Genomic DNA, 67,345 nt, shown 5'->3' on the forward strand with positions numbered 1-67,345 from the left:
CCAGCTGGATGCCCTGGTCCCCAGAAGGGATGAGGTTGGAGCGACGGGGGACCCTCCTGTGCCGATATGCTGACAGCATGTCACCCTGAGCTGTGACACAGACCGAGAGTCAGTGGGTTCAAAGCCTGGCCCCACTGCTGATAAGCAGGTGGCCTGGGCAAGCCCCTCACTCCTTCAGAGCGCCCATCTCTCCTGGTGCTCCCTGGGACGTCCACTGAGGGGATGCAGCCCACCCCGAGATGCAGGTTGGGGACTCTGCCTGGGCTGCTGAACAGAGAGGCCGCTGTGACCTTGGGCCTGTCTCGGGCAGACCCACTCTGAGCAGCCCCGGGGACACGCTGCCCTAGCGCCTTGGACCCCTGTCTTTTCCCCAAGAGAGTAGACCTCTGTCTTCTCCAAGACGCTGTTATTTCGGTCTCGATCGAAGCGGCCAAACCAGTATTCTGAGTCAGTGCTTCTCCAGCCTGTGGTTGAGTCACCGAGGGCGGGTGAGGGGCCTGGAGGCCGGGTTCAGGGGAGTCGGACAGGCCGGGATCTGCGTCCAGCGCCGCCCGACAGAGGCCTGAGGCCAAGGCCCGCTGCCTGCAGCTGAGACCTCAGCCAGGGACAAGGGCTGGAGGGAGGGGGAACGTGCCGTGACCTGGGGCTTTGGGAGGTGTCCTGAGTCCCCCAGCCCCTCTGTCCCTCAGTGTCCCTGCCTGAGCCCCCACCGCATGCACGGGTCACCCTGAGGGCTTAGGCCAGGCCACTGCCACCGTCACCCGGGACCCCTCTGTGCGAGAAGGTCCCTACTCCCTGTACAGCCTCAGTGCCTAGGTGTGCCCCAACAAAGCAGATCTGCTCGGGGTGCCCCGGGGCCGGCTGCCTGGGTGTCCGCTGTGGCTCGAGAGCTTCAGGAGGGCATAATGGGGAGACACATCCCAGAAAGCTTTCCTCGAGCCTGCCCATTTGAGGACCACCCTGCCCTTTATCTTTTTCGGTTTGCAGAGGTGTAGGGGACACACAGTTAGGCGTGCACGTGCGAAGAGCGCACCGACGGAAGCGGGTGTATGCGCACAGCCACGAAGCCATTGTGCAGTCAAGAAGCCAGTAGGCTTCCCGCCGCTCCACAGCCCTGGTCCAGGGTTCCTCTGGCGCTGTGCTGCCCCTCCCTCCCTCCCCCAAGTCCCTGCCCCTGCCTCCGCCCCAGAGCTTTTGTTGGCCGGAGTCAACTGCAAATTCAGCATCTCCGAGGACGCCGGGTGGCCGGCTCAGTGGTCAGAGAGGCAGCAACCAGTGACATGTCTCTCTTTCTCCCCCCCCCTCTAAAAAATAAATAAATAAAGTCCTCAAAAAAGAAATTTGGCATCTTTTATACATGTGGGACTACTCAGGTTATTTATTTTCCTCAGGTGAGTTTTAGCAGTTCGTGTATTTCAAGAAATTTGTTTACTTAATCTAAGTTGTCAGATTTTTGGTATAAGGTTATGCATAATACTCCATTATGATTCTCTTAATACCTGTTGACTCTGTAGCAATGTTACATTTCTTACTCTTTTTAAAATCGTTTTATTGGTTTTAGAGAGAGAGAGAGAGAGAGCATTGATCTGTTCTTCCACTTATTTATGGACTCCTCGGTAGATTCCTGCACGCGCCCCGACAGGGGATTGAACTCGAAACCTTGGTGCGTCAGGATGGTGTCCCAACTGACTGAGCCACGGCAGCTGGGGCTTCCACCTCTTATTCTTAATGTTGATGGTTTGTGTTTTCTCAGCCTGACTAGAAGCTTATCATTTTCATTGATCATCTGAAGGGACCAGCTTTGGGCGGGTTGATTTTCTCTGTTATTTTTCTGTTTCCTGTTTAATCGATTTCCACTCTGGTCTCTGTCACTCCCCTTCTCCCCTCCTGGGGTTTCGTTCGCCCCACTTTCTCAGCGGCCGTGGGCAGCATGGATTGGGCCGCCGAGGCTGACCCCCAGCTGACCAAGTGCTGCTCTTGGTGCATGGTCTTCTGCTTCCTTTTGCGTGCTTTCTAAGAAGTCCATCCCCACAGTTTTTCTGCGGTGTCCAAGTTGCTGTTCGCCCTCTCAGCCTCATTGTCATCCTTGACGTGGCGTCCTCCGTCTGCGGGAGTTTGATGGGGTTCGTTTCACAGTTTCTCATCCCTACGACTTCTCGAACCTGCTGACACAGTCACAGAAGCGATGTCTGTGCCCTTATCCACCAGTTTCACCATCCTGGCTTGCTTCTGTTGGCTGGTCCTTCCCCCATCGAGTTGGTGTCTGCTTCAGCAAGTGTGTGGTAGTTGGGCACTGGCTGCCTGCCACCTGTTGTGACTTGAACGTCGGTAGGCAATTCTGCGTCCTGTAAACATACGTGAGCCTTGTCCTGGGACGCAGCGTGGCTTCTGGGGCAGAGACCGGGTTGCGTTCCGCTCCAACTTTGGCCCCGTGCCTTTCCGTCTTCCTTGCAAGGAGGTGACCCTGCCCTCCTCCACGCTGTGGCCTGTAAGGCGCGTCACTTCTGGTTGGTGGGGACACACCACTCCAGCACGTCGAGACTTCTTCAACGGTGGGAACACGCAGCACTTCAAACCTGCTGCTAATCGGGCATGAAGCGCGAGCTCATGGTTGTGCCCCCGTCACCGCCATCCGTTTCCAGAACCGTTTTCACCCGGCTGAGGCTCTGCCCCTTGTCACTCCGCCGCATGCATCTTGCCTCCCGGCCCCTGGTGCCCACCCTCTGTTCCCTGTCCGTGAGTTTGTCTCTGCAGAGGCTTCCGGTGCGTGGAATCGCACTGTCTGACCCTCAGTGTCCGGCTTGTTTCACCCCACCGGTGTCCGGAGGCTCATCCACATTGCGGCCGGCGTCCGAGTGTCCTTCCTTTTAAAGGCTGAATCACATTCCCTGGGGTGGAGGGTCCACGGTTTGCGTGCCCATCATCTGCTGTGGACACTTGGTCACTTCTGCCTCTGGCTGCTGTGGGTGACGTCACCATGGCCATGGGTGTGCTTGGCTGTGCTCATGCCCAGCACAGCCCAACGCGACCTGAGCCACTTCCCACCTCTGGGGCTCCATCTCCGGCCTCCGGAGCCTTCTCCTCCTGCATCTGCATCGGAGACCTGCACTCAGCTGTCGGCCAGAGGGCGCTCCTGTGGGGGGCCCCAGAGCCCTGCTCCACGGCTCTGCCCTGCAGCCCCAGCCAGCTTGGTGTCCTCAGGGTCCCAGCGTGTCCCCTCTGCCTAGCGACACCCGAGAGGGCCCCCGCATCCTCCCTGAGCCACACCGGGCCTCTCTCCTCCGGGCGGTGGGCTGGGGCTCGCTGGGAGACCCGTCCTGTCCTGCCCACACTTCAGTCTGTGAACCGCCGGCTCATGCGTCTTATCTGGTTTTCAAGTTTTTTTGGTGGGAGTTTGGATCTGGTCCCGGTCACTCTGTCAGCCCCACCGTCAACCTGAGAACACCCTCCATGGCCGACTGCTGAGACTCTTCTGCCACATTCCTTCCCACATTCCTTCCCCGGAGACATTTCTTTTTTTTTTTTAAGATTTTCTTTATTTATCTTTTAGAGGGGAAAGGAAAGGAGAGAGGGAGAGAAATATCAATGTATGGTTGCCTCTCATGCGTCCCCTGCTGGGAACTGGCCTGCAACCCAGGCATGGGCCCTGACTGGGAATCGAACCGCGATCGTCTGGTTTGCAGGCCCGCACTCAGTCCACTGAACTACATCAGCCAGGGCCCCGGAGACATTTCTCGATGTCCCCAAGGCACACCAGCGTCACCCCCAGTACTCTGGCGTGCCCGCACTTGGAGTGCGGCCTCTGTGGGACTCCTTCTGTGCGGCTGTGGCCCAGTCTCCTGGGCACTCCGAGGGACCACCTGGCTCAGGGGTGGGTGGGTGGGCTTCCCTCAAAGTCCACTCCGTCCAGGGGCGGACCTGAAGCACACACAGAGGCAGCCGCCTTCTGGAGTGGCTCCTTGGCGATGTCTAAGTGGCAGAGGCAGCTCTGTCCCTTCTGAGGGGGTTTTCCAGGCACAGCCCGCCTTTAGCTCCAGGCTGAGTCTGCCCCAAGCCCCTCGTGCCGGAGTGGTGACTTAGGAAGGCGCCTAACGCGCAGGCCAGGGCGGCACTTGGTCCTGCTTTCTGCAAAGTCTGGCTCATTCGGTCCTCACTCTTCCTTGTTTTCCAGTAAACGCACAGGAGGACATCACTTCCCTTCAGGGCCACCCTGGCTTCAGCCTGTGGGTGCAGACATGTGCACCACGGTGGCTCTTTCAGTTTCCGCCGGGTCCTTCTCTACGAGCGGGTCAGAGAAATATGTTCACTGTCATCTATAGAATGAAACAAATACTTTTTAAAAAGCGAAACTTAATCACGTGCATAATTTAAAATGTCAAATAATAATTGCAAAGCTTGCTAAGAAGTGCGGGAGCCTCCGGCCCTGAGCGTCCCCATCCCGAGTCAGCGCCCCTTTCAGGTTCGGCGTCTTAATAATAAATTGTTGCCATGTTTTACAATTTGCATAGTTTTCTAATACTTGAGAATAACTCCACACTCTTCTCAATGTGTCGAAATACATGAAGTAACCTAACTCCTCCCCTCCTCCCCAGAGGCCCCCACCCCCACCTGCACCCTTAGGACTTACCTGACACCCTCAAACCTCTGTCCAGCTCCCCCCTTGGAACTGCCCTCAGTATCCTTCCTGGGCTGGGTCCCCCTTTCTTGACCCCATGCCCTCTCTCCTTGGTTTATCTCCTTGTTTTGGGGAACCCGTCTGCCAGGCGCTTTGAGAAGGGGACAGGCCACACTGTTTGTCTGTGTCCCACTCGTACACTCAGGCGGCAGTGTGGCTGGGCGTGGGACCCTCTCCAGGGTGCCAGTGCTCTCGGTCCTGGGGACTTCACTCCACTGGCCGCTGTCACCCGTGGTTTCTGCTGGGAGTCGGCCGATATCTGTTCTTCGCTTGGCAAGTCGCCCCTGAGCTGCAGTGTCTTCTGTTTGCTCCTGGTCTCGGTTTAAATTTCCACAAAGACATCATTTAAAGAAATTCTGCCAGACACTGACTGGCTGGTGCGGGTCAGTGGTCTGAGCGCTGGCCTGGGAACTAAAGGGTTGCCAGTTCGATTCCCAGTCAGGGCACAGGCCTGGGTTTCAGGCCAGTTCCCAGTAAGGGGTGTGTGAGAGGCAACCACACAGTGATGTTTCTGTCTCCATCTCTCTTCCCCTCTCTACAAAAAAACAAACAAAATCTTTAAAAAACATTCTTCCAGGCACCGAAGACCCTGTCATTACTTCTGGTGGTTATTTTTTGCACGATTTTCTCACTCATGTTTTTTTTTCACTCTCTTTTCCCAGAAGTTCTATTATTCCAACATTAAACTTCCTACCTTAACCCTGTAATTCTCTTTTCTTTCCCCTCTACTTTCTGGGAGATTTCCTTGACTTTATCTTTCAACCCTTCTTTATAATTTTATTTCTATATTTTTATTTCCCACGTGTTTTTCTTATTCTCTGGATTGCATCAGTACCTAAGTTCACAGAGCTCATCGTCTTCTCTCCTTTTCCCGTGGAACCTCCATGGCCACGCGCAAGGGGAGCGTGGCGAGGCCAGTGCCTGCGGGGACTTGGGCTGGAGGTGAGCGGCCGCTCCTGACGCTGAGGGGGGCGCTACCTGCCCCTGCCCACAACCCCTCCTCATTCACGCGGGGGACAGGCCAACACTGGGACGCTTCTCTGTGTGCCACCGCAGCAATGCAGAGTGAGGGGTGCTCACACACAGGTGCACACGTGCTTATATCCACAATGCCACCTGCGTGCCCGGCTCTTATCTCCGCAGACCCCAAGCCGAGCCGGACCCCGCCGCTGCCCCGGAGGGCGGTGGGCGTGTTTTGCATGGAAAACCGGCCCAGAAGGCTCCTTGGGAGGCCGGGAGGCCATTTCAGGCGCAGTGATGCGGCTGCCCTGAAGGCTTTCCCAGAGCTTTCCAGATTACCCCCGCAGGCGCGGGGTCCGGGACTCCGGGGGAGCGGCCCGAGCGCCCCTCCGCCCGCGCCAGGCCCGTCCTCAGGGGACTGAGACGGGAGGATGCCGAGGGGGCGGCGAGAGGAAGGGGAAGGAAGTCAGGCCTGTGGGGTGGGGTGGGGAGGCCGCCAGGCCGGCAAGGCCTTTTGGCACTCCCCTCGCTCCCAGGAGTCTAAGACAAGCCCTGCCCCGCTCAGAGCCTCAGTTTCCCTATCTGCACCAGAGGGAGACTGAGCCAGGTGATCTCAAAAACTTTTCCTTTGATCGTGGCCAAGGCGCGCCACCTGCTGGCGGTAGTTGGAAGTGTCCCCATTCCAGATCGCTCCCCAGAGCCCTGGCTCATTGGTCTGACCTGGGGCCGCTGGGGAGGAGGGCTCTACTCCTGCTACCTGTCCAACCCCCTGCCCAGCTGCCTGGCCACCTGCCTTCCTTACACGTCACTCAGGGGTGCTTGGCCCGAGCAGGGCTCACAGGACTAGACCACGAGTGGCAGGAGTGCCAGGACCAGGCAGGAAGCCTTCCTGGAAGGGGTGGCGCTGACTCGGACCTGGACTTGGAGCTGGCCAGCTCTGAGGGAGAAGTCTGGGCAAAGAGGACACGCCGCCTGCAAGGGCTTGGGTGTTGGGGGCCTGGACAGGAGTTCAGGCAGCGGGACCCTTGCATGGGAGGGGGTGGGGGCCGAGTGCCCAGCGAGCAGGGGATCTGCACCCCAGGCCTCACAGGCTGGCCGAGGGGCTGTGGCTTTAGGCTCAGAAGTTCTCCTGGGGGCTGAGACCCCGGCAGGCTGGGACCAGTGCCAGGGTCTGCTCTGTCACAGTGAAGGGGTTTGGGGGGAAACCCAGCGCCATGCACTTCCCCTCTGAGCATCTGGGAAGACACAGAGAACACCCATAGGGGCCAGGATGTGTCCTCAGGTGGGCCAGCTGCCTGGCCTGACCTGGGCTGGGCCGGCTGGGCCCGGTCGAGTCACCCCAGGGTCAGGGCCTGGCACGGTGGCCCTGCTCTGGGGGGTGGGAGGGAGCAGCCAGCACAGAGACCTGAGCTGGGGGGATGCGCAGGAAGGGGACAGAGGGCAGGGGCCCCTGCAGTGGGAGGCCACACAGGAGCATCAGGGAGAGAATGCCTGGGCGCACTTTCCTTCTTCAACTAGTGCCCGTGGGTGTCTGCCCTGTGCCGCCGCCATCTGGGACACAGCCGATGCTCTGACGGGGGCAGCGGGTGGCGGAAAAGAGGGAGAGGGAATGTGAGGTGAGTCCCTAATAGGTCCCAGGGAGAAGGCCAAAAGCCTGAAGGAGGGGAGGGCTGGGGAACGCTGCAGGGGTGGGACGTGTAGGTAGGGTGGTGGGCGGGCTTCGCTGAGGGGCCTTCTGGAGAAAGAGGAAGGAGAAGACGTCGTGGATGTCTGGGGAGTGGCACCCCGCAGAGGGGCTGCTGGGCAGGTTTAGGGACACCAAGGAGGCCATGCAGCCAGAGCCCAGTGAGGCGGTCAGGTGGCCTTGCCCAGCCCTGGGCTCACCAGCTCCGGGCACCCGCCCCGGGCTGGGAAGCACAGGAGCCCAGCGGAACGGGGGACCGACCTCACTGCCTTCTCAGGTTTGGCCCTGGCTGCGGTGTAGCGACCAGAATGGGGGTGAGGTGAGGGGGTTGTCGGTGGAGGCCCAGCTCCCGGGTGGGGCAGTTGTTCCCAGGCAGGGTTGGTGGCTGAGAAACGTGTGAACCATGCAAGCTGTGCAAAGACCTCCGACTCTGGACACTCGAGAAGGGACTGGGCACGGGAGGTGCTGATGCGTGGAATCTGGGGGGTGGTGACAGCGAGCAGGAGCCAGTTGGCCTCCAGGGTGGTTGAGCCAGGCGAATGAAAGCCCCTTCCGGAACTGGTCCTACCGGCTGAGCAGGGAGGACGGAGGGCGCTGGCCAAGGTGCTGAAACCACCGTGCCAGCGGCGCTTGAGAGCTCTGGGCCTGGGGCTGCTGCAGGATTGCGGATGGGCAGAGGCCAGGAGGGCCGGCTTGGTGACCAGCCCACGGGGGGATGGCCGGCCCCTCCAGACTCCCTCGCCACTGGACAAGCCCTAACCCTGCTGCCGGCTGTGGGGCCGTTCTGCCCTCCACACGGTGGCCCCGGGCCGAGGGGATGGGGATGATGCGGAGCGGAGTGGTCACCGGCACAGACTGGACACAGACACCCGGGGTGAGTTCTGGCAAGTCACGGCACCCCTCTGTGCCTCAGTTTCCTCACCAGTAGAATGGGGATCATGCAATGCCCCTCCTGGTGTGGTTGTAGGGTTAAGTGAATTTTTTCAGGTGGGTGAAACGGAGCCCAGTCCATAGTAAATGTTCATGGGCGCTGCCCTGGCAGATGGGCCCCCACCCCCAGCAGCAGACACCCCTGAAGAAGGATGGGTGCGGGGACAGCAACCCCCTCCCCCTGAAGCCTGCCCTCAGAGCTGGGGCAAGGGCACAGCGGGAGTGGGAGGCGCTGGCCAGGATCAGGGTGGGCTTCCCTTCCAAACAGGCTGAGCTCCTAGGCGCCCTGCCCCACCCAGCCCCAGCCCACCTCTGGGAGTGGAGTGACCAGGCAGCCTGAGGAGCCGAACAGACCCGAGGGAGTGTGAGAACAGGAGCTAAGAGCAGGGTCTCGTCCCCTCCCACCCTTGGAGGGGACCGGAGGTCTGCCCCTGCCGACTGTGGTCATAGTGGGTGGGCTGCTTAGGCACCTGAGCCTTCCTTATGGCCCCACAACAGGCAGAGCCCCCCAGGAGGATGTGGCGTGGAAATGAATCCCCTCCTCGAGCTCACCCCTCCTCTCCCCAGAGGGGGAAACCCTCACTCGTCTCCCTGCAGGCCCCTGGAAAGTTCTGGGCCTTTTGGGAACGGCCGTCTGCTGTAAACACAAGCCCTGGGGCCCTGGGCCTGTCTGGGGAGAATTTCCAGGAGCCCCCCATTTTGGGCCTGCGTCCACCGTCACCAAGGACAGAGTGTGGAGATTGGTTGTCCATTTCCCTCATGGTCCAGTCTCTGTCCTCACAGCAATGACCGCTGCCCAGTGTTCACCTCTGCCTGCGCTGCGGCCCACGTGCAGGGTGCCTTCCTGGCTCCCCAGTTTGCTGGCTGCAAGGACTGGATGCTTCCTGGGAGTGCTGGCTGGGGCAGGCCCAGGAGGGACTGGACCGTATGTGGCTGTGTGCATGTGTGGGGTCCCCAGTGTCCCTAGCAGGTGGGGGTGACATGGTGGTATAAGGACTCAGGTATCCCCATGCCTGGTGCGGGAAAGCTGACCACTCCAGCCCAGTGTCCCCCTCCTCCCTGAAACACCGCCCCCCACTCTGGGTCTGACTGGAAGCGGAGTCCAGCAATTAATCCCGCGGGGCTCCCCTGGCCTAGATTTCCCCGGGGACAGCACTGACCACCGCCGTGGGCCTGGAAGATTAAATGTGAAAAAAATCTCCACCAGGACTTTAATCAACCCGCTGAGACCCGGAACGGCCTCCACCCAGGAGAGCCTGGTCAACCCGAGGAAGCCCCTCCCTGAGGCTCCGGGTTCTAGAGGAGAGGAGGGAGGGTCAGGACAGAGCTCCAGGGGTGCCTGTGGTGCAGGAGGGAGGGGGTGGGGGCCTCTGGGTGGGCCTCCTGGATCCCAGCTCCTCCCAATCTGGCCACAGGGGCCCGGAGGAGGGGGCTGAACAGGGACAGGGAAAGGGAGGGGCTGGGGGCACTCTGAGTTCCTCTTATGGCTTGACTGATCTTTGGCCCAGACCAGCAGCAGCCACGGTGCAGGGAGGGGCAGCTCCACTAGGGGTCTCTCCTGATCTGAGGTCTAGGTGGGGACCCTGTGGCCTGCAGATGTGTTTATGGTGGGGGTGGGGGTGGGGCAGGAGGCAGGTGGGGGAGACAGTTCTTCCGGCTGCCGCTTGGGGGAGTCAGAAGAGGAGCCCCGTGAGTTGGGGTGGGGTGGGGAGGTTCCCCGGTCCTTCCCAGGGGACAGAGAGAGTGCAGGGCTGGCCCCCACCCTGGCACCCCTCCCAAGCCGTCACTGTCCTGCCGTCTGTTCACAGCTCATGCAGCGCTGACCTCCAGGCCGCCCTTCTCCTGACTTCTCCTCGCCTTGACGTTAACCTTTAGGGCCCGTTCAAGGCCCCGTTTCCCTAGGCAGTGCTCCCTGACACCTCCTTAACTCCCAAAACCTTCCCCGCGGGCCTCATTTAGGGCGACCCTGACTCTCTGCTCCCGTCTCCCCAGGCAGGGGGCGCCCGCCAGCACAGGAGACCCGAGGCCGCGCACAGCAAGAGCGCGGGATCCGGGTCTGAGTTTGTATCCAGTAAGAGCGCCCCCGCCCCAGATTCCTACCAAGATTTGGCAGCGCCAGGAGACTAGCCCGAATCCTCCAGCCGCGGAGAATTACCGGAACGACTGGGAAGAGTCCCGGGCTGGGGCAGAGAAGGCTGCGAGTGGCGGTGGAATCCGGGTTTTGGAGTGGTGGCACGGAGAGGGGCAGAGGTCCTCGGCGAAGCTCTGGGGTCCTGGCGGGGTGGGCCTTGGGGGTCCATAGGCTGAGGCTGGGGCGTCGGATGGGGGCTAGCGAGGAGCGCCCTGGAGCATGGGCAGAATATGGAGCTCAAGGTCACTGTGCTCTGTACACGTGTTCAGGGACTGGGACCCCAAAGCGCAGAGTCCTTTGGACCGATTGCAGGGGAGGGGCTCGACATGGCCCCTGTCCGTACAGGTTTCTCGGTGTCCAGCTCAGCGGCTCAGCCCCTTCCCTGTGCCTCCGGGCCAGAGCACCAGGCAGAGCACGCGAGGCAGGGGAGTGCGGACCCGCAGCAAGTGCGGCCCTCATCCCCTTCCGCCGCACCTCCTCCCCGCCGCGTGTCGGGGTGTCTGGCTCGCCGCCGGAGCGGAGGGGGCGCTGTCGACCCAGACGGGCGGGGCCGGAGCGCGGGAGCGCGCGGAGCAAAGCGAGCGCAGGTGCCGCGGGCACGGGCCGCCGAGGATTGGGGGCCTGGCGGGCAGCCGTGAGGGTCGCGGCGGCGGCGGCGGGCACGCGTCCAGTGAGCGCGCTGGCCGTGAGGCGGCGGTGGCGGTGGAGGAGCTCGGAGCCGCTCCCCGCTCTTCCATGGCGCTGCCCGGGTCGCCGGAGCCGCCCCACGGCGCGCCCCGCAAGGCGCCCAGCCTGCTGGAGATGGGGGCGCTCTGCCTGGATTCGGAGATCATCCTGGGCTTCACCAGCCACCTCCTGCGGCGGCGAGCGAAGGTGAGGGCCGGGCGGCGGGACCAGGCTGGTGGCAGAGGCGCTGTCCCGCGACTTTGCGGTGCGTCTCCTGCAGCTCAGGGAAGGAAAGGCAGGTTCTGAGCAGAGTCCCACAGCCCAGGCCGTAGACTCGCTGGCTCAGTTTCCCCCACGCGTGCTACTCCATCTCCTTCTCCCCCAAAGGCTGCGTCCTGGGAGGAGAGCGCAGCGCCCGGACCCGGGTCCCACCGCGCCGTGCTGGGGCGGGTGAGGCAAGAAGTCGAGGTCTGGTGGCTGAGCCCGAGTCCCTGAGGTGACTCCAGTTCCCGTGCCTGCAGGGCTGTGTCCCGGCCCCCTTTGGGGACCCGGGTGTGTGTTGTGAGCGTGTGTTCTCCGAAGTGTCGCAGTGGTGCGGACTACCTAAGTTGCGGGTGTGGCTGGCCCTGGGCATAAGACCGTGGCTCCACGTCGGCGTTTCTGGGAGCGCATGTGGGTAGTGAGTGTGTGTGGCAGAGCGCCGCGATCCCGGGCCCAGTGTGTGCGTGTGTGTCTGTGTGTGGCCCAGAGCAGTTGAGGGGCTGGGGCAAGTGCCGTCTTGCAGGCAATGGGGGAGGCGGCGTCGGTGGTGGCCCGAGGTACCTAGACCCAGACTGGTCCTCCTGAGGCTGCGATGAGACAGGAGATGGGAAGTGCTTCCGGCCCTCGTGCGGGGCGGAAAAGGGCTGGAGGCTGGGGTACCGCAGAGTGAGACTGGGGAGCCCTTGCCCACTTTATACCCCTAACCCCGCCACACCGTCGGTCAGAAACGACTCGGAAAGCCAAGGGCAGATGATCCGCCCCTCTTTTGGGGGGAGTTCGAACATGGGTGGGGGGGACTTTCCAAGTAAAAGGGAGTTGAGCAACGAAGGTAGTTTTGAGGGGCTCGGGAGGTGCGGGGAGCGATTCGAATCTGTGTGAGGGCCTTGTGTGTGTGCGGGGAGCCGCAGGTCGCGCTCTCCGCCTGGACCACAGCCCGCCATCGGGCCCTGCTCTGGCTTGGCTCCTTCTGGTGCTCGCGGCGCGCCTACTCGCCTGGGACGCGTGGCGCCAGGTCTCTCTCCAGGCTTCTGGTGCGCGGTGGCCGGCAGGGGTCGCTCGCGTCACGGGAAGGTGGGCGGCCGCGCCCTCACAGCCTGACCCCGGTTTCGGGCTGACCCGGAATGGGGCTCCAGAATCACCTGCTGCCTTGGTTAGCTGCGACACTTAGGGCTGGGTTGGAGCGGGAGCAACTGGTCGCCGGAGAGGCGGGGGCGACCTCCCAGCCGGAGACAAACAGGCAATTAATTCCGGAGCTAAGTTCCCATCTGCCAGGCCGGCTGACAACAGGTCCCGCGCACACCCCCGGGGCGAGCCGCGCCGTTTTCTCCCGCTTCACGGGCCCAGAGCGTACACACCCACCTTCGCGCACACGCGCGGTTGCACAGACACGGGTGCCTCCCGCAGAAACGCCTAGACACAGATCCACGGCCAGGGGCACTGCACGGCCCGGGGCCAGACGGCGGAGTCACTCAACCACGCGCGACAGTTATACCCAAAGGGTGACCAGAGACACACGGAATGCACTGGATTTGTAGAGAAAAGCGACTGGAGTTCGGGGGCTGGGGTTCGGCCCCTTCCTCGTCCCCCCACGTTGTGGGGCTTTGGGCGAGACCTTCCCCGCCGGGGCCTCAGTTTCTCGCGTGTGAAGTGAAAAGTGGATTGGTAACCCCCAGGAGATGCGCAGACCCCCGTGTCCCGGCACAAGAGCAGGAAGGCGCATGCGCGAGCGCGTACCTTGTTTCAAAGCGGCCCCCTGCGCCCCTCCCGGGGGATGTGACTGGCTTAACGAGTTGGGGTCCTTGGAGTGGGAGGGGCCGCGCCGCTGGGCTGGATCCCTTCCCCCAAGCACTGCGGAGCGGAGGGCTGGGGCGGGACGGTCCCCGGGCGCCCCGCCCCCACCGGCCCGGGCCCCGCCCCCCCTCCCGAACGCGCTGGCCGCTGCCTGCGCGAGCTCTCTGTCACTCGCCCGCCCGCGTCGCCAACTTCGGAGCGGACGGCGGGGCCATGGGGGCGCGCCCGGGACGTATCACGTAGCCGCGGCGCCCTTGGACCGCCCGCGCGGCCCCAAGCTCCCGCCCAGCCCTTCCTGCGTCTGGGCCATGGGCAGCCACGGCGCCCTCATGTGCGCGGCGCACCCCGCGGTATGCACGGTCGCGCCGGGAGAGGGAGCCGGGCGGCGGGCGCCGCGGGACGGGGCCCTAAATGCCCAGACGAGCGAGGGGTGCGCGGCGCCCCCTAGGGGCCGGGCCTGGGTGGAGCGCGGGGGCAGCCGGGCTCCAGCACGGAGGGACTTGAGCCGAACCTCCCTGAATTGAAGCAGAGGGCGGGCGGCGGGTCCTCGCCCAGCGCTCCTAACTTTGTGGAGTGCGCCAACTCCAGGGCCTGTGGCCAGCTGAGGTCTGGAGCCCCCGGTGCTGGGCCTGGGGATGGTGCCGCAGAGGCTTAGGCTCACTGTCCTCTTCTGCACCCACTTCCCGCAGGTGGCCGAGGGTGGCCTGGCCCGGGAGCCGCTGCAGCTCCTGGAGGTACCGCCCCGCAAGAGGCTGCCCGTCGGGCCCGAGCAGGACCCTTGTGGCAGCCGTCCTACTCCCGAGGGCGCTGGGGCAGGCGCAGAGCAGGGTCACTCTGCCGGCGGAGGCAGCTGGTGCCGCCACTGCCACACGAAGCTCGCCGAGCTCAAGCGACAGGCGTGGAAGCTGGTCAGTGGGTCCGGGACACCGCTTCGGGTAAGTGACCTTTCCCTGAGCTGGCCCCTCTAGGCAGGGCCCATGTTGGGACTTGGCAGACCTTGGGTCCCTGAGGGAGGCGAGGTTTCACTGAGTGGCTTTGGCCAGTCCCTTCGCCTCTCCGGGCCTCAGTTTGCCCATCTGTAACTGTGTATGAGTTGGGGTGAGGTGGGGGCGCTGGAGAGGGGTTGGGTGTGCGTTTCTGCGAGAGTGCGGAAGTCCCGCAGCTGGACCCGCAGTCTGTGTTCGGGAGGGAAGGGAGAGAGGCAGGTCCCCGGTGGGGACCCCACCCAGGGCAGGACAGTGCCTGTCCTGCTGGAGGCAGGGGTTACTTGGTCTGTTGTTTCCCTTGGGCCACCTGGGCCTCCAGCCAGGTGTCTGGAAATTGTACAGCTGTGGCAGGAGGGCTTGGAGACCAGAGGGTGGGCCTGCTGCTGTGTGGGGAGGGCGTGGCCCTGCACCCCCTCCTAGCTTTGTGGAGAAGAGTGGGGCGGGGCCGGTCCAGATCTGCCACTGTGGACAGTGGCCACCCATCTGGGAGTTGTGCGGCCAGGCCCCCGTGTTCCTGGGCTTCCCTCCCAGCTGCCAAGGTGCTCGCCAGGGTGGGGGCACCCTGCAGCCCGCGGGCTGGCCTGGGCCTGGGAAGGAGCTGGGGCCATTGTTGAGGGAACAATGTGCCTGGAAGTCCGAGAGGCTGTGGAGGCGGGGTCTCCAGAGGAAGCCCTTGACCTGCAGCCTTTCTGAAAGCGTTCCTGGAAGTCCGAATAATCCCCACCAAATCTAAATATAGCTCTCCACGGAGGCCCTGTGGCCAGAGGGAGGGGAGACCCGGGGTTCCTGGGGTCCCACCGCTGTCTGCCTAGAGCAGGTGGGGTGGTGGGAGTCTGGTTTCTGCCCTGGGCACTCTAGGGGGCAAAGCGGGGGGACACGGGGCCTGTCCTGTCCTGTGGTGTGGCTGGACCCTCTGCCCTGCCCGCTGTCCGGCAGACACCTAGGCCCTGGGCCCTCAGGAAGGTGTGGCTGGGGACAGACTCTCAGGGGCCTCTCAGCTGCAGGGCCATCTTGCTGCCCCATCAGGTGAGATTGAGGTCAGACAGAGATCAGGGGGACTTTGTGACTGAGCTGGGCTGTGCCTAGTGGCACCAAGCATGTGGCCGGCTGGTTGCAGCTGGGCAGGGCATCCTGGTGGAGAGAGCTGCAGGCCACACCAGTCACTGGTGAATTCCAGGGTCCCTCTAGGGTCTGGTGGCTCTTCCTGTAGACAGCTCATCAGGGAAGCCCTGGACCACTCCCCTCCCACCTTCCCTGGCCTTCCCTGACTTTTCTGTTTGTGCATACCCCTGTGCCCGGTGGGGACTCACCCCCTTCCCCTACCTCTCCTGGCACCCAGTGGCCGAGCAGGCCAGGTGTCCCCAAGCGCTGTCCATGCTTTGCAGCCCCTCCCCCTCTGCTTCCACCTTCAGCGGGCGTGGCCGCTTCGGGGCTGGGCTGGGGCACTGCCCAGTGTGCAGGGCGCTGAGCCCAGGTAGGGGAGGCCCGCATCCACTGTTTGTCTGGAGGAGGTGGAAACAGAGCCGTGGGGACTTGGGGGTTGGACCTGCCACCCCAGGACCTTGGCAGGCGTCCCAGCCGACCTGCAGCCTGCCCCCGAACTTCCTGCAGGGAAGGCAGGGAGGTGGTGTCTGACCTCACGCAGCTGTTTCTGCTTTGGGTCTGGGAGGGAGGGAGGGAGGGCTTTGTGGGGCAGTGGGGGCGGGGGGCAGCGGGGGCAGGAGGCCGCTGGTCTGGGAGGGTCCCTGGGGGCCTTTACCTGTTCTTGTCACAAGATGAGTTTTGCGGGGGACGGCACCTCATGGCTTACAGAGAAGCGTGCCTGCGTTTTCTCCCTTAGACCTGGGGGCTTGCTGGGTGCTGAGGCTGGGGTGGGGGTGGACCTGGGGCCCTCCTACCAGCAGACAGGTCCCTGCAGTGGGGCCCTGGGCAGATCCGCTGAGCCGGGCCTCAGGGGTCACGGCTGTAACACTCCTTCGGTGGCTGGGGGTGGGGGAGGTGGTCATCCAGTGGCCTGGGTGCGAGGCCATGTCGCCCCGCGCCTGCTCCTCCCTGCCTCGGTCCCCCTCTGGGCAGTGTGGGCGGCTGCAGTCCCTGCCCAGGGCCCTGTTCACATGAGGGTCGTGCCTCACCCCCTTTCTGAGGCTTCCCACCCTGGCGTGGCGGGGAGGGGAATGTGCTCTGCCCCCCAGGTTGGGGTCTGGGACACTGTCCTTTGTGAGCTGAGCAGGACATGAGCGTGGGGTGGATGGATATCCAGGCTGAGTGCCCTCTCCGGACTCCCCACTGTGCCACCCTCTGCTCTTGCCAGGGTCCAGCGACCCCTTAAGAGCCCCCATAAGGCCTGGAGCCAGGCCCTGTGGACAAGCCTCTTGTGGCCTCCATGGGTCACTGTCCTGGGTACTGCAGCAGACGCCCTGCCTCTCTGGAGCCTGTGCAGCCGCGGGCGATGCAGCCTGTGCCCGCCCTCTGCTCTCCCTGCCTCTGGCAAGTCTCTGCTGGTCCGTGCCCGGCTTAGCCCCGCCCCTCCGCCCTCCCGTGGAGCCCACAGGCCCTCTCACTGTGCACTGACCTAGTCCCTGTCCCTGCCCAGCCGGCCAGTAAGGGCTCCGTTCTCTCACCTCTTCCTGCAGTGGTTCCTCACAAGTGCCCCTTTTGCAGACACCCAGGCCCCTGTCCCTCCCGTGTGCATCTGGCAGGACCTCTGCTGGTCCAGCTGATGCCCAGCACGCTGGCGCCTGAGCGGCTGACCGCGGCAGGGGACACAGGCCCCGATGACCTGCCGCACTGTGAGTTCTTGGCCCAGGGCTCTGGCGGCGCCCACCTGCATCCAGGTTCCCCACCCTCCCATCTCACCCCTGACCCCCTTTGGGCGGCCCTTCCTGGCCCTTTTCACTGGCCTTGGCCACTGTGTGGAGTCGGCGTCCAGTGTCCTGCCCGTAGCAGTGACGCAGTGACCAGGCTTTTCCTCCCTTGACCACTGTGTCCCCCAGGACTGCTGGGCTGATCCTGGCTCCTCGACCCTCTCCTTGGGTAGCCCCAAGGAGGATGACCGTCCCTTCCCCCTGGCAGCAGTGGCGTGGGGGATCCTGCTGGGGATCTGGTCCAGCTGCCACCGAGTGTGTCGACTTCTCCAGAGACCCATGACATTGTGACATTCGACTTTCTTTCGAGGTGTCAATACAGGTGCTGAATTGATTACCACCTCCCTCTACCCCAGGGGGAAGTGATCAATTCTCATTTGGCTCTTGCAGACCTCTGCCCCCACACAGGGGTCTTGTCCTCCCTGCCCCTTCGATGGCCCCTCCCACCGTGAGGCCCAAGCATTTGCTCCCAGTCCCCACCCTGTGGGACAAGGCTGCTGGAGGTGGGTCCTTGTCCCGTGCACCCGTGATGTGTCCCGGCCCTCGGGCTGGAGGCCTGTGGGCCCTCTGCCTGTCTCTGGGGCCTGGCTGGGGGGTGGCAGTCCCCCCAGGGAGCCTTCCCGGCCCTTAGCGTCCACGGCTCTGGTGTGTGATGGTCCTGGCTCTGTTCTGTGACCCAGGGTGGCAGGGCTCAGCCCAGCTGGTGGGGGCCGTGTGTGGCCTGGGGTCAGAGTCCTTGGGCCGGAGCACCACCAGCTGCGGGGACCACCCAGTAGCAGGGCCAGGGTGGCTGCCTTGGGGCTCCTCAGCCAATCCCCCAGCTGGGCCGGGTGCTGGCAGCTGCAATGGCAGCCAGGGAGGTGTGAAAGGGGCGGGCACGCCCTGGGGTTGGCTGCTGGGCAGGCTCCCAGCTGGCAGGGGACTCGATGACTCAGCTGGGAAGGGACCTGTCATCTGCTGGGCTTCGAGGCTCCCGGCCACTCTGGGCACTGAACCCAGCTGGAGAGAGAGGCAGCCGGTCAGGCCTGGCCTCCCACTCAGCCATGGGGACCTCAGCTGGCCCTTCCCCTGCCTCCTGAAGTGGACGGGAGATTAGTCAGTGCCCTTGGTCCCCTGCGTCTAGTGACGGAGTGAAGGCCTCTTGGGCTCACCTTGTGTCTGCATCGGTTTGGGTTCAGGTGTGGGAGCAGGCGGGGGGGATGGGGTAAGAAGTGGCTGTTCGGCCCCTCGTGTCTGGCCACGAGCTCCTCTCTGCTTGGTGGAAGGCAGTGGCCCTCGGGGCCTGGCTGCCCTTTGTCAGGTTCCTGGTGCAGCTGGGGGGGGGGGGTGGCTGGGCTCTTGTGGGACCCTGAGTGCCTCTCAAGGATCCTCCCTTCCCTGCAGGTGACCATGTGGCTGGTGAGTGGGCCTCCTGGGCTGGGGGGTGGTGCCCTGCCCCTCCTTCTCAGGGCCTTGGGCTCCTCATCTGTGAACAGGGACTTTGGGCAGAGTCGCTGTCCTTGCTCCACCGGGGCAGGGACACTCTCACTGTTGGCCTCACATGCTGTGACTTGGCCCCCCCGGGGCCAGGCGGCCTCAGGTCCACGGGCTCCTGGTGCACTGTGGGAGCTCCCCGGTAGCGTCCCAGGCTTCCGCTGTGGGGCAGGGTGGGTGGGCTCAGCCAACACCCATGCTGGTGGGTGTGGTGCATACCATGCTGGGCGTGCCTGCTCGCAGATGGCCGACCTTTCACTGCCACCCGAGTGCACCTCTGTCCCCCACCTCCAGGTGGGGCACGCCAGGAGCTGGCCCTGCCTCATGTCCTGGTGTGGGGGGGGGGCCCCAGGGTTGGCCCTTCCCTAAATGTCCTGCCCTGGGCCACCCTATCCCAGTCCTCCCCCTCCCCCTCTGCCTCCTGGATTCCCCACCAGCCCCCTAAACTCAGCCTGTTCCAAACCCAAGGGACTTCTGGGCAGCCATCTGGCTTGGCCGGCTCGATGGCTGCCTTTTGCTCCACCACGGGCCCCCCGGTCTGTCTCTGGAGCCCTCTCTGCTCAGCAACCCCACGCCTGTGCCCTCCCCGCTTGGAGCCCCGGCTCTGCTGCCCGTGTCGTGGGGTCTGCGCCCAGCGCCTCGGCCTCTCTGAGCCTCAGTCTATGAGGCGGCAGGCTCACGGCAGCCAGCACATAAGGTGGCCCCTGTGGGTTGGGTGTCTGGAGGCGGTGGCCTGGCACTTGAGGGGCTTGTCCAGCCAGCACAGGGGCCACGGGAGCCTGGGGGCACCTGGTGGTGGTGACTCTGGGTGTCGGGTCTTGGGGTGGTGCCAAGGGCCCATCCTGCCTGACGTCTGTCTGTCTTCTCTGCTGGGTGACGGGTGTCCTCCCACCCTGGTGGGGGTACCTGCTGTGGCCCACGGTCCTATGAGGAGCCCGAGGTGCCACAGCCGGCACCCACAGAGCTGGCCTAAAGTGTGTCTGGGGGAGTCCCAGCCCCCTGAAGTGTGCCCAGCCCCCCTCTGAGTGGCGGGTGCCCTGATGAAGCCGCCTCCCCGCCCCAGCCAGGGCCGTCCCGCCGGTCTGGCCTTCAGTGCCCCCAGGGGCCTCCAGTGGCACTGGGTCCAGGACAGGGAGGCCATTGAGGAGAGGCGGCCTCAGTGAGCTGCTGTCTGCCCGAAGCTTCCCAGCTGGCTGGCGCCTGGCACGGCGGGCCCTGGGCACCAGTGCTGTTTGGCACCGGGTGGCCTGTGCCCCCGCTCCCCACCCCCTCCACTGACAGAGAAAGGAGCCAGAGTCAGTGCCAGCCCTCAGACCCGAGGGGCTGGAACAGTGTCCAGAGTCCTGGCTGGTGGGGCCCTGACTGTGGGTTTCCAGGTTTTCCCCTGGGACCAGAGGACCCGGGTGGGGGTGGGGCCTTGGGCGGGGCATCGGGGTCCTGGGCGGCAGAGTGGCCCGCCACAGCCTGGTGGTTTCTAGGCTGGAAAACTGGGCCCTGACCCCTGGCCTCCTGACCCACCACCCCCGTCCCGCCAGGCTGCACGCGACATGGGAACGTCCTCAGTCCCGGATGGCAGAGCCTGAGAGGCGGTGCCTGGGGGCCCTTCCTGGACCTGTTGTCCACTCCGGAAACAGCGGCTGCTCAGGGTCACCGCCTGCACGCTCCGTGTGGCGGGGGAGGGGAGCCCTGGGCTCAGGCGTCGCCCCCCCGCCCCCGGCGGCACTGCCAGTGGGTGCGGGAGCCCCCTTTCTAAAGACAGGGTGATGGGGGCCAGGGAGGGTCCTCTCACAGCCCTGAGTCTTGGGGCTCCCCTAGTCGGGGAGCAGACTCCTCCCAACCCTCTTGTGGTGGCCTCACCTGGGGGGCTCTGGTCAGCTCCTGTCCGGGCAGCAGGGCTGGGCCCTGAGGCCTGGGCTGGGGGAGGGTCTCCTGGCGGAGCTGAGAGGGCCACTTGTCCCCGGCAAAGCCCTTCAGGGCCCTCAGTGCAGGGAAACTGGAAGGATTACTTAAGGCCGCTTAGAGGCCCCAGAAATGCCGCGAAGAACGGGGTGTCACTTTCAAGGTGGGGGCTCTCTGAACCCCATGGCGGCCCGCTGGGCAGGCCGTGAGCAGTACTGAGTTGAGTCAGATCCGGAAAAACGTTTTCCAAGCGCAGGTACAATATGTGTTCAGTTAGCTCGTACAGAAAAAAGCGATACTTTGTCATAATCACTATCTTTTGAAGGTGCTCGGTTCTGGGGGGGGGAGGTGGGCAGTGGGCCAGGTGGGGCTGAACTTTCAGGACCTAACGTAGCTGAGGCCAGGGCTGTGACTCCAGGGGGCTGGAATCTGTGGACCCCCCTCCCCCCACCATGGCTGGGAGAGACCAGGCCCCTGGGAACAGGTGGGGAAGGGCCGGAGATCTGGCGCCTCCCCCAGGGGCAGTGCTGAGGCCCAGAGAGCCTGTGGGGCCAGTGCCAGCCCCTGGGAGAAAGCCCCCACCCTGGGGCCCTGAGAGCTGGGCTGTGGTGCTGGGTGGAGAGCCCCACTCTCTGTCTGTTCAGCCCGCAGGTTGCTGGTCCCCCGGCTGGCAGCTCGGGAGACTCCCGTGGCCCCCGGGGACCTGCTCCAGCCTGTGCTGCCAGCCTGCGCCGGGCTCAGGGTCGGGGCTCTCAGCCTCACTGGGAGCTCAGGCAGGCCCCTCCTCTCCGGCCTCTGCCATGTCGGGGGTGTGTGTGTGTGGGTCTCACTGGTGTGAGGTGGGGGTCCTGGCGTATCTGGGTGGGGCTACCTGCGGCTCATGAAGCTGGACCCAGTACCCCCGGTGGCTGTCAGGGAGGAGGGCTGCCCCCCAGAGCAGGTGACCAGGCAGCCTTGGGCTCGTCTTTCTGTGACGGGGTGAGGGGATGGGGGGATGGGAGGATGGGGGGTTTTGACAATCAGTGCCCCAGGCCTGGGTGGCCAGGCCTTCCTGGCAGCTGCTGTCTCAGTTCCTGGGGACACAGCTGCGGGGGAGGGGGGCTGCACTGCTTCTCCTGCCCCTCCCCCAGCCTCTGTGCCTGCGGCTGTGCCCCGTGGGGGTCTGGGGGTTTCCCGGCCAGCTCCTCTTCCCGACCCCCCCCCCCGGTGCAGCCCGTGTAGTAGGGCTGGGGCACCCCAGAGCTCTGAGGTCCCCAGAGACGGGTGGACGCCCCAGAACAATGGCTGTGGGGGCTGGGGCCCGGCAGGGGCCAGGGTCCCCGCCCTCCAAGTCGGGCTAATGGCAGGCACTTCCTTCCCTAGCAGGCCACCGTGTGCGGCCTCCCGCTGAGTGGAAAGACCAGAGTAATCAGAGCCGGGGCCTGGAAATCGGGGAGGGGCGGGACGGACAGCGTCTGGATTCCATCTGTGGCCCGCCTGCCAACCCCATGGGGGTTCTGGAGCCCTTCCAGGGGCCTGTCCCAGCAGGGGCCGCCGAAGGAGGGGGTGTTCGCTGACTTGAACCAGGCGCTAGGCTTCAGAGGGGGGGCTCCAGCCCGGGCCGAGGAAACCAGGCCTCCCCACACAGCCCCCATCTGGTGACCTGGTCTGCTTGGCCTGGGGGGCGGGGGGTCGAACAGGCCTGTGGCTTATGCTGCCTGGAGTGTGGGGTGGTGCTGGGGATCTGGGCACAAGGGGGAGGGCCGTCTTGAGCTGGCCTGACGGTGTCCCTTCACATCAAGGCTGTCCTGCGCAGTGGTCACGCACGCCAGCCTTCCCAGGCACCTGTGGACTTGGGTCGGCTGCCACCGAGCAGGCTTGGGGCACCAGGGTGGGTACAGGAGATTTGCCCCCTCGTCTGAGAAGTGGTTGTGTTTGGGGTTTGGGGGCCCAAGGCCCTTGGTGGTCAGCAGGGCAGCTGGACCCCAGCAGGCTGACTCTTGGGTGGTGTGTCGGGTGGTGAGCAGGCAGCCAGGGAGGAAGGGTGGGCTCTGCTCTGCTGTAGCAGGTTCAGGCTCGGGGCGGGGGGCGGGGGTGGGGGCAGGGGCAGCCAGCCAGGCGGCCAGCTGGCCAACGTGGAATGCAGGCCTGCATGTGCGGTCTGCTCCGTTGGGGATCTCCCAGTGAGTCCTGGGTGGTCGCGGCGGTAGCTGGCTGCGCTGGTGCTCCACTGCAGTGACTCTGACCGCTGCAGGGCTGCCCTGGCGGGTGGTGCAGCAGAGTCGGCGGTGGGAGAGGAACAGGGCACGGGCCCTCCAGTGAGGCTCCTTCTGAGCCTTGGCCTCCCCTCCTCCAGAGCCATCCCTTCCTCCAGGAAGCCCTCTCTGCCCTCCCGGCCCTGCAGGGCCTCCTTGAGGCTCCCCTGGCTGCTGTTCTCGCCCTCTGTGGATACCAGACTCGGGTGGGGAGACCTGTGGTCCCCCAGGGCAGGCGCCGGGCTGCAGGGGTGGTCACCGGTCGGCGCAGCCCCTGTGCCCTGTCTGTGCCCACGTTGACGGAATAAGGTGGGTCCGAGCCGTGCCTCCTGCCTCCCTGCGGGCAGAACAGGGGCCCCAGGCCTTCGAGGTCACATGGCAGAGTCCCCGCACAGGGCCTCCTGCCACCCAGCCTGCCGTGGCCAGGCCACACAGGGTGGCTCGAGAGGCTCCCCCCTAGGCCCTGGGGTGCTGAACGAACCCCGCCCTGTGGGAGGCAGGTGTCTGGCCCCACTCAGCAGCCACTTGGCCCCACTCCTCCCACCCCTTTGAACCCCCTCTGCACCCTCGCTGCTTGTGGCCTGGCTGTCGGGCAGCCTGCAGGGGTCTCGTCAGCCGTGAGTGAGTGGCGACGGTGGTGGGGAGGCGGGCAGAGTGGAGGCTGCTGTGGGCCCCTCCATTCAGCTCCAATAATCGCTCTCCTGTCGGGCACGTGCGATGGAACCGCGGGGGCTTGTTAATCCGTTCTGGGTTGTGGGGTGGGGAGCGGGCGGCGGGTCTGAGTGGGTGGCGGGTCCAGGCATCCGGGCTCTGACGGCCTCTGTCCCTTGCTCCCCCAGGACCCCTGCTTCTCCTCGCTGCTGCTCGACCAGCTCCCGGCACCCGGGTCCCTGTCCTCGTGCCGCCCGGAGGGCGGGCATCGCTGCAGCGTCTGTGCCGCCCACCTGTACCAGCTCACGCGGGAGGCCCTGCGGCTGCTGCAGGTGCCTGCCGGCCGGGGGGACCCTGACGCCCACCCTGGAGGCCCTGGCCTGGCACCTTCCGGCCCCGGTGCCACGGACAGCCCGCAGGATGTGCCAGTGGTGTTGGGCCCGGCTGGCGGGCGGCCAGGCCGGGGGGCACCAGACAGGAGGAAGGTGCTGGCCTGGCCCTCCAGGCCCAGCGTCCAGGTGTCCGTGGCGCCGGCCGGCCTGGGCGGGGCGCTGAGCACAGTCACCATCCAGGCCCAGCAGTGCCTGGAGGGCATGTGGAGCGTCTCTGGGGTCGGCAGCCTTCTGCCCGCCTCGTGCCTGGTGAGTGTCTTGAGTGGCCTGGCAGCGGCCTCCTGGGCGCCTGGGTGGGGTGTGGGCAGCGTGTCTGAGGGGGGCCCCTCCTGGGGGTGTATGTCCACGTGTCACTGGCCATGTGGGGGCTGTGGGCATTGGAGTGAGCCCCCAGGTGGTTGTCAGGCCCACGTCCAGTTCTCTGCAAGGTCACTGGTGTCCTCTCGTGTCTCCCAGGGCACTGCACCCACCCCAGGCCCACCCAGCGCCCGCAGGTGAGGTCGGGTGGGTGGTTTCTCCCATTTCCTGGACCACTTGTGGCACTATGGTCCCGTGGGCTCCTGGGGCAAGGTCAGATCTTCATCTTCGGGAGCTGGGGGCTAGGGGGGCACTTCCCATTGAGGAAGATCCCAGTTGCCCCTCCCTCTCCGAGCTCTCCTGTCTGCGGTGCAAGGCTGCCCCCAGGGGGACCCAGGCCGCCCCACCAAGGCCCCCCCCAGCCCAAAAGGTGGTCACCACAGCATGGCCTCTGTGGGGCCAGCCCTGGGCACCAGTGGGTGCTGTGGGTGCTGTGGGCACCACGGGCCAGGGGCCTGAGCCGGCCTCAGCCCCACAGTCCAGGGTGAAGCCAGCTCTGGAGGGGGAGCTTTGCTTGTGGGGGCCTCTCCCAAGTGTCTGCTGTGTCCCCCAGTCTGCCGTCTAGGAGAAGGGGTGCCAGGATGGGTGTCAGGAGAGGGGGTTTCCTGGGGTGCTGGGGTGATAATGTGGGGAAACAGCTCCGGAGAGCCGAGCAGCTTCCTGAAGGAGGTGGCGTTGACCTGGGCCTGCAGGGAGGCACCGGGGATGGCGTGCCTGGTTCGAGACACGGTGGGGACAGTGGAGGCCACAGGAGAGAGGCAGAGGCTCCCAACCTGGGGTGGGGGCCAAGGGCACGTCTCACAGGGGCTCTGAATGCCAGGTGGTAAGGGACCAGCCTGGGGGCGCTGGGGTGCCGGAGGGAGGAGGGGGGGCGGGATGCATTCTGTTTGCCGGGAGCCCTGCAGGTGGCCCACACGCCATAACGCGTAAGGGATTAAGGCTCCCTCTCCGTGTTGTGGGCCGGCTGATAGAGTTTGGGTGGCTGGGGAGGGTTTGCAATTAGAGGCAGCCCTGGAGATCGACAGGGAGATTATTAGAGCCGTGAACAGAACCCCGGGACTCGGATGCGGTGACTTCCCCCGAACCTGCGCACTGGTCGTTAGCGGAGGCCGTGGAGGGTTTGAGCGCCCTCCGTGTCAGGTCGCGGAACTGAACACTTCAAGGGGGACCTCGAGTCTCTGACAGCCCATCAGCGGCCCTGGGCACGTGGTCTCTAGGCAAATGTGGGTGTGGGCCTCGGGGTGGGTGGCCCACCTGGGCCAGGTCAGGGAGAGGAGGGGCAGGATGGGAGGGCGCCGGCCCGGCCACAGGGGTGGCCCCTGGAGGTGGGACTGGGATCCTAGTGCCTGGAGCAGCCCGCCACTATGGCTGGGAGCCGGCGCTGTGGCCTGCCGGTGGCGTGCTAGGGGCTGGTCTCTGGGGGAGGCAGCCCTCAGCCAGCTGCAGCCCAATTCCCAAGACACAGCGGGCGGCCCTTTCCGGGGTGTTCCCCCTCCCCAGTGCCTGGTAAGCCCTCCCGGGGCTGTGGGGCCGCCCAGCGGGGCAGCCTGCTCTCGCCTTCCAGACTGGGTCAGGTGCCCGTGGGAGCCGGGCTCTGGCCTGTGGCCCACATGGCTGCCCTGAGGGCACTGGGCAGTGGCCGTGGGACTGCCCCCCAGGTCCCCTCTCTGGCCGGTTTCCCTGGGACCAGGGCCCTGGCCTCCTGGCCCCACAGTAGGCTGGAGTCCTGGAGGCAGCTCGGGCTGGGGCAGCTGGTGTGGGGCCTGCTGTATTGTGCTGCCGCCAAGGCCAGGCCGGTGGGGCCTGTGACAACCTTCCCGAGTCCTGTGGGCACAGGCTAGGCCCTGCTCGGGGCCTGGGGCTCATAGTCCTGGGAGGTCCTGGAGCAGAGGGTCTTGGCCAGCCCTGGGGGCTGGGCCCATGGAGGCCCAGCCTGGAAGGGAAGGGTGGAGGGCTTCCTGGAGGGGGTGCTGCTTGCCGCCTTGACATGCAGAGTGGGAGGTGAGGTCCTTTCGGTGGAGGCCCAAGGCTTCCTCTGTCCCCAGAAGTTGGTGGCACAGGCTTGGGGGTGTTGCTCCTGCTGCCCCCTCCCCATGCCGGCCCCACCTCCCTGCATGCGTGGGCTGTGTCCCTGGTGGGTGCCCGCCCGGCCTCAGGGGTGCGGCTGGGACGGTGGGGGTTGGGGGGCACAGTGCTTGGGTTCTGGCCGTGTCTCTAACGCGCCCCATGGCTGCTGCCCCCTCCGGGACTCAGTTTACCCACCGTGGAGTGGAGTTGGGACAGGATGGCCCCCTCCTGGGTGAGGCAGCAGCAAAGCTGCTTCTGTGACGGGGGTGGGACGAGGCACCTGCAGGGGCAGAACCTTCCTGGCCTCCAGGTAACCAGGTGGAGCTCAGAGGGGTGGCTGGCTCTGCCTCCCTGGGGCCCTGGGGCCTGACACATGCCTGCGAGCACTGCCACCTGGACCCCATGCGGGGCTGAGGCTGCATCTGCAAGATGCCACTGGGCCGCCCCCTTTTCCCTTCCCCTCCACTTCCCCCGCCCCCATCCTGGCACGAATTGCCCGCAGGGCGGGGTCTGTCCTGAGGCGCTGATTCGCCCTGCCCTTCCCACCCCAGAATCCAGCCCACGGGGACTTCAGGCCTGGAGGGTCCCTAGGAGATGGGCTAGTATGCTGCTGTCCCCTCCTCCCCTGCTGTGGGTGCCCGTGAGACCAGGGCATGGCCCAGCGGACGCCTCTGCCAGGCAGGCCCTCCGGAATGCGCCTCACGCTTTCCTCTCGCTTTTCTTTTGTTGCTGCCCTGGCACCTCCATCACATTTTCTGTTTGGCCACCTGCCCTCCACCCCCCCATCTCCTGTCCCCATGTCGTGGTCATCCCCCCCACGCCGCTCCCCCCGCCCTTCGGCTTCTTCTGGCGCGGGTCTGCTTCTGGCAGGAGTCCGCAGCGGCCGTCCTGGTGGCAGCAAGTGGGACGGTGGAGCCGAGGCGCGTGCTGGACGCCCAGCACAGGTCAGTGTGTGCGCTCAGCCGCCGGCTCGCCGGGCGGCTGGTGCTGTCCCGCCTACAGGCGGAGGTGCCTGAGCTGGTGGGCGGCTGGGCCTGGAGGGGCACGGCCCTTCTCGCCGGCAGCAGGCCTGGCTGGACACGGATCTGCAGGGCCTGCTGCAGGGCTGCCCCGGGGCTGGTCAGAGCTGGCGTGGGCCGCAGGGCCTCAGTCAGGCACCGGGCTGCACACGGCAGGTCTCAGCTATGCCCGGCGCTGCCCTGCAGTGCAGGCTCCGGTGGTGACATCACTGTGATGTCACTGTAAGGCCCCTCCTGCACCGCTCTGCCGGACACAGGAGAGGAGAGCGTTGCAGGGAGCAGGTGCTGGGTGGTGAAAAGGGAACTCACTTCTGGGTCTCGCTGCCCAGGTCTAGGCCGGGCTGACCCTCCTTCCAGAATGTTCCCCATGAGTTGCACCCCTCTCTGCTCCCTCAGCTCCGTGTCCCTTTGTGTGGGGTCCACCTCCCAGCCGTGGGCTGGCTCTGTCTCAGGCCTGTGTCCCCACCAGGCCCCGGCCCCCGGAGGGCATGTTTATAGGACACTGGTGTGGGCCAGGCAAGCTGCCAGGCATGGTGACCCTGCCCCGCCCCGCCCTAGGCGCCAGAGAAAGTGGGTGGAACGGGAGACTGGAGGCTGATGCGTCAAGCACGTTGCTCTGGGTGGAATGAGAGCTGAGAGGGGCCAGAGGGCCCGCAGGACACGGGGGGTGGGGGGGCGCCCAGACAGGGCTCCTGGGGCAAGTTTGGGGAAGGCCTGGAGGAGAGGGCAGGGCTCCGAGGGAGCCCCTGGGCGGGGGCCAGGCTGGCACAACTCCCAGTGAGGGCCTGGGCTGCTACCTGCCTTCTTGAAGCCTGGGGGGCTCAGCTGGTGCCTTGGGGGGTCCAGGGGGTGCTTGGCTTCCATCCAGCCTAAGGTTAGGGGGCGTCTGAAGATTCCTTGGCAGACATATTGTTTTCTGTGTCTTGAGAGGAGTTTGGAAGCGGATGCTGACCTCAGGCTGGGGGGCCCCTGCACTGTGGTGAGGAGTGGTGCCACCCTGAGGTGCAGGGCCTGCTTCCGGGACATTCCTCCTGGGGTCTGTGGGTCTTGTTCTGCTGACATGCCCCAGGAACCTGTCACTAGGCCAGCCCGGAGAAGGCTGACCCACCCCCAGGGCGGGGCTGCCCCCTGGGCTCCTCACCGCAGGCTCCTTGCCAGGTCCTCCTGAGGGTGTCCTGGGCGGTAGTTGTGGCCAGCATTTGGGGCTGGCCCGTGGTGCCCGGGGAGCTGGGGAGGCTGGGCACAGGGCCCTCGGGGCAGGCGCGGGGCTGGGGGTGGCCCGGCTGAGGCCTGGGGTCCAGGGCCCAGGTGCGAGGCCTATGGCGGCCAGTCTGCCGCTGGCTGGCGCCGTCCAGAGCGTGTAATCACATTTGAGCCCCGTTAGGAGGCCGCCCTCCTCTCTGGGATTTACTTCAGCTAATTAGTGGGAAATGCCAGGATAGCATTTCAGACGCGGGCATGTCGTACGTTACACGCGCGGGGTGATTAGCGCTGTGACAAACCTTTATTGTGGTTTCTTCCCTTATTATGTCTCGGGTCCTCCCAGAGGGACAGCCCAGGGAGAGGGGCGTGGGGTCCCTGTCCATCTGTCCTGACCAGCGTGGCCACTGCATTTCTGGGGCTGGATGGGGGAGGGGAAGCAGAGTCAGGGGGGCAGGCATTTCTTCCCCCGGGGCAGAGTGCCCCTGCCCCCAGCTGCAGGGTCCTCTGTGCACAGGGCCCTGGGGGCGTGCTGGGCTCTGGGGTTGGGGGGGACAGTGGGTGCCTGTCTGTCCCTCACACGGTTCCCTCCTTCCCTATAGGCAGAAGCGGCGGTGGCTGCGGTGGCGGTGGCAGACACGGTCCGAGATGGCCCTCCCGCCCCGGGCGCTGATGGCGTGTCCAAGATGTGGGGCCGTGGTGGGGCCTGCACGACAGCCCTGGTCTCCCCAGTCCCGGGCACCCCGGCTGGGGGCTCCACCGGCGCGTCGGCCGCAGCCTCCTTCTTCGTCAGGTACACGCCCCCAAGCCTTTGAGCAGGGCCCGTGCCTGGCTCCGGGCAGCTTGGGCAAGGACGTCAGTGGGGACCCCGGCTCCTGGGCCTGCGGGCCTCCCTGGGAGAGCCGTGACCTTGGTGGAAGGAAGGCTGTGGGGGCCGTGCTGGGCTCCAGGGCACCCTGTTGATGGCAGGATCCAGCAGAGGCCTCGCACCCCCAAAACAGGATGCAATCAAGAGACCGGGTTCACGCCCAGCCTTTGCCCCTTCCAAGCTATGCAGCTGTGGGCAAGTCTCACAACTGCTCTGCGCCTCGCTTCCCTCGACCGTCCGGTAACGCTTCCTTGAGAACTGCTGTGAGGAGCTGACAGGCTGGACAGCACAAGGAGGCTCAGCCGGGGTGTCCAGGGGCCCGTCCTGGGGCCCGTCCTGGGGTCCGTCCTGGGCAGCACAGCTGCAGCCACAGAGGGAAGTGGACACAGGCCCTGGGCGGTGCCCCTGCAATCGGGTGGGGCAGGGCCACCCGGGTGGGGTGGGGGGGGCAGGGAGGATCTGGAGGGCAGGCTGCGCTCAGGCTCCAGCCCCAGGCCCAAGCTCTGGTGTGGGGGTGTCGGGAGCCCAGGGTTTGCTCTCTGGGTCCCCAGGACGTCTGGCTGTGGCCCTGTGGGCACCAGCTCCTGGGGAGGTCAGCTGGGGAGGTCCTTCTGGGGTGAGGGGCACTGTGTGAGCCGGGGTGTGGAGGTGGGGACCAGCGTCCTGCCTGCTGACCGCAGAGTGGCAGGGTGCTAATGAGCCCTAATGGCGGCCCAGCCACGGGTCGCTGTCCCACCAGCAGCCCCTTGGAGTGGATAGGCTTGTCCGTGAATCGTGCCTGGTGGCAGGACTGGCGCCTGCAGGGCCTGGGGGCCTCGTGGCCTGACTGGGGGTAACGGGCAGGGTGTGTGATGGGGGCATTGTCAGGCGCAGGGCTGGTGAGCGGCTTGCAGGCAGGGCATGCTGCCCCCATTAGGTGCTGGGGTTCCGGAGGGCCTGTCTGGATGGCCTAGGAGCCGGGGGCCGGGGGTGGGGGCCGGCAGGGCCCCAGCAGCTGAGAACACCCCTCCCAGCTAGTCTCTGCTCTAGCTTCGGGCACTGGTCCAGCTCCATCAGGCCGAGGCTGCCCCCCTGTCCCCGCCTGAGACCCTCTGCAAAGGCAGCTGGCCGGGACCCCAGGTTCGGGGGCCACCCTGGCTCAGCTGCAGCCCCGTGGCCCCACAGGGCAAGCACGCCTTTTGTCCTGAGCCCGACAAGGTTGCGCTGGCCTTGGGAAGTTACCATAGAAACAGGCACAGGGGCCAGGACTGGGAGGCAGGTTCTCTGGGCGTCTGCCGGGAGGGCGATGCTGGCTGCCATTCCTTCCAGCCTGGTGGACGCCCCGAATCGCAGCAGCTCCCTGAAGGGCTGTGGGCCCAGTGCGGGGGGTGAGGGAGGGCAGGTGTCCCAGCCAGGAATGCTGTGTGTCCCCAGTTCCAGCCTGATGTAGGCCCAGGACGCTGCTCTTTGGGGCTGCGGCCCTTGGGCAGCAAGTGAAATGGGGCACTCTGCAGCTGACCCTCTTCCCGTGTTTCGTGGGGGCTGCGGCTCAGAGAGGGAACGGGCTGGTCAGAGTCCCCAAAAGACCTGGAGCTGCCGGGCCCCACCCGGAGTGCCCCCCAGTTGTGCTCAGCGACATGCTGGTGGGGGAGGGGTCTGGGGAGGCGGCCCGATGGCTGCAGGGTGGGACCGGTGGAGCCAGTGCTGTCCTCGGTGCTGGGCTCCACGGGGTGGGCTTTGAAGGGTGAGTAGGAATCTGCGGGGGGAGGCAGAATGATGTGTGGTTAGGAGTTGGGTTCCCTGCAGGCCCTCCACGCGGGGAAGCTGAGGAGGGGTGTGTTCCCTGGATGCTTCGGTGCGGGGGGCCTCATGGGCACCCGTGGGGGCCAGAGCCCAGGAGGAGGCGGTGCCCTGCGTGCCCTGCTCGGCGAGTCTGCCCAGGAGCTCGGCACTGCTGCCACAGACACAGCGAAGAGCGAGGTGCCCTGGCCCCGAGCAGACTCCTGGAGAGGGTGGGCCTGGTGGGCCAGGCGGCTGAAATACCATCTTCTCCAGAGGTTCTGGTGACCTTGACCTCCCCTCTCCTGAATCCTCCTGCTCGAGCCCCGGCGTCCCGGGCCTTCCTGCCCCTGTAGCCGCATCTCCCCCCAGATGCCTCCCTCAGCACTCTCTCCTGCCTGCCCCTCTGGGTCTTTCTGGGGTCACCGCTCTGCATCTAGAGGCCCCAGCAGGTGTGGGGCAGAGGCGTTGGTCTTCTCGGCCCCCTCCCTGCCCCAGCGCAGCCTCAGTGGTCCCCTCCCCGGTGTCTGCCTGGACACCCAGCCCTCGGATGGCAGGCCTGGCTCCTAGCCGGGGTCCAAAGCTGGAGTGGGTACTGCCCAGAGGCACATGGGCAGCTCTAGCTGGGCGCCCAGGGCAGGAGGGCACCCCTCCCTGCAAGGTGGGGCCAAGGGGCCCTCCCCGCCCCTGGGTGACATGGGAAACGCCAGCTGTGGCGAGGACGGCCCAGGGATGCTGGGACCTGGTCCCTGGCTTCAGGGGTCTGTGGCCCCCTTAGTGACTCTGTACCCCTGAGTCCCCTTTAGGCAGACCCTGGGGCTGTCAGGACCTGCATGTGGTAGCCCCTGGGTGGACTCAGGAGGGTGTGCCAGGCCCACCACGCGGTTAGGGAGCCCTGGCCTGGCGCCCGCAGAGCCCACGAGTCAGAACAGGCCCGTGTCTCCTCAGGGCCATCAGGGCCGGCGCCTGGACGTCCCCGTCTGGCTCTGGAAGAGGCAGTGTTTCTTTGTGTGAAGGGTAGAACGTGTCTCTTTCCGTTTCCATGAATCAGTGACTAGGGCTGGCAAGCCCAGGAAAGGCTGCTGGGATTAACATGAGGCTCCAGTGGGCGGCCCGGGAGCCCACTTGTGTGATCACCCGCTCACGGCCAGTTCCCATCTCCTCGGGTCCCAGGCCTGGCTGGGCAAACGCTTGTCCTCCAGAGTCCCCGCCGGGGGCCTGGAGGGCTGGGCCTTGTGAACCAGGTCTCAAGGCGGTGGCCGGGGCAGGTTCCTGCCATAGTAGGTGTCATGGCGTTCGGGGAAGCCCTGCCTGCATGGGGCATCAGGGCAGGCTTCCTGGAGGAGGTGTTCTCTGAGAGTGAGGAGGGCTCTGTATGCAGGTGAGCTCCTGCTTTCCTAAGTGTTCTCTTCAGAGGCAGACACTCAGGCCGGCCTGTACCCTACCTGCATGTCTCTCCTCCTGGCACTCCGCACCCCTGCAGGTCCACCGCCGCGGACCCCCTCTCCCCAGCATGCAGTGGGCAGTCACGGGCCCCAGAATGGCATCGTGTGGCCTTCCAGTTTCTGGGAGGCCTGGTGTCATTTCCACCTCCACCTCCACCCCCGCTGCTCGGAAACCGGGTCTGTGCCCCCCAAAGGCTGAGGCCCTTTGGGGCAGCGCTGGCCCACCCACCACAGGGCCCCCAGAAGCCCCACCAGGCTGGGCCAGAAACTAAAAGACCACATGGCGCCAAGTGGCTGGCGGGTCTGTCCCAGCTCTCAGGGGCCTGGGTTCCGTCACAGGGGAGAGTGCCTGTCCTGGGCCTGTGAACCCGGGGACGTGCCTGTGAGTCACCCCCATCAGGCGAGCCTGTGGGAACAGGGACCCAGGGGCCAGCCGGGCGGGCCTCTTGGGCTGGGCCTATGACAGGACAGGGTAGGGAGCAGAGGGTGCCCTGAGTTAGGTCAGACCTCGGGGCGGAGATGCCTGGCTGGTGACATTCCAGACCCCGGGGCCAGTCTGACCTCAGAGGACTGGGCTGGAGTCTGCCCACCAGGGACCTGGGCATGTCCAGCAGCCTCCGTGGCCTCCCCTGTGCCCCACGGGGCATGGCCGCCCTCTGGTCCTGGCTTCTGCAGGAGGGAGGCTCCGAACAGTCACTTGGGCTGCCCCCCCCCCCCGCCCCCGTCAGCCCGGGCCCCATGTGCCCTGAGGCTTGGCAGGGTGGGTTCAGGATGCTTTGTCTCCCATAGCCTCGGGGTCCCCGGCTGACCCTGTGCGCCTTGGGGGACGAGGAGCCAGCTTTGGGGCTGGGGGCACACCTCCGCTGTGGCTGCCGCTGGCCTCTGTAGACCTGAGGCCGAGATGATGCCCTCCAGCTCTGGCTGGTGCGCCTCCAAACCCCAGGACCAGGTCCTGCTTCTGACTCACAGGCGGGGCTCCCTGACCTTTGCAGGCCAAGGTCAGGCCCAGGCCCCTCTCCCTTCCCCAGCCGCCCTGCCCTGCATGCTCGGGTCCCCTGAGCAGAGCCCCGCGGAGGGGGTGGGGCTGCCCTGTGGACTCGGCTGTCCTCCAAGTCGGGCCACAGCCCCTTCCCCAGGGGTTGGCGGGAGGCTCTGAGACAGCGGCCCGGACTCCTCAGTCCCACCCCGCCCTGCTGGCTGCCCCCACCCCTCGCTGCTCTCACTCATCACATGGTGGTCAAGTTTGGCCCTGCCCTGCCCGTCCCAGAGCTGGCCCTGTGCCAGGGTGTGGACCCCAGCAGAGTGGGCAGCAGAGTGGGCAGCAGAGGGGGCCGAGTGGGGACAAGGGGCTCTTCTGTGTGGGGGTGAAGGCAGGTATTGGGTCGGCACCCACTGCGGCTGAGGGTGCCCTGTGCTGTCTGGGCCCCTCCTGGGTGCTGACTTGTGGGGTTTGCTTTGGGGACCGCACCCGGCGGGCCTCTCGGGCTGGGGCGCCGCCGCCGCCGCCGCTGCCGCCATTCTATTAAGGCCCCACCATGTGTCGTAGATTACTTTTATTTTCCACGATGACACCTCACCAGGAGGAGAACCGTCCCTGGGGTCCCTTAAAAGACACGTCCTATTAAAGATGAAAGAACTTAAACAAAATGCCGGCTGTAGATCTCATCGCGTGGGAGGCGGTGCAAGGCTGAGCAGCCTGGCGGGTCAGGCCTCCCGTGGCCCTGACAGGAGGGCAGTGTGGCCCGAGGACTGGGGCTTTGGGAGGAGGTGGCGAGCCCTGCGGGATGCAGGGAGGGTGGGGGAGCCTGGCCGGCAGGTTCTCTCCACCGCCCCCCACCCCCGGGCTGAGCTTCCTTCCTCCAGCCCTTTCGTGGCGGGGCTGCAGGGGCTGCGCCCGTGTGCAGGGGGCCTCTGGTGGTCAGGTCAGCCCGTGTCACAGGAAGCGGAGGCACAGAGCAGCTGTGTCAGCATGCCTGGGTCACACAGCCTGTGAGTGGCTGGCGTGTCCTGCTCCCCACAGGAGCTGCGGGGTCGGGGACCCAGGGCAGAGGGAGGCTCTCGGTGCCTGTCCGTCCCCTGGCCGCTGCCAGGTCCCCCACCTCACCTGGGGAGGAACGACACTGGGGCTGCGTGGCTGGGGACAGAGGCAGGGACAGCTCTGAGCCCCGTCCACCCTCCCCCCACCCCTTCCCCAGGGCTGTCCAGAAGCTCAGCCTGGCCTCCAAGCGCAAGAAGCCCCACCCGCCACCGGCCCCTGCCAGCCGGGGTACCTCCACCTATCCCACGGACTTCAGCGGGGCCCTGCAGCTGTGGCCGCCCCCTGTGCCCCCCTGCCTGCTCAGGGCCTCCTCCAAGGCCAAGGACAACCCCAGCGGTGTTGGAAAGGTAGGCCCAGGCCTGGTTTGGGGACCGCCCCTCTGGGGTGGGGGAATGAGGCCAGGGGTGTTTGAGCAGGTGCGGAGGTGGGTACAGAAGACAGAAGACCCTTGCTTCCTTCCCCCGGGTTGGACGAGGTATCAGGAGGGGAGCAGGTGGGGAGACTGAGCCTAGCCAACCTTGGTGGCTCAAGGTGGCCGCAGGGAGCCTGGGGCGGGGGTCCCAGGGCTGTGTGCTGGTCTCAGTGTGGGCTGGGACAGCCAGGGGGCTTCCTGGGACTAGGTGTTGGGGTCTGGCCCAAGGACCCCTCTCAGCCTCACCTCTGTAGGCATGCCGCCCTCTGGTGGGGCCGGGGGCAAGGGTGGAACCCTCGGCTATCCGGAGAGCAGATCACCATGGGAAGAAGGGGGAAGGCGTGTTGGTTCAGATGGGGAAACTGAGGCCCACAGGGACGGAGGGCCTCACCTAGTCCGGGGACAGCCTGGCTGGGTCTGGGCCACCCTGGCTCTGGCCCCCGCCGCCTGTCGCCGAGGCTGCGTTTCATCCTCACCCCGAATTGGGCGCCAGTGACAGCTCCGAAACCCGGGTCAGGGCCCTGGGTGTGTGTGGGCCGGTCAGTGCCCCCAGGAGCTTGCTGTGGGAGGGGGGGACCTCTGCTTTTCCCCGGGCCAGAGTGGGGAAGCTGCCAACTGGACAGAGCGACTGGCTCTGGGGAGTGGCTTTCAACAGCCCCGGGCCTGGCTTTGACCTTGGCCTGGTCACTTGGCCTGTTGGTGTTGTCTGGGCTTCACCTGTAGGCGGGTGAGGGGCAGGGGTGGGCCGGTGGCTGGAGGGCTGTGCACTGCACCCACACTCGGGTTCTTGCTGGGTCACTTGGGGTGCCGGTGGGCCCACACCCCTTCATGCTGGGGCAGGGCCCTCACCCAGGGTGGGGTGCTGCCTTCTTGTGGGAGACACTCCCTCCGCCCTGGGCCACCAGTCAGTCCTGTCCCCACCTACCCAGGGCCCCTCCCTGCCTCCTGTTTGCACCAACGTCACGGGCAGAAATTCCTCCTGAAAGGCATGTAGTGTTGTCACAGAAAGGAAGTCAGATCACGCTCGGTTCCTGACACGAATGCGCTGCTTAGAGTAATTCATCATCTTGCCATCTTAAAAGACCCCCTGGCCGTGGGTGAGGGTGCCCCTCCCCCGATGCCTGGGCCACCTCTTAGGAGTGGAAGCCCTTTTTTCATGCAAAATATGTCTTTTCCTAACCAGCAGCTGTTCAGTGGGGCTTTGTGACATCTGAACAGTAACAGGGAAGGGAGACTGTGCTGAGATTGTCTTGTTCGAAGACACTGGTTTCCCCGAGGCCTCAGCAGGATTCTCGCAGACAATGGCCTGTGCATTCAGCAGGGCCGGTGCACGGGGCAGGCTGGCCCGTGACATCCCCGCAGCGGGCCCACTCTGCGCCCGCCCACCCACAGCAGCTGCTTTTCCTGCCAGCAGCTCCCCACTTTCATCTGCAGGGCCCATTCGGCTCCTGAAGTGGCCGAGAGTTCATGCTGAAAAAAAATAGCCCCAAATGAGTGGCCAGTATGCACGCCGTGAGTGTGGCCACGGCGTCCGGAAATGAAGTCGTTTTGCTCGGGCATTAGGGGAGAAAAGAACTGACGGGGCAGGTGGAGCCGGCCGGGTGGGGGGCGAGGTCCGGCGGCTCTCTGCGTCCCGGGGCCAACAGGCTTCTGGGCGGATGCACCCCACGGCATGCCGCTCCCGGTGAACCGATTCCGTGGGTGAGATGTATCTGCCACTAACAGCTGAGTCTGTGAAGATCAGTGGCTCTGAGGCCGGTTATGCGGTTCACTCGGTCGTGGAGGAATCGGAGCCGGACCCAGGGGCCCGGCGCAGAGCCCCAGCTGCTCCCTGGAGGGGCCCTGGCTCCCGGCTGCCGCCCTGTTGAGTTCTCCACGGCCCCGCTGCCTACAGGAGGCGCTGTCTCGGGGCTGGTTTGATGCAGCTTTGGGGGTGTCTTGGTTCCTGGTCACCGCCCCCCCCCGCCCCCCGCGCAGCCTCCTGTCCTTTTGGCCCCAGGCAGTGGGGGTGGGGGGTGACCAGACTCCAGGAAGCTGAATCTCAGGCAGAGGTCGGGTGGGGGGCACATTTTTGTGTCTGTTTCTGTGTTTTGTGGAAGGGAGAGCAGAGCCCCCTGATTCGGCTGAGCTCAGACGCCCCCTCCTGCCCGGCTCTGTCTCTGCCCCGCACCCCGGCCCGCCCGGCCTCCCTGGCCCCCTCTGGTCTTTCCCCGGCCTGTCCTGCCGGAGGCCTCGAGATTCTCTTCTCAGGCAGGACTACCATTTTCTCCCTCGGCCCGTTGTTCTGGCTCCCCATGGCCTGGGACCCTGCCATCGCTTGCGGTCAGAGAGTTTCTCTCCCCGGGTGTCAGGCCGCAGCCTGGCCCCCTCTGGGGCCTCTGTTTCCTGCCGCCGCCCCCCCCTCCCCCCCGGCCAGGTGTTGGTGGCAGCTGTGCTCTGGCCCTGAGTGTCCCTCTGCCATTGGGTCTGGGTCCCTGCCCCAGCCTGGGGATGCTCCTCCCCGGGAGCCCAGCTGCACTTGGTTCGCTGCCCTGGAGGTGCCCATGGGGGGGGGGAGCAGGACCCCTCCTTTGGGGGGGTCTGGCTGTTCCCTCTGTTGGCCTCTCTCCCTCCTCGCCCTGCCCTCAGATTTGGGGTGTGGGGCTTTGGGAGACTGCCTCAGGCCGAGTGACCTCTCTGACCTCCTTTCCTGTGGGTGGTGGACCTGGGGGAGGGGTGGCTGTGTGGCCACTCCACCTGAGAAGATGACAGAACTGACTGCTCTGGAATGTTCCATGCCTCTGGGCTCCCCTCCCTGTGGGGTCTCCCAGTTCTGCGTCAGAGCCAGTGAGGGGGTGTGGCCGAGCCCCACGTGAGGGCAGTTGGGGACACGTGGGCGCCGTCCCCACACCCCCCTCTCTGCCTGCTGGGCCTCCAGGCCTGCCTTCCCCGGCTCCCTGCTCTGTACCTCTTGGGCCTGTGTAGTGCCAGCTCGCCCTGCACCGGACACCTTTCCTCCAGGCCCCTGGTCTGCTGGCCCAGCCGACCTCACAGGGGACCCCTCCGGCCTGGAGCAGGGGCACGGGCGCCATGTTCCCTGGGTGGACACCCATGCCAAGGCCTGGCCTGCTGTCCCGGCTCCTGCTCAGGCCCTGCTGCCTGGTCACGGGTGGCTGGCTGCTTAGACGCCCACTCCCGCCTGCCTCCAGGTGAAAGTCGTGCTGCGTGTCCGGCCGGCCCAGGGGGCCCTATGCTCGGCCGAGTCGCCACCATCCTTCCTGAAGGTGGACCCACGGAAGAAGCAGGTGACCCTTTATGACCGGGCTACTGGGCCCCCGGGCAGCACAGGTTCCCGGCTTGCTGTGACCGCCGCGGTCCCTAAGATGTTTGCCTTCGATGCTGTCTTCCCCCCGGACTCAGAGCAGGTGAGGGTGTGGGGGCCCTGGGGGCACAGGTCGGGGGGGGCAGGTGCAGCCTCACGGGGGGGGCGGGGGCTAGGAGTCTCCCTCCCTCATGCTCCTCTGCCTACCTTGGGGTGTCTGCTCAGGCCACAACCTGGTTCTCAGGTCGTCTTTGGGTGGGAGGAGCTTCCGCTCAGAGGTGCGTTGGCTCCAGGAAAGCGTCACCCTGTGGGAGCTGGGGCCACGTGTGTGCTGTGCTTGGGGTCTGGAGGCAGCTGTGACAGCAGTGTGTGACGTGTGTGTGTGCTGCATGCGCCTGTCAACATGTGTCTGGCTGGTTCATGCGGGTGTTGTGCACATCCGTGTCCTGCCCATGTGTGTTCCATGTGCACATAGAGGTCTCTCTATGTCCTTGGTCCTGGCCACCCTGTGAGCTGACCTGCTCACCCCTCCTTGACCCTGGTGCCGGCCTGGCTCTGTCCCTCCCCCAGGCCGAGGTCTGCTCGGGGACGGTGGCTGATGTGCTGCAGTCAGTGGTCAGTGGGGCCGACGGCTGCATTTTTTCCTTCGGCCCCACGAGCCTCGGTGAGTACCCTCCATCGTCCACTCTGCAGCTCCTGGGCCCCGCATCCAGGCAGGAAGGGGGCGTGGGCATGTCCCTCCCAGGCAGTGGGTAGGAAGCTGAAGCCCTGCTGGCCTGGCAGCCAGGGGGCCTCAGAGCAGGTCAGAGCTGGGGTCTTGGGGCCTCCCACTTGGCCCAGGGCCAGCGAGGCGGCGGCTGGGTCAGGAGCTCTGTGGCCAGTCACGGTGAGCGTGGGGGCCTGACCCCCTTGTGGCCCTCAGGGACATCTCACACCATGATCGGGAAGGACAGCTCGCCCCACAGCTTTGGCGTTGTCCCCTGCGCCATCTCCTGGCTCTTCCGGCTCATCGGGGAGCGCAGGGAGCGGACAGGCACCCGCTTCTCCGTCCGAGTCTCGGCTGTGGAGGTGTGCGGCAGGGACCAGAGCCTGCGCGACCTGCTGGCCGAGGTGGCTGCCACCAGCCTCCAGGATGCCCAGTCTCCCGGCGTGTACCTGCGGGAGGACCTCGTCTGTGGGACACAGGTACACCCGACCTCCACCTGGCCACCATGTGGTGGGGAACCGGGGCTGCATGGGCTGCTGGGGAGGCTGCGGAGGCCGTCGCTCAGACCCGAGCACCGAGGCACCGCTGTCCCCTCTGCCGGCCCAGCTCCAGAACCAGAGTGAGCTGCGGGCGCCCACAGCCGAGAAGGCGGCCTTCTACCTGGACGCGGCCCTGGCGGCTCGTGGCTCCGGCCCGGCCAGCTGCCCCGAGGACGCCCGGAGCAGCTCCCACATGCTCTTCACGCTGCACGTCTACCAGTACCGCGTGGAGAAGTGTGGCAAGGGGGGAAGTAGGTGTCCCCGCGGCGGGCTGGTTGGGGGCGGGGGGGTGAGCCGTGGTCCTGGGGCGAGGCCTCACCTGCCGGCCCTGTGCTTTCAGTGTCTGGAGGTCGCAGCCGCCTACACCTCCTCGACCTGGGTGGCTGCGAGGGGGGGACCACCGGCGGCCCCCTGGGCCTGTCCCTGTCAGCCTTGGGCAGTGTCATCTTGGCCCTGCTCAGCGGAGCCAAGCATGTGCCCCACAGGTGAGCGGTGGGCATCTCGGGGGAACCGGCAAGTGCAGGTCAGGCAGGTCCCATGTGTCGCTCTGAACTCCTTGTTTCGCATCCCTCCACCTCACCCCCAAGGCCTGGCGGGGCAGTGAGACAGGCGCTGTGTCGGGGGAGGGGCCCACTTCCTCCCTGCAGCCCAGCCTCCTGCCCTGACCCCCGCCCCCACACCCAGGGACCACAGGCTCACCCTGCTGCTGCGGGAGGCCCTGGCTGCCCCCACCTGCCACACCACCATGATCGTGCACGTCTCCGACGCGCCCGCCCGCCTCGCCGAGACACTCAGCACCGCACAGCTGGCCGCCCGCGTCCACCGCCTGCGCAGGAAGAAGGTCAAGGTGGGTTCCCTCCTCTGCCTGCCCCTTCTGTCCAGGGGCCCGGGGGCTTGTGTTCACTGGGCCTCTGCCCTGCGCTTGGGGTGAGCCCAGACTCCCTGGGGCCCTGCGCCCGCCCACCTGGCCCCGCCCAGAGCAGGTGGACAGCTGTGTCCAAGGCCACCCGCTGTCCCAGCAGGACTGGAGTAGCTAACAGGGGCCTTTCGAGAGCCTGGCCCAAAGGGGAGGCGGTGGGTGGATGGTCAGGGTGGCCTGGTGAGGCCCCCAGGGCCGGGATGTTTCCCTGGAAGCTGCCTGGACCTGAGAGGCAGGGCAGGCGGGGGCAGTGGGTGGGACCGACACTCACCCCTGGGCCTGCTCTGCCCCCAGTGCGCCTCCAGTTCCTCCGGTGGTGACAGCTCCTGTGAGGAAGGCTGTGCCCGCCCTGCTGCCGCCCCACCTCTCTTCCACCCCCGCTCTGGGGCCCACCTGGCCCCTAGCCCGCCCCGAGACCCCGACTACTCCTCCAGCAGTGAGCAGTCCTGCGACACAGTTGTTTATGTGGGGCCTGGCGGGGCAGCGCTGTCGGACCGCGAGCTCACGGACGGCGAGGGCCCGCCGGACTCCGTGCCTATTGTCCCTGCGCTGAGCCGCCGCCGGCCCTCCGGAGGCCTGCAGGATGCAGACCACTTCCGCTGTGGCACCTTCGCAGAGCTGCAGGAGCGGCTGGACTGCATCGATGGCAGTGAGGACCCCTCGGGAGCCCTGGCCAGCCCTGCCCGAGGCAGCAGGAAGCCCTCGCCGCCCGAGGCTGCTGCCCCCAGGATGGCTGCGGACATCCCGCTGGCTGTCAACACACCTCACCGCAGCTCCAGCCCAGATGCCCACTGTGGTGCCCCGGAGCTGGACGGCGGTGCCGGACCTGAGCTGCTTGGGCCAGACAAGGCCCCGGGTGGCGGTAGCAGGAGGCCGCTTCCCAGCCCAGCCCCTCCGCCCCCTGGGCAGCTGGACTCGGGCCAAGCCTCCACTGAGCTCGAGGGCAGGGCCACCGATCCCGCAGTCCGGATGCCCCCACTAGGCATGAGCGGGCAAGGGGGCTGCTCCCGTTTGCCCATGAGGGGCTGTTTGGAGCGGGGCCTGCTGACCACCACGGTGACGCTGCAGCAGCCAGTGGAGCTGAATGGCGAGGACGAGCTGGTGTTCACGGTGGTGGAGGAGCTGGCCCTGGGGGGTCGCCCCGCCAGCCTGGCCAGCTTCAGCAGCGACTGCTCGCTACAGGCCCTGGCTTCAGGTTCGAGGCCGGTGAGCATTATCAGCAGCATCAATGACGAGTTTGACGCCTACACCTCACAGGCTGCCGGCTCCTCCGTGAGCTCTGGGCTCCGCCAGGTCGGTGTCTGCGCCACCCACGGCCCCGAGCTGCAGCCGTGCCCGCGGGCCCGCCCAGATCCTTTCCGCCCCAACTCCCCAGCGGGGCCCAACCCTTTGGGCCCCCGGATCCCGGACAGCTCCCCGGGGCACAACCCACCTGACAGCCCTGGCCCTGTGGCTGCGGCAGCCACTGCCCAAGTGGGCAGGGAGCCCCAGGCCATGTCCGCATGCAGGGCAGCCCCCTTGCAGACCATCCACTCCAGCCTCCCCCGGAAATCTAGGACCACTTTGGTGGCCAGCTGCCCGGGTGGCCCTCACCTGGCCTTGAGCCCGCCTGGCTCCGGGGGGCAGTTTGAGGACCCCTGGCTGCTCCAGGCAGATGGCCGTGGCCCCCGCCAGGTGACCTCTGCCAGCAGGACCCCCAGCCCGGCCCCGGTGCTGGCTTGTGCCCAGAGGGTGGTGGATGGCTGTGAGGTGGCAGCCAGGGTAGCCCCCAGGCCAGAGGCTGTGGCCCAGATCCCAGTGCTGCGAAGGGGGGCCACCACGCTGGGGGTGACCACAGGGGTTGCACCCTGCGGGGATGTCCCAGTGGAGTGGGAGGCCTGCTTGGGTAGCCCGAGCGCCGCCTCCAGCAGCAAGAGGAGTGTGGTCCCCCGGGGGGGTCTGTTCCTGAGGCCTGGTGGGTCAGCGCCCCCAGCCCCACCTGTGCGCAAGTCCAGCCTGGAGCACAAGACCAGCCCAGCGCCCACACCTCCCCCGGCGGGGGGTCCAGCCTGGCCCGGGGCTGCTGCCCTCTTCCCTGGGGAGGGGGAGGCCAGGCCCAGTGGCCGGGCCGATCACTCTGTCTCCAAGGCCACATCCAGCCTGAAGGCCCGAGCAGGCAAGGCAGAGACTGAGTACCGCCCCGCCGCCCATGGGTCTCTGGAGCGGTGCGAGGGACTGGCCCCCAGCAGCGCCCGGGCCAGGGAAGCCGCTGGGAGGCCTGCACGGGCTGTGCCCAGGTTGGGCGTGCCACCCTCCAGCCCCGCACCCGGGCCCGCTCCTGCCTACAGGGGCAGCCCTGCCAGGGCTGTGGGGGCCCCCAAGCCCCCAGCTGGTGGGGGCAAGGGCCGTGGCCCAGCGGGTAGCGGGTCCAGGGCTCTGGGCCTTTCTGCCAAGCCTCTGGCCCCTGTGGCAGGACGGACCCCAGGTGGTCCTGCAGCGGCTCCCAGGGCTGCACCTCGGGCCAGCCCTGGCATCGGGGCCAAGGTCAGCCGGGGCACCATCATGGGCACCAAGCAGGCCCTCCGGGCCGCCCACAGCCGGGTGGACGAGCTGGCGGCTGGGGGCGCCCGGGGCAGAAGTGGCCCCTCCTGGGGCTCGGCCGACTCGGACAGTGGCAACGACAGTGGCGTGAACCTGAGGGAGGAGCGGCCACCGGCCGGCCCCCTGCTGCCCTCCCCCTACAGCAAGGTGACAGCCCCGCGGCGTCCCCAGCGCTACAGCAGCGGCCACGGCAGCGACAACAGCAGCGTGCTGAGCGGGGAGCTGCCCCCGGCCATGGGCCGCACGGCGCTGTTCTACCACAGCGGCGGCAGCAGCGGCTACGAGAGCATGATGCGCGACAGCGAGGCCACGGGCAGCGCCTCCTCCGCCCCTGACTCCATGAGTGACAGCGGGGCCGCGTCCCCCGGCTCCCGCGCCCGCAGCCTCAAGTCCCCCAAGAAGAGGGCCACAGGTGGGTGGGGCCGCCTCCCTGGGCACACCCTCCGAAGCTCACAAGCCCCGAGGTGTTTAACCTTGGGCATGACCTTGGGCAGTCCTGGATGTACACACGCCCTGGGTGCACCCCTCTCCACCGGAGAGTCTGGTCTTCATCCCTGCAGGGTGGGCCCGCCAGGGGACGGCCTATCCCCTGATGGGCCTGGGGACGGAGAGAGGACCTGGGTTGGGGGCCAGGGGCCAGCTGCCTGGAAGCCCCCTGCCTTCATTCCCCTGGAACCCCTGTCTCTGGGGACCGGGGTGGGGTGGGCTCGTCCCTCATGCTGTGTGTGGTTGCGAGGCCCCGGCCATTGGCTGATGTGCAGGGAGGGGCTGGCATGCTGTGGGGCGGAGCTGGGGCGGGGTCGCAGGCGGGGAGATGGGGGCCAGGCTGAGGAGTCTGCCCTGGGCAGTGGGTTAGGATGCCCGGTGGTCGCCAGGGGCTGGGGGTCAGGGTCGGTGGGCTCCACGGGGCGGTCGTGGTTCGAGTCCTGTGCCCTCTCCCTCATCGGGACCCTGTCACCCAGCGCCCGGCTCTGCCCAGGTCTGCAGCGGAGACGGCTGATCCCAGCCCCGCTGCCCGACGCTGCCACCCTGAGCCGCAAGCCCAACCTTCCTGGGCAGTGGGTAGACCTGCCGCCGCCCCCGGGAGCCTCGCTGAAGGAGCCCTTCGAGATCAAGGTGTACGAGATCGACGATGTGGAGCGTCTGCAGCGACACCGTCCGCCGCCTCGGGGAGAGCTGGAGGTCAGGGGGGAGGGCAGGTGGGGGGGCCCTGGGGAGGCGGCCGGGAAGGCCTCTGAGCTCCCCTTCCCCTCTTGTCCACAGCCCTCCCAGGACATGGAGAAGGTAGGAACTGGCCCTGCACCCGCGGTGGCCCCGATGCTCCCCTTGGGCAGAGAGTGGGTGGTGGAGAGGTCCTGAGGCCACCCCTGTTCCCTGAAGTCCCACTTGGGGGAGTTCCCACCACTGTGCCCACCCATCCTGGACCCAGGTTCCAGACGGGCACTGGCAGGGTGCTTGGGAGCCCCGCCTGGTGCCGCACAGCCTGTGGGGCCCGGGCCTGCTTCTGCCCACCTTCGAGGCCCCCCTGCATGTCTGCCCGGCCAGGAGGGTGGAGGGATTCCTGGACAAGGCCAGGGGCAGTGGGAGCCGCTAGGAGTCCTCCACGCCTGGGCCCACGTGCCGTCCCCTGTCCCCAGGGCCCGGTGTGTGCCAGCGTGAAGGTGCGGCTGGCGGAGCGCCAGCAGCAGAAGCTCCGGGATGTGTGGGCCAAGAGGGAGCTCCTCTGTGCGGAGCTGGCCGCCACGCAGGGCCGGCTGATGCTGGAGCCAGGCCGCTGGCGGGCACAGTGTGAGTCCCCCACCCACAGGCCGGGGCTCGCAGGTCCCCCTCTGCCCCCACCGCCCTTGCCCACCCTGCGCCTCGAGCCCGAGGCTCCAGGCTGCTGGCCTGACCGGCGGTCGTGGTCCCTCCCCAGTTGAGGTGGACCCCGCGCTGGAGCCCGAGTCGGTGGAGCACCTGGAGGCCCTGGAGCGTGCGACGGCCGCCCTGGAGCGACACGTGAACCTGTGCAAGGCCCACATCATGATGGTCACCTGCTTCGACATCAGTGTCACCACGCCGGCTGCCACCCCCGGGCCGCGGGAGGTGGACGTCTGAGGCTGGGAATGGGACTTGGGGAGGGGATGCGCGGGGTGTGAGGGTGGTACGTGCGATGGATGGTGGATGTGTGGGGGGCTGGTGGGACGCTGACGCAGAGGCCCTGGCGCGGAGCCGGGGACTCGGGGTTGATGGGACATGAGGGAGCAGCGTGGACAGAGGGGTGAGTGCGCGGGAGGCGAGGCGACTGTCCCCACCCAGACAGCGATGCAAGTGCCTTTGACCTGGACGAGGACTTCTCTTCCTTGTACGTTTGGTGCTGAGAACACGAGCCACCAGCAGCCGGAGGGAGGCCGGCCTGGTTCCTCGGGGTCCAGTCGTCCACACAGTGGGTCCGAGCAGCTGCGGCCGGGCCGCCCTTTCCCCTGCCAGGATGGCCTTCCCGGGCACGGGGCCCCCCTGGCAGGGCCGCCTGGACGGTCTCAGAGCCCTCAGTCTGCGGCGCTGCCCCCAGCAGACCGTGCCAGTGGGTCCCTGGGCCTGCTCGGTCCCGAGGACACGGGAGGGCAGTGCCCGGGGCTGAGCCCAAGCCACACAGCGCCTTCTTCCGCGGCAGGAACTCTTACCAAAACGCAGAAAACGAAAACCGACACACGAGAGGGGGGTTGCAGGTTTTGGCAGGTCCTGTCGGGTGTGTATTTTTATACTGTTTTGCCTACAAGCGCGGCATTTGCAGCGGGAGTTTGAAGACAAACAGTTCATGTTTTTACAGTTTTCTACGGAAGGTGTCCCTCAGGCTCCTTCTGGGGGACACCCTGGGCAGGGCGGGGACCAGGGACGAGCCTGCTGATGCTCCGTGTTCCCGTCACGGGGGGCTGTTTTCTGACCACTGTGCGTTTTGGGGGCGTCTGCGTTTTTGTACAGACATGCGGACACATCTTGCCGTGGCTCTTGTGAATAAACGGTGCATCGATTGTCGCATGGCTCTGAGTTGCCGAGCCCTCTGCCCTCCTCTGAGGGTCCTGAGGGAGGGGGCAGCCCGTGCACCCTCAGGGACCCTCGGACTCTCCCTTCGCCCCCGACTGCCTTTGCAGGAGATAGACGTGTGCACACTGCAGACACATGAGGCTTCAGGTCCTGGAGCCAGCGAGCCACCCAGCACAGCTGGCCCCTGTGAGGGGCTGGGGCCTTGTCCTGTATCCACTGCTGTCTCCGGGGTCATCGTCCCTGGTGTCCCTCACCTGGCATGGGTAGCCTTCTGGTCTCTGATGGCTGCTATGGGCCCTTGTGCTCTGCATGACCCAGCAGCACCACTCAGCCTCTCGGCAAGTCCGTGTCTCTGTTCCTGCCCCACCTCGTCTGAACACCACACCCGGCACCCTCCCCGCCCTGCCCTCCTCTGGCCTCAGGCTGCTCTGACGATCGGCCTGGCCCTGGGCACCCCGGTGCTGCCCACGCTCTGTCTGGGTCCTGGTCCCCAGGCTCCAGGCACCTCAGGGTCCCCCAGCCCCTTCCGGGCAGTGAGTGTGGGATCACTCCTTGGTGGCCCTGCTGCCCCCTCCACCTGGCATGCCACACCTTGTGTGGTCTAGCCCATCCCCCACCCCTATGGGGCGCTGGGAGGTGGGGCAAGGTCTGAGTCGGCACTGCATCCCCACGTGGGGCGCAGGGCTGGGCACCAGTGAGGGCTCTGGTGCAGAAGGAAGTAGGGAGGGAGGGAGGACGGAAGGGGAAAAGGACCGAGCCTTCCCCAGGGGGCTCCCAGCCGCAGGCTGAAGCAGCTCTGAGACCCACTGCACCCAGTTTGCACGCCGCCTCCCTGGACACTCCTTGTCATCCTCAGATGGGCCTGGTGGCCCCGTGGCCCCCGCGGCTCAGGCCACAGAGCTGCCAGTGCTGTGTCACCAGCCCCAGGCTGCCTCCTCACTCTGCTGCCGATGGCACTTGGGCCCCCAGCCTGTGGGACTGGGTGGCGTGTCAGCTCATCTCTGGCAGGACCCTCATGCCCCAGCTGTCCCTTCCTTGCTGTTCCGAGGCCAGATGCCACCCCTGCCAGATTCAGGAGCTGGGTGGGTGTGACCCTCGTGGTGGGATGGAGAGATGGATCCTATCTGGGGCCAGGGGAACAGGACTCGACCTGTGAGGGGAGGGTCTGGGAAGCCCAGTTCATCCAGCTGGCTGTGACCCAGGGTCTGGCTAGGGCCGTGCAGGGGGCTGTGGAGGCCCCCTGTGAGGCCGGCTCCGCTGTGAGGGCTGCGACCTCGCTCCCAGCGTGCCCCGCACCGCCTCACTGGGCCCTGTGGGGGGTGGTGTGAGGGCTGACTGGGCAGTCTCTTCCTTCACGGGGAACACCCCTGCTCCCTCCTGGGCCCCTCAGTCAGTCACTGGTGGGGCCCAGAGCCTGCTTCTCCCTGAGGGGCCCTCTCCAGCGCTGTCCTAGTTGGGCCTTGGGGCAGACGCTGGCCAATCGGGCCGGACCAGTGGAGCTGGCTCCCCACCCTCAGTGGGAGGGGTGGGGTGGCGGGTCTGCTTCTCTGCATGGGAACCCTGCCCCATGGTGGCCCGGATGGCAGAGCCCTCATCCCCGTTGTACGGGCTGGGGCCCCACGGGGAGTGGCCTGGATGGGAAAGGTGCCGGGACCCAGCTGTGGGCCAGGAGGGACCCAGGCCATCCCACATGGGGCCACCGGCAGGGGGTCCTTGGGCCTCCTGCTGGCGAAGGTCTGAGACAACAGACCCAGAGCTGCTCTGTGGGGCCCCTTCTCGTTGGAGGAGGGGCAGACTCAGAGCTCCCAGGGATCCGGTGGGGCCAGGGTCAGCCCAGGCCCGGGGGCAGGGGTGGAGCCACGGCCTGGGAGCCGGTGGGAGAAGGCCTGCCCGGGCGATGGGGGGACGGGGTCCACACTGGTCCAGGCGATGTCTCTCACAACTGGCCCGCTCCCTGGCGAGGTGCCCTCCCTGTCTCACTCTGCGGGTCTGGCCCACCCCCACCCCGCGCCCCTGGAGGCCATGTGGGGAGGCAAGGCCCAGCTGGGGTCGGGCTGGGCTGGGTGAGCAGGGCCAGGGCACAGGTCCCAGCAGGCGGCTGGGAACAGGCAGGCGCTGCGCACTTGCCCTGTGGGACTAGAGTTGCCCCACCGGCCAGCTCCCAGGCGCCCACCCATCCTGGGTCCGGTGTCCTGGCTGCTCCTTCCTAGGCCATCTCGGGGTGAAGGGACCTGGTGACCCCCGCCTGGGATACCAGGGCCTTGGGGAACAGCATGGAGCTTTCTGAGTAGGGGTCTGGACCCGCCCCCTCCGAGGTCACTGCCATGCAGGCGGTGGAGGGGCTGGCAGCCATGACCAAGGAGATGGTGATGTCGGTGTAGTGTGGAGACTGCGGTATCGGGGACAGGGCACAGAGGCAGGTGGGCCTGGCAGGCAGCCTGGGGACCCTGGAGGCTGATCCACGCCTCCTCCCTCCTGGGCGCCGGCCCAGTGAAGCCAGCGTGGGGCCTTGTCCTCTCCTGACCCGTGTCCCCTAGGAAGTGAGGTGAGGCCACATGAGCACCTCCGTGGGGCTCCCACTGGGCCTGAGCCCTGCAGGTGTGGGGGGAGGGGCAGCCCGGGGAGGCCGAGATAAAGGGTCCTAAATGAACAGAGGGTCCAGCACCAGTGCCCACCTGCCTCCCCCCCAGGACACCCGGCACTTTCCCAAGGTCTGGGGCAGGGGGCCCAGGAGGGCAGTGCCTCGTTCCCTCCTCTGTCCCAGCCCCAGTCTGCCCGCAGTGCCCACCCCCCACGCCCCTGGGAGGGCCATTCTGCTGTCTCAGGGCCCAGCCCTAGGGTCCCAGGGGAGTCTGGGGTCCTCCGCAGGGCCTCCCTGCAACCCTGGGGTGGGGACCCTTCCCCTAGATGCAGCCCCTGACTGCCCCCCGGGGTGCCCGGGTGCCCTGGGGGAGGGGCTCGGCCCTGGAGCCTGCGCCCAGCAAACAGGAAGCTGGAGAGTGACTTCTCCAGACGTTTCGTTGTGCTGCCCGGCGGGACCCAGGCCCCACGTCCACACAGGAAGGGCAGGGCGGGGTGGGCGGGCCCCCTGGCTGGGCAGGAAGCGCTTCCTCTGGCTGGGCTGGCAGCGGGGCGGTGGGGGGGGGGTCCGGGCAGCCCTGGAGTCCTTGCACCCCTCACTTTATGTTGTGGCTGGGGACACTGATGCCCAGTCGGGGGATAATCTGCCCACCAGACGGGACAGGACCGTGGTGTGTCCCCTCCCCAGAGTCCCTTGTGGTCTGGCAGAGGGCCAGGTGAGAGCACGGGGTTGTGTGAGGTCTCGGGAGGGGCCTTCTGGGAGGGGTGGGAACAGAGATGGGAGCCCATGGGGAGGGGGCCGCCAGAGCCTTTCTGACCAGGCTGAAGCCACACGTGCCCTCCTGGGCCTTCTCAACACAGGCCGGCTCTTAGGGCAGGTCTTCCTCCCTCCCCTCCCCTCCCCTCCCCACTGGCCTTCTGAAAGGCCCCACCCGGAGAAAAGCAGAATCAGCTGGAAGCCACCCCCAGCGGCGCCGGCGGCGGTGGCCATGTCAATTTCAGAGCCATCTGTGGAAAGCGATTCAGGTGGACGGGGAGCTCGTGAACACCGTGGGAGGGTTCCCGAGCACCCGTAGCCAGTGCCCCCATCGCCTCGTCTCACGCGAGTGTGGGTCGAGGCCTGTGGCCAGAAAGCCAGCGCTGAGGTTGCGTCACTCTCATGAGCTGAAGCCCAGGCTGTGTTCCTGTGTTCCCTCTGCCCGTTCCCTGCCCGGGGTCTCACTCAGGCCTGCACCCCCCTCCCGTGGCCAATGTCTCCACTGGCCTGGATTCCCGGGCAGCTGCTGTGTAGCAGGGCTGTAATCCGATACCACGGAACCGAGGAACCACGTTTCTTTGGCCGCAGGGGGCCCTTGCAACTGGCTGGAACTGAGTTAGAGTCCTTGCCCGCTCAGCACAGAGGTGCCCGCCCAGGGCGGCCCAGCCCAGAAGGGGCGCCCGCTTCCTGGCCCGCAGCAGCCCCGAACCCACCAGCCTGGCCCGGCCTTTCTTCAGGCTGTAGGTGGCTGATGCCTGCCCTCCGGGCTCCCACTGGACATCGAGCTACCCTGCGTCTGGGCCTCCTGCACTGGTGAGTGCAGCCAGCCTGGGCCTGTCCTGGGGCCCCTGAGCTGAGGGGCCTCTGAGCACAGGAACCCCTCCTCACCTCTGAGCGGCACGCCCTAGAGGCTGGGGGACTGAGGCCGAGCGGGGCCCCTCATGGTCGCAGACCTTGTCACAGACCTCATGCTAACTGAAGGGGAATGTGTGTGCAGGAGGTGGCCGCTGTGCTGACAAGGTCACAATAATTGCCAGCATGACCTGGCGGCCTGGCCCAGCCCCGGGGCCAGAGTAGGGGCGGTGACGTCCGAACAAGCCACAGGGTGGCTCCCGAATGAGGTCATCCCGTACCTGCCTTCACACCGTCATCACTTGGGAAACGTTAGGTCAGCGGGGACACGCCACCCGCCTCCGGGCATCCAGGCCGCCCCGCTGTCTCCAGGGACAGCCTTCTGCCCCAGCCCCAACAGCTACCGCTCCCCCCCCACCCCCGCCCCGTCCAGGAGGGAAGACACGGTCCAGGTTAATAACACGCTCTGCCTGCCTCTGAAGCAGCCCGCTCCTGCCAAGGGACCCCTGCACAGCGGGGGTCAGGGATCAGGGTTCTGGGGCCAGGGGGACAGGCTGGACCCTGGGGGTGGGTCCTGAGCAGGCCCCCGTCCTGTGTCTGATGTCCTCTCCTGCAGAAGGGGGCGCGGCCTGGCTGCCTCTGCCTTGGCCCCAGACATGGGGGCTAGGCCTCTCCGGTCCCCAGTGAATCCCTCCTGCTCCTCCCACAGCGCAGAGACCAGGCCGTACTTCTTACTGCCTCCGGGGTGGTGGGAGAGTGGGCCCTCCTGGTGAGGCTCTGAATCCAGCACCGACACTGATTTGTGGGCCTGCCCGTGCTGGTGCTGGGCTTGCTGGCATCTTCGTGACGCAGGCTGAGCCTCGGCCGCTCCTGGGATGGGGCGGGAGTGATCTACTGCACGCCCGCCCACCCGGGCCCCGCTCCCGCCCAGAGCCAGGCCCGACTCAGGGCCGGGCTTCTGTTGCTCCAGGAGCCTTACGCTGTAGCTTCAGGGAGGAATTTTCACGGGACACAGTCGTCCCTGGGGACTTCCCAGCTCCCTGTGTCCAGTGCTGGGCTAGGCTTCGCCACGGGGCACAGGCGAGGGAGACCCAGGCTTCCTGGGTGCAGGAGGTGACATCGGTTGGCTGCAGCAGGTGGGCTCTGGGGCGCTGGTCTGTGGTCGTTCCACACTGTGCTGCTTTTTTCTTTTTTAACTTTTGAGAGAGAGGAGAAGCGAGAGAGAAAGAGAGGGAGAGAAACATTAACGTGTGGTCGCCTCTGGAGCACCCCGTACTGGAGACCTGGCCTGCAACGCAGGCATGTGCCCTGACTGGGAATTGAACTGGTGACCCTTCGGTTCTCAGGCTGGTGCTTGATCCACTGAGCTGCACTAGCCAGGTCTCACACTGTGCTTCTGAAAGCAGCTGCCAGGCTCCAGCTCCGGTCTGCCTGGGTTCGAATCCCGGCTCTGCCTGCTCACTCAGGAAGGTGTGGTGCTGAGGCGACTGGGCAGGGGCGCTGTGTGTGTCCTGTGTGTTAGGCAAGCATTGCTTTCTTTTTGGTGTCAGGACTACCTCGAGACCCTGCTCCAGCCGGGCATGCAGGTGCCTGAGTCCTGAGGGTCAAGGCTCAGCCAGTACCATGTGGGGCCTGGGGTGGGAGCCAGGGGTCAGGGGTCAGGGCCCAGTGTGGCCAGTAGGCCAGGCAGGAGGATGGCGCACCCAGGCCTGATTTACTGCACATCACGCTGGTCTGGGGGAGGCTCAGTCCTAGGAAAACTCATGTCAGGCCTGCGGTTTGCTGATGAGCCATGAAGGACAGACCTCAGCAGGAAGTGTGCCTCTCCCAGAAGGCCAGGCTTGTGACTTGGGATGCGCTGGCACACGTGCGCACATGTGTGTGCAAACTCACACACAGGATCCGTGCACACACGTGCACGTTCCCTCGGCATATGCACAGAAGCATGCTCACCCCCACACAGACATGTAATGTGTATGTGCTCACATGGGCACACACACATCCACGCACACATGCACATAGGTGCCCCCGTGCACTTGGTGCCCTGGCCCTTTGTCCCCAGAGCAGCTCTGTACCTGAAGCTGGGCTGGCCAGAGCACCTGGGCCCTGGGGTCAGGGAGCGACTGGGGAGGCAGCTTGAGATGGGGGAGGGCCAGGTACAGAGGGGAGAGGAGGGGGTGGTAGAGGTGAGGAGAGAGCTCCGCCCACCCCACTCCAGGAAATCCCCTGAGCCCCACCCTGGCCTAGGCCCCTGCCCTGCCTTCCTGCTTGACCCTGGGGCTGCCCTGGGTGTCCCCCAGGGCCTGGAGGAGCTGGGACAACCTCCTGTGCTGAAGGAGGGTGAGGGGCCCCCACTTGTGAGCTCGGAGATGGTAGCTCTCCCAGATGGCAGGCATCCTGCTCTTGGTGCCAGGGTCTGGGGCCGAAGGTGGTGTGGGGGCAGGGCGCTTAGACTTGCACTGAGGAGGTGGTGGACGGGCCGCTCTCCCCGCTGCCCCCCTGGAGTCCCAGGCCCGCCCCCTCCCTTCTCCTCCTGTCCGGAAGCCCCTTAGCACACGCCCCCCCCCCCCGGCCCACCCTGCCCCAGGTGTCCCAGGTGTCCCAGGTGTCCGCCCCATCAGGCCCCTGGACTCCCCTGATCTGCAGGATCAAAGCCCGGGCCCCTTCTTCCCTGCACACCCTCTCTCACTATGAGATTCCCCCCACAGTGCCCCCTCCCCCTGCTGACTGGGCCCCACCCCCAGGCTCTCGGCCTCTCTGTCCTGGGGAGGGAAGAGTGGAGGGGTATCCCTCCGAGACGCTCAGGCCAGGGGCCCCCTCGCTCACAGAGAACATTGTCTCGTGAGCCCTGCCTGCTCTTTTGGGCTGGTTTCAGGTCAGCGCTCTCTGCCTGCTGAGCTGCGTCTGACATGGGCCAGCACGATCCCAGGGTGAAGGCCGTGTCTCCGCATCTCCCACTGGCCACCCTGCCTGGTGTGGACCCCCCACCCATGGATGGCCTGGCCACAGCCCAGACCGGTGTCCAGGGTGGGGAGCCTGGCTTTGGAGGCGGGCGAGGCAGGAGGCTGGCCTGTGGGGCTGCCAGCTGTGTTTGGGGTCTTGCGTGGTCTGAGGGGTTTCAGGTGGCCCCGGTGGCCCCCGGACGGCCATAGATGGACACTGGGTGGAGCCGGGAGTCTCCACTTGGGGGTCCCGGGGGTGCGGAGGTGGGGGCTGTGCTGGCAGCCGCTCCTCCGGGCCCCCAAGCGCGAGTGGCCGAGTTTGCGGGGCCCCTTGTGAGCCGTTGTGAAGCACACTTGTCCTGAGATGCCGTAGAAGAAGGCAACCCGGTTCTGTCTTCTTCCGGGTCCGACAGGCTGAGGGGCGCCCAGCCCAAGGTGCTGACTGGAGGGGTCCCTGATGAGTGAATAAAATGGCCCTAGGTTTGCTCCCCCCCACCCCACCCCGGCGAGAGAGCCGGGGCAGCAGTGGCCACACCCAGACTCTGTCCTCATCTGCCCAGTGTTCCCAATGGCGGCTGCGGCGTGGGCGTTGGACCCTCCAGGGGCCGGCCTGTGGGGGCCCCGGGCCCCGGGGGCAGAGCGTCATCTGTGCCCTGGTGTGACTCGTGTGCAGGTCCCTGGCGGTGGTGTCACAGCAGACGGTGTGTCTGTGTGAGTGTGTGTTGTTGCTCTTCACTGGCGCATCTCGGGCCAGGCAGGAGGAAGAGAGAAGATGGCGTAGGGGGTGGCTAATTAGGGACAGAGCTTGCTAAGGAGAAGGGCCAAGAGGTGGGGGAGCAGAGGGGGAGGCAGGACCCTGGAGCTGGGCAGCGGTGGCATTTCCTGTGTGGACAGAGGGTGGCTTGCTCTGTCCAGTTTCCCTCCAGGCCATCTCCGCCCATCCCTCACCCTTTGGCGTGACAGGGGGCAGCCGCCAGGGCCCCTTTATGGGCACCAGCCCCCCAACAGGCTGCCTGCCTTTGCCTGTCCCCACGAGGCCAGGTGACCCGACTGGGCACTCTGTGAGGAGTGGGCGTCTGGAGTGAGCGTCCTCTGCGCAGCTGAAACCTGCGTGTCAGTGTGGGGTGGGCAGCACCCAACGGTTCTGACTCTGGGGGTCACACAGGCCCCCACTCACCTGGAGCCGGGTACCTGGAGGGCAAGCAAGGTGTGCGAGGCGTCACGCTGCGGCGGACCCCTTGGGGCACCCAGGGGAACCTGAGCCACAGGAGGCGGGCACACAGACGGGGAGGCAGGGCCGGGCCAGGGGCAGCTGGAGGCGTGGCCACCCCCTTCCTGGCCCGGCCTCGCTGTCCAGGTGGGTGACTCAGGCTGGGGTGCTGGCCCTGTGCCTGGTCGGGCTCTGCCTCCACCGCGCTGGGAGGGCCCCAGGGCCGGGCCGAGGGCCTTCTGTCCTTACCTTGCGGGAGAGAGGGCAGGGCCGCTGTTCCCACGGCTGCCTCCCATTCATTCGTTTGCTGGTCCCTCGGAACTAACACGGGCGTGACCCCCCGCCCCCATGCTGCCTACCCGGCCGCCCTCGATCCCCCTCCCCCATCCACGGACTCCCAGCCGGACTCTACCGCTTCCTCCCCGCACAGCTGTGCGCCCTGCAGCCTGCTGCGACTCTTTCTTCCCCACTTGTCCCTGCAGCGATTGGCTCAGTGAGCCTTCCGTCCTTCTGTCCTCCCGTCCTGCCGCCACCCCCCCATTCACTCCCCCATCCATGTGTTCACCCCCCACCCCGCTCCCGTCTTGCCTGACGGCCCTTAGAGCCACCCCGCACCGTGGCTGGACTGGGCTGCGCTCGGGTGTGAGGCGTCTCGGTCCTTGGAGCCCCTCAGCCCGCTGGAGGGGCGTCCGTGGGGAGGGTGCTTGCAGGGTCTGCGTGGTCCCCAAGGTGCTCGGGCCTCCCGTGTGCACGGAGCAGGGCTGGGACCCGCACCCTGCCCCCCCTCACCGCACCACAAGGAAGAGCGGGGGTGAGTCCCCAGGGGGTGGTGACTGGCTTCCCGTGTGGTCAGCTGAGGCTGCATTGGAGGAGGTCCCAGCCCCAAGCCCAGCCCAGCTGCCCAGCCAGGAGGGTTTGGAGAGGCCCTGAGGAACTGGGAGTCAGGCCCAGAGGGAGGACCATGCCCAAGGCCACTCAGGGAGCTGGGCCCTGGGTGCTACCCTTTGCCCAGAAGGCCAAGAGCTGGCTGCCACTTTCTATTCAGAACAGATGTCCCTGGTCCCCAAAGGATCCTGACGTGGTGGCTGTGTCCCAGGGTCCCTGCCAGGCCCTAGAGGCCTGGCACTGTGTCAGCCTCCCCTACGTGGAGGCCAGGCGCTCGGAGCAGCTGGGTCAGCTGGAGAGGGGGTGCCAGTGTGGGCAGCCCTGGGCATGGCTCTGCCACCTGGTGTGTGACCTTGGGCGAGTCCCCCAACCTCCCTGAGCCCCGGTTTGCTCATCTATCCCGTGGGGGTGGTGACCCTCGGTTTGTGTGCACGCAGGCTGGGGTTCCCTGGAGCTGACTCTGTGTGTGTGTGTGTGTGTGAGGGGCCGCGGGGGCTCAGAGAAGCTCCAGAGGTGAGGCTCAGGGAGCTGTTCCCTGGCCTCGGGCGCTGGCGGCCCCTCTCTGGCCTGCGGGACCAGACTCCATGGGTGGGGCCGGCCGGGGCTGTGTATACCGTGCAGGGCGGTTGGGCACAGGGGCCTGGCCGCAGGCTGAGCTGGCTGGGGCACCGGCAGGCTGGCCGGGCGCCGGGTCCTGACTGCCCTGGCAGGGCCCTGAGGAGGAGGGGTGGGAGCCCGGCGCCATCTGTCTCCCTGTGATTTGTTGGGAAGCCGCCGTGTAACTGGTCCTGAATCACGTCCGGGTGTCATGTTCATGTCTTGAACAGACTTCTTCCTAAATTATCTTCTGTGATCCCCAGCAACTTGGCGGCGGGGGCCAAGTATGCCCACCCCCAGCGGTGGTGTGTGGCGGCAGACGCGGCGTTAATTATTGACACGCAGCCCACCTCCTGGCCGCCTCCCCTGGACACTCACAGTCCGGCCCCTCGGCAAACATTGATTTTGACCCACGTTGCTGTCTCCCCTTAACGTCATTATAATGAGGGGTAAAAATCCAATTGCCTCCGCCGAAACTCAATCATTCTTGGGCTCGTTCCTCATCGATCTTTCTGTCCCCAGGTTTTACCATAAATTATTCTATTCAATTAAGTAAACTCGCACATAATGGTGTTTCGCAAACTGAATAATTTATTGACTGTGTTTGGCAAAAGGCTGGTTTGGGGTGGGCTGGGAAAGGGGGGGATTTATCCGGGTGGGGGGGGCAGTTGCCTCTGTCCCTGCTCCCCCCAGGGGCTCCAGGGCGATGGGGGCAGAGCATGGAGCATGGACAGGGAGGAGGCTTTGGGGGCTGGGCCCAGGTGGGTTTCTGGAGGTGAGGGGGGCAGCGGGAGGGAGGGGCACTTTGGACCAAGGGCCTGGGGCAGGGTTCTGGCAGCAGGCTGAGGAGCCCAGAGCCTGGCCTGGCCTGGCCTGACCTGGCCTGACCGCCTCGCTCCTCGGTACAGGGTGTCGGCGCTGGTTTGCTCAATGGCTGGGACCCTGCCGGCGGGGTGGGCCGCCCCCGTGCCTCTCTGTCCAAACCTCCTCCCCTCAGGCCGCCTGCCTGGGGGCTGGGGCCCTGGCTCTGCTGCACCCCAGGGCTGTCTCCACCTGTTTATCTCCTTGAAATGGAATTAGGGGTCTCCCCTCAAGAGCGCAAGGCCAGAGGAAGGTGTGGAAGGGCCCTAAGGTGCAGAAAGTGCTGGAAGGCATGGAGGAAGGGTGTTGTGGGGCGTGGCAGCTTCATGCGGTTGCTGGGTGGGGGGTGGAGCAGTTGGGGCTACATAGAGGGGCGGGGTGGTGCCTTCCCTGCCTCCTTTTCTACCAGGAGAGTCCAGCCCCACAAGATAGGCCATCTGAGGCCAGAGAGGACAGGGACCTGCTGAACCCAGGTCTCGAACCAGGCCCCTGCTGCAGCCGGTAGGCGGGGAGGGCGGTGGGGTGGCGGGACGCCTGCAGCCCTGCCCGTCTCCTCCTGGGTGGGGGGTACTGAGGATTGATTGCTCTGGACCAGCCCTGCCCAGGCCCCGGCAAGGCTGCTGGTGCTAATCCTGGACATAATGTGCCTGGGCTGGTGCGGCTTTGGCCTGGGGGGCTGCCCTCCACCTCCCCACACAGATGGAGCCCCTGCAGTGAGGAGTGTGCTGGGGGGACCTGTGGCTGCCCGTGGGAGGGTCGAAGGGCCGAGTGGGTGTGTGAGGAGGCCTGAGCTGGGGGGAGGTCCCACCGGGTTGTGGGCGGGGTAGGGGAAGGGGCTGTCCCCTTCCTGCAGGGCAGGCGGGAGGTGGCCGGCAGGGGCCCTGCTCTGGGCAGCGGGGCAGCCCCAGTCCTAGACCCCGTGGGCCCCGTGCCCAGGCAGCCGAGGGCTGGGGGAGTCGGCGAGCTTCCTGGGCACACGTTTGGGCGGCGCGTGGCGTGCCATAAGCCGCTCAGGCTGGCAGATGTCGGTGAGACGCTAATTACGCAAACACGGGGCCCTGGGAGCCATGCCTCTCCCAGCCACAAACAAGCGACAGGAGTGAAGCTGCCTCTCTGGGGGCCTGCGCTCGCCCGCTCCCCCCGCCCTGTGCTGTCCCCAGACAATCCCTGGCCACAGCGGGTGTGCAGGTGGCCCTTCCGGACTTGTGTGTGGCCGTCCTCGCCCTGGCTCCCTGTGTGGCCCCGGCCAGAAGGGTCCCACACTGTCTTTTGTGTTGTCCACCTACTGCTGGGACGGATGTCCCCGTGGCCTCTGGCTCTGCTGCAGAGTGAGTGGGACCTTTGTTTCCAGTGCTGTGTGGCTGGGACGCAGCCCGACGTCTCCCTGTGCGAGGATGCAGCCTGGGTCCCGGGTGGCAGAACCACAGGGGCTGAGGGGGCCTGGGGACATGGACGTCTGCCGCCTTTTCTCGATTTGTTGGGTTTTTCCACAAGGGCCTCCAGCTGTTTGGAAGCAGACGAAAACAGTTTAAAATATCCAAGTGTAAAGAATCACATCTCAGTATTGGATTTATAGAAGAAGGTTCTGTGTCTGGTGCTGCAGGGCCGGCGGGGGTGACCGCAAGCCCCACTCTGGCCTCTGACCCGAAGCCACAGGTGAGCGACAGTGGACGCAGGGTGCCGGGAGGGGCTGGAGAGTGACAAGGCTGGAAGGGACAGCTGCCAGGCACTGAGATGGCTGCACACCTGCTGACCCGAGGAGCGCTCTGCCCCCCAGCCCCGCCGACCCTCAGGGCAGCGCGGGGACATTGCGCTGGGATGCGTGCATGTGACGGTGCGTAAGTGGAACGGGGCCCCAACCCCCACCGCCCGGCGCGGAGAGGGGGGCCAGTGCCACTCACGCCGACGCCCAGCTCTTCCTCTGTGGACTCAGTCACGGGGCGGACTCGGGCCCACGGATGTGGCACTGGGCAGGCTGGCCTCATTCCCAGGGCTTTGCAAGAGCGAACACGCCCGGTGTCCCCAGTGCAGGGGGCACAGGGGCAAAACCCAGGCTGCTCAGGGGTGGGGGTGCTCCACGCACCCCACTCTCTGCCTTCCTCTGTCTGGGTGTGGGCTGAGCAGGCAGATTCCTGGAGAGGTGTTTGTTCTAGGTGTGCAAAGGCTGCCTGGGGTGGAGTGGCCCTGAGAGAGTCACCTGGTCCGATCTGGCCCGGTGATGCCAGGACTGGGGGAGCTAAGAGACATTCCCAGTTCTGAGCTGGCCAGGTGGAAGGCTGGGGCCCCAGCATGGAGACTGGGGCTCAGTGAGGGGGCGCCTGGCGTGGACTCCTGTGGAGATGGAGGCCTGCAGGGGTGACCATCTGAGAGTCAGGGTCTGAGCCGGGCGGGGGCTGGGGTGTAGGGGAGCCAGGCGGTGGACAGAGCGGGAAGCCACAGACTCTGGAACTCCGTCTCCTCCCTTTGCAACTCAGGAGGGAGGGGCTCAGGGACCAGTGGGCCAGACCTCAGCCGTCGTCAGGGGTGAGGAGAGCAGGCCGGTGTCAGCCACGGTTACCAGGGCAACAGGCAGAGGGCAGGTGAGGGCTGGCCCCTACGTCACAGACCCCCCTGGGTGTGTGGCCAGCCGGCAGGTCCGAATGCCAGCCTCCACCTCCCAGCGGGCAGCTGCACTGTGCCCAGCCGGTTGCTCCTGGGCCTGGGGCTCGGGGGGGCAGTCTCCAGAGAATGCCAGGATGGACTTTCAGGGCAAAAGATTAAGTCATTCACGGCCATGTAGCCCCGGCAAAGCCGTTAAGTGAATTTTACTGGGGGATCAATCGCCTAATAGCTTCTGGGCTGGCTGGTGGCCCAGCCATTCTCCCCACGCCGCCACGGGGGCCCCAGCTCTGTGTGGCTTTTGTTCCATGGGAGGGAGGGGTCTCGGGGGCACCGCCCAGGAGGTGATTCAGGGGACCTCCTGGCTGGAAAGATCGTTAAAGAAAAATGGGTCTTGGGCCATCTTTTGGTTTTTCCATTAAATCCTGTTGGTTTCCATTTCACGAAATGGCTTTCTAATCCTATTTGACATGCCTGTAAGCCCCAGATAAAGCCAGGACATTTGCATGGGGGGGGGGGACAGTGTCGAGCAGCAACCCCCAAGAAAGATAACCCTGGGCTGGGAGTGCGCCGGTGCTCCCGGGTCACGGCTCTCATACAGGGGCTTAAATACTCAGACCGGGTGGGGCTCCCTCTCCGCCGACTCACACAGACCGACTGCAGTTAGCGGGATTGAATTTGTCAGCTTGTCTCGGCGTTAATGGAGGATCAATTACACGTGCGAAGAGGGACGGGTGGCCTGTGTCTGGCCGGGCGAGGCCGTTAGGGCGGCAGTCGACACAATTAGCAGGTTAACATCACGCTCCGCCCATGGCCCCGGCTGCCCGTTAGCTCAGGGCGCCGCCTTTGGGGGCACATGGGCAACACGGCCCACGGAACCGCCGGGCAAGGCAGGGGGCGCTCGGTCCCCATCCCCCCCCAGCCCATGTGGGGACCCTGCGTGGGGGGGACACAGGCAGGTCCCACGGAGGGTTGGGGTGGGGCCGTCCCCGGGTGTCGACCCAGGGCTCTGTCTCGTGTGCACCCTGGAGAGCAGGGTGTCAGCGGGGTGTTCTCAGAACCTGAGGCTGAGCTGGTGGCACCAAGCTGGTGGCAGGTGGGGTTGGAAGCCTCCAGGCTCCCAGGCTGTGCCCAGGCCTCAGGGAGCTGGGCCCTGTGCTTCCTGCGAGCCAGGTGGGCCCCGGTGACCAGTCAGTACCTGGTCAGCACCCACCTCGCCCTCCCCATGGTGTCCTAGGGCACCTGGTGGCCCTGCCCCACGTGGAGGCAGGTTGTCTGTTCCTGCTGGGGCTGGGCGGGGGTGTCGGTGTGGGTGGTGACCTCAGAGGAATGCGTCTCTGCCCCCAGGGAATGAGCCCTGGGCAGGGGCACCTGGGATGGAGAAAGTTCTAGAAACAGGAAGGACGATGAGGGAAGGCACTTGGCAAAGAAGGTGCACATGCGCCCAGGGTCTCCTGTTCTTGGTTCCCTTCCCGGTCTCTTGGCAGAGGCTGGGCCTCTTCCCCCTCAGTGGCCCCCGCACCCCGCCCACCAGATGGTCGCCCAGGGGTTGGGGGGCCCCAGCGTATGGCCAGGCAGAGGGAGGTGCTGTGGCCTCAGGGGGCACAGCTGGCCGGGTGCCGGGATCCACACCAGCCACAGCGGGGCCTGGCGCGGGGCTGGGTCACCAGACACCTGGGGTGGCACTGGGGCTGGGGCTCTCCTCGGTCCCCCAAGAGCTGCTGGGACGATGGGACTGGACAGTGAAGCTGGGCTCAGAGGTCGGCTGGTGGCTGAACGCCACGGTGGGGCAGCGAGAAGGCCGTGCGGCCCCGCCTGGCTTCCCATCTCCCTGTGAGGAAGGTGCGGGCGTTGCCTGGGCGGCGGGCTCGCCCTCAGTGTCCAGCGTGGGCACCACAGGGCACTGAGTCGTCTCGGGCCTTCCACCCTTCAGAGAGCCCTCTGTCAGTCTGTCTGCTGGGCGGTGTACAGTGGTCCAGCCTGCTCTGTGGGGAAGGTGGGGGGCTGTGAGCAGTGGCGATCCCACTGGGTTGGGGGTCGGAGACGCTGAAGTCCCACCCCCCCCAGCCAGGTGCCACTGGAGGACTGGGTGGGGCCCTGGGTGGGGCTGGACCTCCACCCCCGGAAAACTGACCAGCCCAGAAGCCAGTCTGCCCACCCCGGCTCAGTGGGGCCCCCTGGCCGCCCCTCCTCCGTCCACAGCCCGACAGAGACGGTGGAGACCGTGAGCCTCCTGTTCCGACTGAAGCAATCTCCATAGAAACCCAGTAAGGTCTAATTAGACACAAGCAAGTGCTTCCCAAACGCATTTTAATTACAGCTCTGCTGAAACGGATGTCAGACTGAGGGCTCGGTGGCTGTGGGCACCCTGCCTCCCAGCAGCCCTCTCATCCCTGGCATCGTCTTGTGCGCTGGATCCGGCAGGACCTCAGAAGCTCACGGGAAGGTCCCCCTTCTGCCCACAGGGTCCATGGCCCTGGGGCGTGCAGAGCAGAGTCTTGATTCTAGGAAGTAGGATTTGCAGGGGTGCTGGGCAAGGACCCCAGGAAATGCCAGGGCCAAGTGGCCAGGCACCTGTGGGGTGGGTCTGGGCTACCTGGTCAGAGCCTGGTGGCTGGCAAGGTGGCCAGCCTACATGGGGCCAGAGGCCTGCACTCTCCTGAGGCTGGTCTCCTTGCTGCATGGGGTCTCCAGGGCCTCACTGGAGAAATGACCCCCTCAGTTCATGCCCACGGTCCCTTCCCTGCAGGCGGGGTGCCCAGTCCCAAGGCCTGGGAGTGGCTCCCCACGCCACCGTGATGCCCACTGTCCCGGCTGGGGTCCCGGGGAGAGCAGGTCCTGCGGAAGGCAGAGTGCACTGTGGAGAGACGGCTCTGAAACACCGTCAGCTTGGCAGTGGCCTTTCCAGGGCACAGATCCCAGGCCCCACCTCCCCGATGCTGTGTCTGGCTCCTGCCATCGTTGCTGGCGGATAGAACATACTGGGCTGCACTCCGGGCCCTGGAACCCAGGCCGAGCTTCCACCTCGGGACCCTCAGCGAGATCACGTCTGCAAAGGCCCTTTACCACCAGTCACACCTGCCAGTTCGGGGCAGGGCGGCCACCTACCTTTGGGGCCACTGTGTCCCCTGAAAGACAGTGCGCTTTCCCTTCCGGTCTCTGTGGGAGCTCGGAGTCCCAGCCCCCGCTTTCTCTGTGAACACCCCTTCTCCTGACACCGTCTTGGCTGGGACTTTCCGGCACATTCTCCAGCGTGTTTGGCTCAAGGCCACGCTCCCCTGCCTGCCGGTGCCATTTTCTCCTGCCGGCTGAACCCGGCCAGTGCACTGGCCAAGATGTACTTGTGGGCAGCTCTGTCCCAGGAGTTTTGGCTGCTGTCGGCGTGATGCTGCCGGGGTAGGCGTGGCCCTGGGGTGTGTGGTGGTTTCTGGCAGACGGTGCCGGGTGAGGGGCAGAGGGTTCATGGAAACGCTACCTCCCAGCCTTCCACACCCCTCCTGCTGGGCTGCCTCTGGAGGCCTCCTGGAATGGACCGGAGAGCTGGCATGCCGGCCCCCAGTGCGGGGGCCACAGGAAAAGGGGTGGAGTGGGCTGCCAGCGGCACCCCATCGCCGTCACGGGGCTCGTGGGGGCTGAGTTAGCTATGACACAGTGGGTGGAGGGGCACTGCTCTTCTGGTCCCTGGGGGGCCCAGCTCTGCCCTGGAAGCCCCCTCCACTAGGCTGACCAGGGCTGGGGGCTGGGAGGGAGGTGGGAGTGGGTGAGGACCAGCTTGGACCTGCTGGGTCAATGAAGACTTGGGAGAGTTGGGGGGTGCAGGGCAAGGCCATAGGCTGGGAGGGGGCAAGAGGGGGCATGCCGCCCCCGTGGGCCTCGCTGCATCTGACCACTGAGCGAGGGCAGGAGCCAAGGCTCTCTGCAGGGTGGAGCCCCCCACAGGGCAGCTCGCTCACTGGGGGGTTCCCAGCTGTGTGCAGAGTCACTCAGCCCCAGCGCCCTTCTCCCCCAGCGGAGGGGCTGAGTGGCCTGCTGTGGGGCTGGTGGTGGAGAGGCTGTTCTTCAGCCTTTCCAGCGCAGGACCCCCGGAGTCAGGGGCGGGGCAGGAAGATCCTTGTCTGTCTTGCTTCCAGGCCCTGGGGGTGGGGCTGGGGGTAGAGAGATGCTGCCAGCCAGCCTGCCCCCCAACTGTCAGCCCCCATGCCCCACATCTGGAGCCCTGCTGGGCCCCACATTGTGATGACCCCTGACTGAATACACAGGGAGACTGGGGACCTGGGGGAGCCCCCAGAGCCCTCTGCTTCTCTGGGGAGGGGTCAGCCCCTCTCCCTCCGGCCTGGATCCCTGCTGCCCTGAGGGCCTGTGCCTCTCTGAGGCGGCACCCACCCCGCTGTGGTTCACGTGGTGGGGACCCCACGTGTCCCACCTTGGTGGCTGTATGGAGGCCCCCAGGCCCTGGCCCCCCTTTCAGTCAGGGAGCATGCCTGCCCTGCCCCGTGGGCCTGGTCTGTCCTGACCCTTGGCAGAGCCCTGGCCTCAGTTCCCATACCTTGTACTCTGTCACCATCGGGTGTCTGCTGCGGAAATGGGCCGGCCATGGCGGCCTCGATGTGGACCGTGCTGGGCTGGGACATCCTGGCCGGGACGGCTGTGTGTGGATGCCACAGGTCTGGGGGAAGCCCACTATAGGAAGCCACCTTGAAAGGCTTCCTACAGAGTCTCTCTGTGGTGAAGGGTGGCAGGAGGCACCAAGTCCTGGGGGGTCGCCCTGTGGGGGCCTGCGGTCCAGCAGGCGCAGGTCTGCAAACCAGCAGGTCTCAGCCAGGAGTGGGGATGGGGGTGGCTGGCCAGACACAGGCTGGTCTGTGGGGGGCATGGCCCAAGCACAGCAGGTGCCCGGGGCCACCTTCCGGGACGCCCTGGACGGTCAGAACGTTCTGGAAAGGGCCTTCCTGCTGCCCTAACGGTTCCGGTCTTCCTGTCTCACCTTCTCAAGGGCTGAGGAGCCCTCTCCACCCGTAGGGAGGACTCCCCAGTCCTTGACAACTGGAGCATGACTGTCTCTTCCTTTCCAACTCTGCTCTTTGAGATCGCACGGGGTTCGAGGGGTGGGGGCAGAGCAGGCTCATGCTGTGAGCACTCAAAACAGCCGATTTCTGTAGCGTTGTTTGTTAAGTACAGACACCCGCGAACCAACGTGTGCCGCCCACCCACCCCCACCGTCATGTCACCACTGAGCCGCAGACATTTGCTGGGCAAACCGTTTTAAGGTAAAAAAAAAAAGTCACCCCTGACTGGTGTGGCTCAGTGGATTGAGTGCTGGCCTGCGAGCCACAAGGCCCCTGGTTCGATTACCAGTCAGGGCACATGCCTGGGTTGCAGGCCAGGTCCCCAGTAGGGGGCGCACGAGAGGCAACCACACACTGACGTTTCTCTCTCTCTCCCTCCCTTGCCCTGTCTAAAAGTAAAGTGAATAAAATCTTTTTAAAAAGTCAAATGCTTCCATTTAAAATAGATAACAGTGAGACCGATGCAGGCCACGATTCAGAGCCAGGCGAGTTCAGAGCCAGGCGAGTGGGGTCTGTGTCCCTGGGGGTGGCCTCGAGGCAGGGCTGGGCCCGCCCTTGTTATCTCAGCCCTGCCTGGGGAGGTCGGTGCATGGTCTGCACACTGCTGTCCCCACTCGCTTTTATCAATATTGAATGACAGGCTGCAGGACGCTGTGGGTGGCAGATCCGTCTGCCGCCTCTTCTAATGTGACAGCAACAGAGGTCTTGGCAGGTGCCGGAGCTCCCAGGTCACCTCCTCCTGCCACGGCGGCCAGCGATTGGCCAGGCCGGCATCGGGCCTGGAGTCCGGGAGCAGGGAGCGTGGCGACGTATGCTAACAAAGTAGTGGGCTGGTGGCGAGCACTCAGGGGCCTGCAACGTCTGGGCAGCTGGGCCGGGGTGGGGGGGGGGGGGTCGGGCAGGGCTGGGAGCCGGGTGCAGGCTGGAGAGGCTCCCCCGACCCCGGGGTGGGGGGCACTTGGCGGGAGGAAGGTCCCCGTGCACCTGGGCTCTTGGCGAGACTCTGCCCAAGGAGCACTTTCTTTGGTTGGGCAGCCGCCCCCCCTGGCCCCGGCACACACCAGGACTGCATACAAGGTCCCCACACGGGGACCGCCCTGTAGACCGCCCTCCCCAAATGTAGCCCCTGTGGTGTCCGTGTGCGGGGGCCGAAGCTGGAGACCCAGGCTGTCATGGGTGAGGCTCCGGATCAGGTGCAAACATCAGCATCAGCATTGCGCCTCGTCTTGGGTAAACTGGGGTGACACCTGCCTCCCGGCTCCAGTGGGTGTCTGCTCTGTGGGAGGTGGGGGAGCCCCTCTCTAGAGCCCTCCGCCTGGTCCACTGCCCTGGCTCCCCGTTCTCAGACCCCCCAGGAGGAAGTTGGGTGAAGCTGAGGCTGATGGTTCACTGCACCGATGGGTATCCACGAACTTGGGGAGCGGCTGTGCCCCAGCGGCCTGGCAGGGGCTGCACGCCTCATCTCCCCTCCAGGAGCAAAGGCCCCTGAGACTCGAGGCCACTTCCTAGTGAAGCTGCAGTTATGCTGCACACGAACCCCGAAGGTCATGGGGACAGCATCTGGCGCACATCTGCACAGGCTGAGGTCCCCTGCCTGGGGCCTGGGCTCCCTCCCCCTCCTGCCCCAGGGGAGGTGTGGAGGCCGGGTGATAAGTCCTGGCTCTGGGTCCGAGCTGTGGAGTCCCCCTGGTCTCTGAGTTTCCCAGTCATTGCTGGGTGCACATTTGACCTGGAAACACTTGGGAGCCCTGCCAGGCAGGAGGCAGGAGCAGGCCCAGGCAGGCCCTTGGGGCCCAGGTGTCCTGCCCACCCCTTCCCCACGGGGCCCACTGGGGGCACTTCAGGGAGGGGTCTGCAGATGGCTGAGGGGGTCCCTGGTGAAATTACCCCTCCCCAGATTCCTCCCCCACCCCAGCCTGGGGAGGAGGACACTTGAGGCCCGCGTCAGCCTGACCTTGCTGCGTGACCTTGAGCAAGGCTCCGGACCTTCCTTGGCCGAGTAGGGCTGAGGGGAAAGTCACCTGACCTTCGCCAATGGACAGCAGTGTGGGGCTTCCCTGTGCGCCTCTGCCCGCCATTGTTCTGGCTGGGTTCCCCCGGGACCAGGGCTCTGTGGGCACTGTGGCCGCCGGGCAGGCGGCTTCAGATGCTCGTCTGACGCTCACCCTCTCTCTCCGGGGCCTCGGTCTCCTTACCTGGGAACTGGGTTAATGCCCCTGATTCAGGACCAAACTGCACGTCCCACCGATGTGTCACTGACACCACTGTTGTCGTGGGCAACTCAGGTGGTCATCTGCCTGCGACCTCCGTACCACCTCCCAGGCTCACCTCTGGCAGGCTGCCCCGTGACTGCACCGTGGCTTACCGCGTCTCAGGCTGCCTCTCCCGGATGCAGACGGCCACTGTGCTGTTGACACGTTCATTCTGCAGGGCTGAGGCGTCTCGGGGAAGTGAGGGGAACTTCTTCCTGACCGGCACAGTGGCAGGAGCCCTGGTGAGCAGGATGCTCTTGTGACAGTGGTGACAGGCGCCAGGCAGGGTCCTTGGCTTCTTCCCAGACCAGGGGAGGCGGCCTTTGTGCAGGCCCCTCAGCGTGCCCGGGCAGGGGTCCCCTGTGGCTGGGGCCAGGGTCTGACGGGAGGTCCGGTAGGGCTGAGGCAGACACATTTGTGCAGTGGGAGCCCATCTGGTCCTTGCAAATGACATGTTTCCGTTAGAACAGGCCTTGGAGTGACCCACTGCCGCCATTGCTGCCTGCAGTCTCCACACCTGAGAGTGCCAGGTTCCCTGCAGGGTGAGGCCAAGACCCCAGGGACCCTGAGGGGGACCCCGATGGGGACCGTGCATCTCCTATGTGCTGGGTGCCAGGCTGGGAGACAGAGTGCTGAGACCCTGGGGACGCTGGTGGCCGGGTCCCATGAGGCCCAAAGCTTCTGTGATTTGGCGGGGGCAGGGGGTGTTCCAGAAAAGACACATTAGTTCCAGGGCCTGGTGAGAGCCTGTGTGGGTGAAGGGCGGGGTGGACCGCGCTGCAGAGCTGTCTGCCTGGAAGGGCCCTTGAAGTCCATCCTGAGGGGCAAGGACAGAAGCGCTCATGGTGGCCAGAGCTGAGGGATTTCCTGGACCAGACCTGGACACCACGGGGGACCCGAGGGTGGCGGGGTCCC

At 66.0% G+C, this 67,345-nt stretch overlaps 1 protein-coding gene across 3 annotated transcripts; it reads left to right on the forward strand.

The window, feature by feature from the left end:
* Window positions 1–13,247: 13,247 nt before the first annotated feature.
* On the forward strand, window positions 13,248–45,817 carry KIF26A (kinesin family member 26A). 3 transcript variants are annotated; one of them, XM_037047911.1, is made up of 16 exons: window positions 13,248–13,448; window positions 13,788–14,033; window positions 23,394–23,846; window positions 28,843–29,033; window positions 34,507–34,696; window positions 37,950–38,165; window positions 38,633–38,726; window positions 38,985–39,247; window positions 39,375–39,558; window positions 39,648–39,792; window positions 39,992–40,154; window positions 40,521–43,218; window positions 43,786–43,988; window positions 44,070–44,090; window positions 44,444–44,594; window positions 44,722–45,817. In XM_037047911.1, the coding sequence occupies exons 1-16, from the start codon at window positions 13,407–13,409 to the stop codon at window positions 44,901–44,903; spliced, it is 5,442 nt and encodes a 1,813-aa protein (XP_036903806.1). In that variant the 5' UTR covers window positions 13,248–13,406; the 3' UTR covers window positions 44,904–45,817. The 3 variants fall into 3 exon arrangements, with proteins under 3 accessions (XP_036903806.1, XP_036903815.1, XP_036903824.1); XM_037047920.1 differs by lacking the exon at window positions 44,070–44,090; XM_037047929.1 differs by lacking the exons at window positions 13,248–13,448; window positions 13,788–14,033; window positions 23,394–23,846 and adding an exon at window positions 26,921–26,965.
* The last annotated feature ends 21,528 nt before the right edge of the window (window positions 45,818–67,345 follow it).

This window comes from Sturnira hondurensis, unplaced genomic scaffold (genome assembly GCF_014824575.4).
Source record: "Sturnira hondurensis isolate 20B ecotype Veracruz unplaced genomic scaffold, ASM1482457v3 Scaffold0000780, whole genome shotgun sequence".
Taxonomy (NCBI): domain Eukaryota; kingdom Metazoa; phylum Chordata; class Mammalia; order Chiroptera; family Phyllostomidae; genus Sturnira; species Sturnira hondurensis.

What these genes read in the sequence shown, in the direction of transcription:
- KIF26A (XM_037047911.1), top strand. Translation starts at nt 13,407, where the DNA reads ATGGGCAGCCACGGCGCCCTCATGTGCGCGGCGCACCCCGCG. An exon ending in GCCAAGCATGTGCCCCACAG is followed by an intron (nt 39,793 to 39,991) that starts GTGAGCGGTGGG and finishes CCCCACACCCAG; the next exon opens with GGACCACAGGCTCACCCTGC. An exon ending in CCCCAAGAAGAGGGCCACAG is followed by an intron (nt 43,219 to 43,785) that starts GTGGGTGGGGCC and finishes GGCTCTGCCCAG; the next exon opens with GTCTGCAGCGGAGACGGCTG.